We start from the raw sequence: 61,249 nt of genomic DNA on the forward strand, positions 1-61,249 counted from the left end.
CAGGAAAAACAAACAAACAAACAAAAAAAAGATATAGTAATAACTACATAGCTCTATTTGGCATATTTTTTAAAAGCCAATCCATGGTTCTGAAGTAGCTCCCCTAGCAAAACAAAAACCCTACTTCTGCTGGTAAACACCACAGCAGATGAACGCTTTTGGTTCCCCAGCCCTACCATGAGGGCTGTCTCCTGAGGTGCTAACAACCTTCCTCTGCCTTTGTTTTCTACTACACTTTTTATTCTGATTTGACAGGGCTTTTGAGATCCCACTGGGTTTAATGAGGTCTAATTTTAGACTGCAGTCTTTCCCACTCTGGCAATGCTTTATTGAAGAATATTGGTTTTCTAAGATGCTGTCTCTCCATCTTTCCCACATTGTTCTATTTCATCAATATAGCCTTTTTTTTTTTTTTTTTTATAGGTGATTTATTTTGTTCAGGTTTATTCATTAAGCATTGATAAGAATAGGGAGATACATATTTGAAGGTTGCTAACCCTGACCATTTTACTTTAATGCAACAAATATACTTGATTTTTAGCAGAAAACTTGCCAAACAATATCATTGGGATCACAGAGCTGTGATGAGAGAGCTTAGGTGACTGAAGTGCTGCAGATGGACAGAAGCTCTTCAGGAAGGACAGGCTGGAAAGGCAAGCCACTTGCACTGTACACAGGAGCAGCAGAAAGGCATGGAGCTCTCCCTAGGGATGGATGATGAGCTTACAGGTCGGGATTAGTGGTCAGAGAAACAGTGGGTTCACTGACTCCGGTCTTTATAGGGGATCTGAGTCACCCTGGTATTGTCTGGAGGTCCAACGCAGCAGGTCACAAGCAACCCACTACTAGACTCAAAAGTTTGTTATCAGTGGCACAGTGTCACTACTGGTGTACCTCTGGGGCTGAAACTGGGGCAAATATTATTTAACATTTGCTCTGCTGAACCTAGATGATGGGAGAGTGCAGCCTCAAAAGGTTCCCAAGTGATAAAAAAGTGAGAGGAGTGGCAGAAACAGGATGTGTTAAAGGATGTGCTGCCTTTCAAAGGATCATCAACAGAAAGTAACCTCCTGAAAATGAACAAATGGAAATGAAAAGTCCTGCATCTAGGGAGGAACACCAAGAACCTGACCAAATGGAAAGTAGCTTTGCAGAGAAAGACCTGGGGGTCCTCCTGGTGGACACAAAAGCAACAACAAAACTGAAATGTATTGCAGCTAAGAAAACCCAACAGCCTCCTGGGTTACATTAGGCAGAACATTGCCAGCAGGTCGAGGGAGGGGGTCCTTTCCCTCCATTCAGCACTGCTGAGACATCTGCTTGCTGTGTCCAGTGCTGGGGTCCTGTACAAGGGAAACATGGACATACAGGAGAAAATCCAATGAAGTGCCACAAAGATGACGAAAAGACTTGAGCATCTGTCTTATGAGGAGATACTGAGAGAGTTGGCAATGTTTGGCCTGGAGCAGTAAAGGCTCAGGGGCATCTTCTCCATGTGTGTAAATACCTGATGGAGCAAGGAAAGACTCCGATTCCCCTCAGTGGTGCCCAGACAGGACAAAGGCAATAGACACAATGGAAATAATAATAAAAAAAAATTAAAAAGCTTTTGTACTGTGTGGGCACTTGAACATGGAATATGTTTCACAGAGATGCTGTGGAGTCTCCATCCTTGGAGATATTAAAAACCCAGCTGGAGATTGCCTTGGGCAACCTGTGCTAGGTCACCCTTTTTTGAGCAGGGAGTTGGACTTGGTGAGCTGCAGAGGTGCCTCCCAGCCTCATCTACTATGTGATTCTGTGCAATACAGACAGCCCAACCCACCTGGTGACTGGATGCAAGAAGGCATTCACATATTCTTTGGCTGAGTAAATAAATGTATAACTTACATTCTGAAGATACATAAAAGTGTGACAGGAGGGTTTTGTTTGATGCTTCAATAAAATTAATTTAATTAAACAAATTATCTTAAATCAAACTTGAAGATCACTGCCACCAGCCCAGCTAAGATCTGAGGACTTGTACTATGGATCTGACATGCTCAAATCTTTAGCACCCTTAAGAGTGTTACCTAATTCTTTAACACTAAACTTTTAATCTGTTTTACTCAGATAGTGGGCAAGACAAGAGAGACAGTGTGCCAACAGCTGACCTAGAAATTAAAGGCAGCCTTTATGTTCAGAACTCCAGCTATGAGATGGGACCAATGCATCTGACACTGAAATACGTTTGTGCAATTAGTTTATTATCCATCGAACAAAATTAAAACCCCATTGCTCAGAGATCTTCAGGTGCCATTGTTTGGATTTGAGCAAGATTTGTTCTCTTGCAGAACAGTAGTCCCACTGGATGTTCTGAGTTTACAGTTTTAATTAGCCAAGGATAAATTGCTGGTGGAAAGCAGACACTATTCGTTTGCTGTCTCAGTACAGTAACTCTATATATGTCAGCATGGAAGAAACACAGATCAAAATGAAATGGCAAATATACCCTCAGACATTGCCATGCTTCTGTTTCTTTTTCCATCAAATGCTCCTAGGGGAGAATTTCCTCTGGTATCCAGGGCCCTCCTTTTGCATGAATCTCCATATTTTTCTGCATGCTTATGGTACAGTTTAAGGAGAACAGTACCCTCTATAATTTAATTTTATTCTACTTCAGCCTAATGATTTCCTGATCAGCCCCAGCAGGGGGGCTGATCTCCTAAAGGAAAGGGATTAGGAAGCAAGAAGCAAGGTGCTGAGAGCCCTGTGCCTTAGCAAAGGCAAACCTTTTTTCAGTCAGCATGACTAATGGTAAATGAAAATGACTTTGAATATCTCAAAGAAGCTGGAAATGATTTTGTGCATGGCCTTGCCCACGTGAGAACCATAAGTACAGTCTGGGAGATACATGCTGGAGGTTGCCCAGAGTCCCAAGTCATCTTGTTGTAACTTAAACTGGGACAACACCTCTCCTGGCAAGCCATGAAATATGTAGCAGGTCCCTGAAGTCTTGGCAGCATTCTCTGGATATTTGTTGCAATACAAAAAAGATACAGGCCAAATGAGGAGAACAATATACTGTAATTAATTAATGAGGAAGGACACAGAGCTATTGCTGCATTGTGAGATCCAGATACTAATTATGAAGAGGAAGATATAAAAGCATTGCTTTTCTGCCCACTAGTTCAGCCCTATGACTCACTGGGTCAAAACCATCTTTGGTTTAGCACGGTTGATGTCAGCATAGTCAAAAGTAGAGAGAAATTTAGTTTTTCCCATCTCTAGAAACAAGCAGTGATCAGGGAAGCTCATGGAGCAGATTATCTCGAGAGTCATCACGCAGCACTTGCAGGGCAAGCAGGCGATCAGGCCCAGTCAGCATGGGTTTATGAAGGGCAGGTCCTGCTTGACGAACCTGATCTCCTTCTATGACAAAGTGACGCGCTGGGTGGATGAGGGAAAGGCTGTGGATGTGGTCTACCTTGACTTCAGCAAGGCTTTTGACACCGTTTCCCACAGCATTCTCCTCAAGAAACTGTCTGCTCTTGGCTTGGACTGGCGCACGCTTCGTTGGGTTAGAAACTGGCTGGATAGCCGGGCCCAAAGAGTTGTGGTAAATGGAGTCAAATCCAGTTGGAGGCTGGTCACTAGTGGAGTTCCCCAGGGCTTGGTGCTGGGGCCGGTCCTCTTCAATATCTTCATTGATGATCTGGATGAGGGGATCGAGTGCACCCTCAGCAAGTTTGCAGATGACACCAAGTTAGGTGTGTGTGTAGATCTGCTCGAGGGTAGGAAGGCTCTGCAGGAGGATCTGGAGAGGCTGGACCGATGGGCCGAGGCCAACAGGATGAAGTTCAACAAGGCCAAGTGCCGGGTCCTGCATCTGGGGCCCAACAACCCCAAACAGAGCTACAGGCTGGGAGATGTGTGGTTAGAAAGCTGCCTGGCAGAGAAGGACCTGGGAGTAGTGGTTGACAGTCGGCTGAATATGAGCCGCAGTGTGCTCAGGTGGCCAAGAAGGCCAGCAGCATCCTGGCCTGTATAAGAAACAGTGTGGCCAGCAGGGCTAGGAAGGTGATCATCCCCCTGTACTCGGCTCTGGTGAGGCCGCACCTTGAGTACTGTGTTCAGTTTTGGGCCCCTCACTACAAGAAGGACATGGAGGTGCTTGAGCGGGTCCAAAGAAGGGCGATGAAGCTGGTGAGGGGCCTGGAGAACAAGTCTTACGAGGAGCGGCTGAGGGAGCTGGGCTTGTTCAGCCTGGAGAAAAGGAGGCTCAGGGGTGACCTTATCGCTCTCTACAGGTACCTCAAGGGAGGCTGTAGCGAGGTGGGGGTTGGTCTATTCTCCCATGTGCCTGGTGACAGGACGAGGGGGAATGGGCTGAAGTTGCGCCAGGGGAGGTTTAGGTTGGATATTAGGAAGAACTTTTTTACCGAAAGGGTTGTTAGACACTGGAACGGGCTGCCCAGGGAAGTGGTGGAGTCACCATCCCTGGAGGTCTTTAAAAGACGTTTAGATGTAGAGCTTAGGGATATGGTTTAGTGGGGACTGTTAGTGTTAGGTCAGAGGTTGGACTTGATGATCTTGAGGTCTCTTCCAACCTAGAAAATTCTGTGATTCTGTGATTCTGTGATTTCTAGGTTCAAGCAACTACCTTGTATCAGTGAGAAACTGCAGATCACAGAGGCTGACCACTGTGTTATTAAAGCAGGTGAGTTAATTAAAGCTCTCTGGTTTACAACAAGGATTGTGTCTCGTTCCTAACAGTTGCTGTATCTTAGCTCTCCTCAAAGGTCAAACATCCTTTTTCATTTCTGTCATACAAGTACTTTTTCAGCTGGGTTTGTGGAGCAAAGATGACACTCAGTGGCTGGTTAGGTTATCACACATGTGTTTCCAGCAGTTTTCTGAAGGGACTGCTCTTAGATGTTGTTGGCACCTCTGCCAACAACAGACTGCTTTGCCATTTGGGATACAAGATCATCTTTGCATTTCCAGTCACAGTACCACACTCCTGCCCTCCAGTCACATCATACTAAAAACTGTTTAATTTTTCATGCACATTTTTGATGTAGAATTTTTATTCTTTATATTCTTTGTAGAAAACAGGATCGGGTCCTTTTTGAATTCATGACCACAGCTTTCTCTGTGCTGTTAGAAAGAGCCTTTGTGAGCACCCTCCACTGCAGAAACCCAAAGACCTTTGAAGGAACTGTAGACTGGCTTTCCCTGAATGCAGCAGAGATGGAGACTTGTATCAGGAGCACAGTGATGAAGCAAGGCAAAAATAATGTTCATAGGGTAAAAAAGGGATCCAGGTAAGGATTTACCATGCAATGGGGAGAATTGAGATTCAGGGGGGTTAGATTGCTCCCTTATGCCTTCTCACTAGCATGTCTGATGGAACACACTGGTGTGGAATTGGAACCCATCTAACCTGGCCATTTTGTCACTGAAAGACCTGGACAAAAGACCATTAGCTGCATGGTATGCACTACATACTCTGTATATACAGCGGTTACCTCTGCAGTGCATGCTCATCTGTCTCAACACTTTCTGGTTCTGCCTGACCTCCTTCCCAGACATGAAGCTATGCTCAGGCTCCTGCATTCATTACTGTTGTCACAGTTTTCCCCTCCCTCCCAACACATCTCCCAGAGGAAGGCTGCATGCAACCTGGAGGTTTGATCACAAGGGTGATTGTCTTCACTGATGAGTTCCCCAGATGAAAAGAGCGGTGCCAACAGTTCCATTTCTCAGAAAGAGGTGTCTATATCCCAGAAACAATGTGTTCATAAGCCTCTTTCTTTAGCAACGTAAATATAGGGAAGGAATAAATTCAGTTCCTTCTGCTACTTGCATATCCATGGCATTGGGGAATAAGGAATATTACAATTAGAGAAAAAAAAAAAAAAAATCTGCACCACTGATGCCCATGGTCTTTCTGGGTTAAAAGAGAAAAACTGGAGCCTACAAGGCATGTCCGGCAACTTTTGCTATCAGTAAGTGATGTATCAAAAAGGGGGGAAAAGTGGATGGATAAGAGTTCACTTTAAACAGAGTGATGCTGGTTTATGTTAATGACTGATGCTAGGAGGTGATTGGCAAAGTCCTTTTTGCTGATGGTCCTCAAGTTGAAAAAGACAGCAAGGGGTTCCGCTGATGCCAACAAAAGTTTGCATAGAGATTGAGGACAGAATACAACATTCCTGTAGTAAGTAAACTCTGGAAATATCTCTGTGATTTCTAGCATATTCCACTTGCAGCAGAGGAGAACATCTCTTGCAATACATCATCTGAATTTTTCCTCCTTTGTAATCTGACCTGGACTTCCTCGCCTCTGCCCCACTTAACAGGCTGTCCCTGCCTGCTTCACCTGGTAATGCAGCAAATAGCAGAGCATTTATTAATATTATCCTCTAGTTATACAATTAGGTGTTACAATTATTGGTTAGCTTCAGGCCACAAATGGGAATCATTTATGATTACTCATTTGATGCTTTTTAGGGCAGGGATCGCCATTTTTCTGTGTGTGTACAAGGCACAGTGAATGGCAGTAGGTCATATCATAGCGAGTCTAATGGAGAAAAATGCTGCTGCTTCTATCAATAAGGATAATAATGAGTGGCAGGTAGAGTCATCATTCAGAGAGAGTGTTTTGTGGTTCCTGAAGAAGAAATAGACAATGCTGCAATAGTGTTTGGATTTGGGAAGCCACGTTGGCAGACATGTTGGTGTTTTAAAATACATATATGTGCTTAGAGTACATGTATATGCTTATATAAGTATGTACTTGGTTGTTCATACTGTGCAGAATAACTGTCAAACATACAGGTAGCATGAAGATGTCAATTTCGATAAATTCTGATTCCAGACTTAGGTTTTGATTTGTTATATCACTTTATTTTTATTATAATTATTATTCGGTTTTACCACTCAGCCTTGGATCAAAACATTTACTTAAACCCAACTTTCTAAAAACAGTTTAGGTGTCTGATGCTACCAAAATCAACGCAAACTAGGTTTCTAAATGCTTTTAATGTCTGCTGATACAACAGCTGCCTAGGAAATCACTGGAAGTTTTTCTGCCATGCTAAGGACTGACTAGACTCACCTAGCATTTGCCTCACTGTTTCACAGTTTTTGTCTTTAAGTTACCAACTTCAATCTATTCACACTTTGATTTCTTTCTCCTCCAAAACTCACTTCTCTCTGCCAAAATCTTTCTAGCATTATATTATTACTTGTTTCCAACATGCCTAAAAGTTTTTAAGTTTATCTGGATGCACCCTAGTTTGTGAATTAAAGCAATACAAGTGCATAACCAATAAGCCAGACAAAGCAATACTATCCATCACTCTACATATTGCCTGCTGCAGAAGTCTGACTACATAAAGCTCAGTTCACAATTGCAGATATTCCTGCTGGTACACCCATGAGAGCTGCATTAGGGTTAACACCAAAGAAAATCACCTTTCTCAAAATAGTTTGTGAACATGAAAGTCTTTCAGATTTCAGCTGAAGTTTCTAAATATGAACTATATTGATTTCATAAGAATATCATTTGCATGCAGACAAAACATTGAAAAAAGCATTTATACATGAACGATTTGAATAAGAATGCCCAAAGAAACTAGAAACTAAAGTGCAATCAGTGTATCACTAGCTTTAAATGGAAGAGTGCAAACTTAAATTTGATGGTGTAAGTAGGGTCAGGAGCCCAGAAGAGGGTGAACAGCAAGAGGACCACATTACAGACAGCAAATTGTGCAAACACTAAAAGTCAGGAGCTGCTGTTTAGCGACTGCATTCCATGCAGTCTGGAGTGGGACAAACCTGGGTATCCAGTCCAAATTATACTGGCTTCTTTTAAAAAGTGTAGTTTCCCTACAGCTTTGCAAGCTCATATCTAATTCACTGCTTGCAGTTCCCTTATGCCTCCTTCATCATTATTGCTTTCTCAGTGTCTTTCTGCTATTGAGTGTTTCAGCTGATTTCTCTCTCCCCAGATATAGGCACTTACATTATCCCTGAGTCTCATTTTGCTATTTTCTGCTCTTATTTTTAACCTCTAAGAGGGCTTTAACCAGTAAAGGTCTTGCCCTTTTGTATGCCTAACAGCTGTCATTACTGGGATCAACAAGGCCCTAAGTGCCTCCCAGTTCACCAGCTCTCTGTAATCTCATCAGGACTTGCAATTGCCATCAGTGCATTTTCCAAACTGAGTGTAATGAAAGTAGAGCATCCTAATTGAATTTCTCTTTCTTGCATTTATTCTGTGTACTAAAAAAATCCTTTCTGAAGTAGGACAATTCTCTTCAGTCTGGATCTGTATCCTTGGTAAGGTTGACTTTTAAAATATCACTGCCCTATTCACATGCTGCCCTTTTCTCTGTGCTGGCTGTCAAGCAGTTAGGATCTATACAGAGTCCTCCTAAATTCTGTGGTTTTGGAAGTCTCTGTTTCCCACATAATTACTGAATACCAGCAACAATAATAAACCACCCTACTCTTTGGTTTCATCTTCTTCAATAGGACAAACTTATTTACTCATCTTCCTGGCACCATTTCAAGTGAAGGCCTAGTACGAGGCAGGACAGTATCACAGGTGGGTTCACATTCAGCTGCTGAGGTGAGATTACCTTCCACAAACATTTGCATAGGCCTTAGGGAAAATAATATCTCAGATTAAATTCTGATTTAATTCTGATACCAGATTTTGAAAAGAGAGCAGATACATTAAGATGTCCAAAGAAGGAGAGTGTTTTGGAGACAGCATCAGCTGAGAAGCAGTAGGAGAGGGTGGTGCAGCCATTTAGGATTTGTGGAAAACAAGTGAGGTTGCTGTGCAAGGAAAAATCAGTACTCTCAGTTCACTAAGGACAGAATAAATGGTGATGCTTTAACGTACAGTAAAGAAAGCAGACAGCAATATATACCGATTTTAAAGGCAGGTTGGGCAAGGATCTGAGAAATGTTTGGTCTATCTGTTCCAACCTTGAGGAACCAAGATGGTCTCCATGTGCTCTTGGTGCTCTAATTCCCAAGGCCCCGCAACAGCACTGGGAACCAGAAGCTGGGCTGGCTCCATGGTGAGTGAGTGGCCACAGAAAGGACTTGACAGTGGGGCCACACTGAGATGCAGCCTACAAGATACATCAGCAATGAGGGACTAAGAGCTGCCTGAGCAATTATAACCACAGACTCGATGGCTGCTCACCTCTCCTTCTCTAGGGAGTAGAGAAGTGCTCCACAAGAGAAGTGGAAAGGGGGCCTCAGAGCCAGCCGCAGCTTTGCTGAGGTTTATTCTGCTGGCATAGTCTCTCAGAGTCATCAGTGATGCTGGTTTAATTGCATTTACATACTGTGCTATTTCCGAACGCCATGCACAACAACCCTAATTTTGCTCTTGAGGTGAGATGCCTTTGAGCTTCGCTGACACTCTAAGCTTTAACTCGTAAGTGACACAAAGCCCTGGCCTGTGATCATGCCTCTGGGCACTGGTCCTGTTTCTTTTTCACATCAGATCCCCCCACTCTGTCCTGAAATTAAATAATCCAAGAGGGCTTGGGTAGGAAGATTTGCCTCTCAGAGAACCATAACGTGAATGACCTGACCTCCACTCACAGACCCAATTCTCCCTGTTTAAAAACAGAATTGATTTCTTCCCCACCTCTGCCCATGGAAGGGACTTCTGCAGTAGGCAGATAGTGTCATATCATGAGACACAACATGTACCATAACTTACTTAGAGTTGGCGTGTAATTTTTATAATGGAAGGCATTCCACCATGGTTTAAAGGCCTGAAATGATGAAGAATTTATCTGATTCGTCACGAAGATAGATCTCAGTGTAGAGCCCATCATGAAGATGGGTCTCAGCGTATTTTTACTTGCTGGATTAGAGGGCCTGTGGTTATGTGTCAGCTCTACAAGGAGGTGCTCAGAGACTGTTAGCCATGGTCCAGCAATGCCTGTGGGCTCCCCACATGGAGGCTGGAGCTAGGGCTCTTGCTACAGTGTGCAATTTTCAGACCTCAAGCCTCTCTCAGCCTGTGCTGCCAGCTCTCACTGGAGCATCTTTGACGGCCCTTCTCATCCATGAATGGTCATGTGCAGATCTCATTAAAAAACAATTAATTCTCTTATTTGTGGATCTAACTTAACACATTTCATTCTCTGACTTTGATGGGTGCCTTTTTATCTGCTACTTGAAAAAAATAGAGAAAGCACCAGGTATGTATGAAATGTACACAACACTCATCCTTTCCATTCATTTTGTCACTGTAAAACTATTTTTTATTAAGTTTTACCACCTATTCTCCTTTATTACTTCTTAATACTGGAATAAGAAAAATGTTTAACAACACTCAATTGCTTTGTAGATCTACTAACAGACCAAAGTGTTCCTGTTACTGAGGTAGATTAGTATAACCTTGTTTGCTGAATGAAAAGCAAAATTAAAATAAAACATTTGCACAAATGAGACTATTTGTTACAAGTGTCCTTGGTAATGAAATACAAGGTGAAGTTGTAGAAATACTAAGATCTTGATAAAATTCTAGTAAATTTGAATAACCTGTGTGTGTGTTTCTGTGTCTGTGTAGTCAGTTCAAGGGGATAGTTTCTTGCTGTTTTCCCTGGGGCAGTGTTTCTGGACATCATATCATGCTCATTAATGCAGGTATTGTTAAGCTAAATAAGATACATACCTCCTTAATTTTAAGCTTAACAGATATGACTCTATCTCTTCATTTTAGGCTAAATGAATCCAGTACCTTATGCTATAATTCTGTGTAATAGAAAACAGGAACCAGCAAAGGTAGCAAGGATTAACGGAGCCTCATTTAATTTCCAAGAGCATAGTCAATAATAGTTTCTTGAATGTACATTTTGTTTTGCTTCAGAATGAAAGGCAACATACTTGTATTATAAATTTTCATTATATTTCATGAAACTAGTTTAAAGGTGCCAGAATATCTTTCCCAGTTTTCTCCTGGTGAAAACTGACATAGGTAGAAAATCTCAACATGATTAAAGTTCTTACATGGTCCCAGTGATTTAACGTCCTGTTATTTTTAATTTCAGTGACAATGAGTTTACAATTTCTTGGCTGATTCTGAAAATACCTTCCATAAAAATGCTGTTTGGATGGTCAAGATATTCTCCTTATCTTTTATATAGCGCATCTACTCAGATTCTAGAAAAAATCACACTCTTTTAAACTGATCTGGGACTAGAATGACTGAAGCTGACTTTTTTCAATGGCCTTAGGTAAACTAATATATGTCTACTGTACCTCAAAGTGAACTTCACAAACACATGCCTAAAGATTAGCTTTCTTCTATGTGGAATTTGGAAATATATTTAAAATAAAAGGCCCAGAGTGTATGAGATTTGAGAAATGGAATGTGCTGTCACCTCCCCCTCCTCAGAAGAAGAGGGGAGAAGAAAGTATAGTGGAAAGAAATAAAAAAGGCTTGTGGGTTGATATAGGGATAATTTAATTGAAGGGAAAAGGATGAGGGAAAAAAAAAAAAAAAAAGGCTACATGGAAGCACAGAGAGAGAAAAAGAATCTCTACTTTCCTTCAACAAGTGGTGTTCAGCCATGTCCTAAGAAGCAAGGCTTCAATAAGCATAGCGGTTGTTTGAGAGGACAGATATCTTCATAACAAGAGTCCCCCTCTCCTTCCCCTTTCCCACCTTTTATTGCTGAGTGTGACACCACATGGTATGGAATATCCCTTTGGATGGTTTAGGTCAGCTGCCCTGGTGACGTCCCCTCCCCACCTCTTGCCCACCCCCAGCCTGCTGGCTCTGGGGGGTTTGGAAGGCATCCTGATGCTGTGCCAGCACTGCTCAGCAGCAGACACAACACTGCTGTTCTAGCTACATGTGCAGAGCACAGCACTGTGTGGGTTGCCACGGGGAAATTTAACTCCATCCCAGCCAGACCCAGTACACTGGAGCAAGTTTCTTAGGTTATGTCTAGATGCCTTCCATCTGCCACAAAGCAAAACTGCCCATGCCTATATGAACAAATTATTTCCCCCGTGAAATAAAATAGCTTCATCCATACTGCCCATGGGGAATGTCCCAGGGTTGCATTTGGAACTACTTGAGAAAGTTAGTTGGCCCCAGCAAAAAAATGCACCAGAAACAGTTTCCGCAGCCTGACTATGGAAAATCAATACCATTGATGCACAGATGCATCAGATGTAGCCTGAAAATACTCTTTCATTTAGTCTGGAGGATTAGGCACCTTGTCATAAACACTAAAAATAGATAACTCACATCTTCAAAGTGCTTATTTCTCTCCATGACTAAAAAAGTGCGAAAAGTGACTAGGAGAGAAACATCTACATGGTAGACATCTAAGGGTAGATGAGATGAATCTCCCTGAAGTGTCTGACAGTTACATTTGCAATATGATGTCCCAAACTAGAGTCAACAGAACTTAATTAATAGCTTAGTTCTAAGTATATACTTCAAGTGTCCTTCTTATTTATGGATGATTTCTAAACTCTAGGCCAACTCTTTTACTCCTGTTTTCACTGAAGCTGATGGCAAACTCCCACCTCTTTCATTGGAGCTTGGACTCCATTGTTAAGATTCAAATCTCCAAATAAGAGATGCACGTTTTAGTTGGATTACTTGCCGGTGGTTCTGGTGATGGGCAGTGGAGACTGACAAAAACAATTATAATTCTGATATTCTGGACAGCTCTGCTGGTGTAGCTCTCCCCCAGCATCTGAAGACTTGGCAGTTCTTAGAAGAAAGTCTAGACTAAATTAGGAAATATTCCTCACTGCTCTATATTAACAGCTTGCAAGCAGCAGGAGACCAAGGAGATTTGCTCTATGAATTATTATTATTATTTTTAATGGAGAGAATTAGTTCTTTTCTTGTCCTCTATTTTTATTGCAACAGTTTTGCCAGGACTCCATATGCCAAGATGTAATTAGTTTTCAGAGAAGACATTTGGAGCTCTGGCATAGACCATGGATAGTTTTAACAGCTTTTTTTCTTTCTTCTGAATATTAAGGAGGGGTATATAATTCTCTGCTACTTTTTTCAGGCATCTCTGGATTTTAAATAATTTTTCAGAATGAAAAAAAAAAAATCAAAAATAAAAATAAGATTAACACAAGTCTTAGTTCAAAGAAGATATTTTAGGCACATAAAAATCAGGAATTCATATAATAGTGATGGTTCATTTCAGCACAAATTCAGCCCTGCCTTTTAATCATACATATATTCATTCTGTCCCTCTCTTTCTATATAAGAGAAGAGAGAGTGAATAAATATTGCCAGGTGAGTGCACTAGAGGAGAGCTGATTTTCCGAGAAGAACCATTTATTCCGTCATTCTTTGTCTCTGGAGTGCTTGATATTTCAAGCTTAATGTTCCATTCATTTCTGTTTATATTTCATGGCTTTTTATTTGCTCAGCCATTTGGAGCTAACCAGACATCTGGAGGTACCATAATATTTGTAGTGAGTTGGAGTCAATGAAACTGCACTGGAGTTATTGAAAATTTTTACTGATTTCAGTAGCTGAGATGTCAGTTACACTACTCAAACCCTGTGCCTGCTCTACATGGCATCAGCCATAACCACACTGCTCCTAAGCTCCTTCAGGTTTGCCTTTTTTTTTTTTTTCTGCTCTTTTACTTCATGCAGTCCTGTGAGTCTGATCCAAAGGAAGCAAAACCTAGACCTCCCCTTGGCTCTGCACTCAGAGGGAAAAAGAAATTGGGACCTCAGTGTACTCAGCAACTAAATACACAGAGCTATCAAAGGAAAAAGGATGTCACTGTTCACTGAGCTGGCAACAGAGACTAATCCTTCGTAAGGCTGGAAGAGATGTCTCCTGGGTCTTACGTAATCCAGAGAGCTCAGTTTCAAAGGGATGTATTTTCGTACGTCAGAAAGCCAGGCTCTGGCTAATTAGGTGTTTAACATAGATGACACAGTTTTGACAAAGAAAAAATGACAAGTAGAATGTGTTGTTTCCTCTACCCACTGGCTCCCCCTGGATGTATCCTCAAATCCCACGTTAACTAAATGCATGTGCAAGCAGAGATGTGGCATGTGTTTAATAATCACAGGCTTGTTTTCACCAAGAAGTCCTGCAGAACCTCCCTTTTCATCAAAGAGCGAAGGATACCAAGAAGAGCTGCGTACTGCATGCTGTGCATGGCCTGCCTTCAACCTTCCAGTGTCACTCACCAGCTGATTCCTCCTGCCCAAGGAGCTCAAGATGAGCCACCTGCTGGCCAGGACTCCCTCCATTACTACCTGCCAGCAGGCTTCGAACAAGTGCCTGGGATGCTGCAGACTTTCCTCATCTCTCCTGTAGAAAGTCTCATTCCAGACCCAAGCCAGACAGCTGGGTGTCATCATCGGAGTGAGATGCTGTGGACATTGCAGTAGGAGGCTTATGACCTGCCATAAATGTTTGATCAACGCTGCTTATAAACACCAACAAGCACTACGTGAAGAATACTCACACACCCAGCTGCCCACAAGTCCCTTCCACCTCCTTTTCTTCAACCTTCCCGTACATCCTCATCCTCTCCATCTCTAAAAGGATGTCCTTATGGCTGTTCAGTTGTCGTTAAGTCTGCCAAGATCACTGTTAGCAAGATTCTCCATTTTTCCTCAATCATGTGCTCTCCACTGTTGAAGAAGATGCTAATTTTTCCCTTCAGTGATGACCAAATCCAGTCCTTCCACTGAGGTGCACTCTGTTTTTCAAACTCACAAGCTAACATCAAAACAAGGTAATATCAGAACAATGGAGGTCTTTCTTTTTATCTTTTATTTCCATAAACCGCTTTGCCATGTCTCAAACAGCAAAGATTTCATGGTAAAGGATTTGATTTAATGGCTGAAAAATAGCTGAATGAGGAGAAATACCATTGTATTGATTTAAAAACTTTCATTTTCTGGATCAATAAACACAAAATAAATGTTTTCTAGGTCATGTTCCACTATTGCCTCATCTTTTTTCTCCTGGTACAAGATTGTAGGATTGGGGATGGGGAAGAATAACAATCAGCATTTTTCTATATTAGAACTCACCTTGCAAACATGGAAATGTCAAAAGGTGATGCAGAATGCTAAGGAGTTTCAGCTCGTTTTGGAGTTGTAATGTCTTCTTTTTTTTTGTTTTGTTTTATCTTTAATTTTTAATTATTTCATCCTTGGCCACAGGGTGCAGCATGGACATCTCCAGACATTTTCACAGCAAACTTTATATGATGGAAAAAAATGATGTGAAGATATTGGAAAAAAAAAATCATTACACAATATTAGAGTTTGTTGGCATAAGTCTTTAGGCACATAATCACTTGAGAGTGTCTAGGGCAGGAGCATGTTCAGCCCACAGAAAAACTTTCTGGAGGTTGCTTTATTTTTCCATTGATAGAAGGACCCTAGATTTGTCACATAAGTTTAGGTGAGATAAGCCACACTCATTTATTTTCTTAAATAATAAAAAAAAAATAAAACAAAAAGCCATTATTTGTTCCAAAGCCAGACATGGTGTAGAAATTGAAGGTGATCCTCTTTAGAAAGTAACATTCTGACCATATTTTATTTTTTGCATCTACATTTCCTTGCATTGCTTAAAAAAAAAAAAAAAAAAAAAAAAAAACAAAACACCTTTCCTGTAATTTATGCAGCTAGTTCTGTAACTACTCTGTGCTGGTTTTTGTGCAATGCATTTCAGACATAGCCTGAGTTCTACTCCCTAGATGACATTTAGCTTGAGTAACAAGGAAGACATCTACTCTCAGATTATGTGCAGTCATTTTTCCCACCTAACAACCAAGTCTTCAGATTGCAAGATCTCCAGGGAAGGATCCAGAGCTTCCTGGACCGTTGCTTTTATTTCCTTTGGCATGCTACTGGCACATTTGGTGTCAATTTTTTCTCTTATTCTCTTAGCACATAAAACACCCTGCCTTGATCCCAGACTGACCACTATCTATAGAGAACATGAGCTTCATCCCAGAAAGAGAAAAAAAAAAAGAGAGGGAGAGAGAGAGAGAGAAAGAGAAAACAAATGTACAAAACAGGTCCTTCTGCCAATGAAACTTAAAATCCTATGAGTAGGAAAAAGTGGAGCAAGATCATAGTCACAAGAGAGCTGTGTGTATACAAGAAACACAGAATTAGCAAATAAATGAACCACATTTTCAAAAGCAGTCTATGAAACTGTTGAGACAATTTTCATTCCATGCAAACACTTTTGCTTTGTAGTAATTTTGCAAATTCTGTTTCAGGGACTAAATTTCATCTAAAAGCAAACTGGGGAAGCTTTCCAGTGTAAATGGTGAATTTGTCAGACAGTATGAGTACAATAGTGCTCCCTACTATCAACCCTGCGGATGATTTTGCTGCCTTACAACCCACAGGTCACTGTTTTGAAATGGAAATCAGAGAGAGTGAGGACTGTGACCAGGTAACCCCATCGATCCTAGGAGGATTATATAAGTCCTTGAGGAGAAACAGGCAGGTATAAGTGAACTCTGGAAGCTGCAGGGTACATGTCAAGCTAAAAACAAAACAATACAATACAATGCAATACAATACAATGCAATACAATACAATGCAATACAATACAATACAATACAATAAATAAGGAAAAATGAAACAAAATAAAATAAAATAAGGAAAAAATAAAAAATAAAATAAAATAAATAAGGAAAAATGAAAAAAAAATAAAATAAAATAAATAAGGAAAAATGAAACAGTGGCAATGAGGACAACCTTTTCATCAAGACCACATTGTCAGAGTCTGAAACCATGCCAGAAATCAGACTGGAGCAAGGGTAAGGAAGGGGACTGATACCCCATAGTGCAGTCACAGAATCACGGAAGTTGCAAAGCTCATGATGGAGAAGAGAAGGCTCTGACAAAGATTTAAATGTCATGCATTTTCATGTGAAGCTGCTTAAATGCATGGTGACACTTCACATTTTCACCTGTCTAATTCTCCGAAAGAGAAAGCACTTACTGTCTTGCACAGGGAGAGTAGTCAGGGCTGTAAGTCAATTCTGAAATGAATGATGCAGAAAGGTCCAACTTTGGTGCTTTGCACAACAAACCTTTGCCACCTCTTCCATGGCTAAGGCCTGTGAATGGGAGCCAGGCTGCAGGAATTCAGGTTTCCTGGCAGCAGGGTGGTAATTCCTGAGCCACTGTGTTCCTACTACTGCTTTTGGTGCACAGTTCCAAAACATCACCAGCCTTCCAGCAACGCATTTTGGTGATGTTGTACACACCCTCCTCAGTTTTGAAGTGAAATCCATAATTTTCAGCAAGTGAAATCTCCCAAGACCAGAAAAGTTTGAGATAAAAACGTGTAATTAGAGTTCTACTTTGACTCGTGGACAAGGCAAAGGCTATGCTACAGGAACAAAGAGCAGATTGAAGATGTTACAGAATCAGTCAGCTCTTCATGGGTGCCTTCCTCTGCAATGCCTAGCGCTCTGCAAGCAGCACTGTCCTGCACAGACCTGAGGGATGCTGATGAGATTTGAGATGCTGGTGACAGAAACAGGGACTCAAGCAGCTCTACTGGTTGGGTAGGCATGTCAGGAGAAGGGGAGAATGTCCTGTTGGAGAAAGAAAAGTCAGCAGTCCTCTCCTTTCCGGGCCACGTTAAAGGTCAAATTAATCACATGATGGGCAATGTGAGGAGTAAGGCAATAAATCTGAGATAGCAAATAGCAACAGCAATACTTGTTATTAGGATGTTATTTGTCTCAAGCATGATGGAGGAAAAAAAGCATTTGTCACCAAGTCATGGCTAGGAAGGACTACAGCTGCAGACTGGAGGAGGAAGCTAGCTGGCGTTGCCTCTTGGCTTGCTCAACTTTTGTGATATGAGAGCAAAGGCAGGCCAAGATGGCAGGGCCCCATCTATCACAGAAAGATTGAATTCACTTCTGCAGGCTGGATTTTATTTCTTTAATCTGGCACAGGGTAAAGCTGCTGTCCTCAGTTAAACTCTAAATGAATCTATGAGAAGGAATGAAAGTGCTCTTCTTTTCAGATGAGGAAGAATGTTTTGTTTTTCCTCATCTCCTGCTGCTATAGCTTCACCTCCCATTCCATCTGGGCCACTTGTTTTCCTCAGATTAGTTTGAATGTGCGAGCTCTCAGTCAAGATGCCATCAGGAACCCAAGTCTGACTGCAACAGTGTGGATGAGGTGTGCCTTGAAACATAGACAGGAGAACTTCCTACCTTAATGGTCCATAGGCAAGCAGAGGGGACAGAGAGAGATTTTGTTTTCCCAGGGCTACAAGTTCTAGTCTTCTCAATACTTTTTGCAGCATTCAGAACCATCAGCTGAGAAATTCTGCATTATGTCACGGGACAGGATTAAGGTCCAATGTCCTATTTATGATGGGTTAGGCACATGCACACTTAGCACTAGTTCGCCATGCATCAGTAGATTGACATGCATAAGCATTGCAAGAATTTGTATTAGATCTTATTTCCAAGGATGCAAAGCCTATGCGTGGTGATACAGTTGGATTCTTGACTGCACAGCCTTTCTTCATTTGAAGTGACAGAATGGAGGAGACAAATGAAAATTGCCCAAGCTCATAGTGAAAGAAGGGTTAGTAACTCTTTGCAGATCCTGTATTCAGACCACAACTCTTTCTCGTGAGTGATATTCTCATTGATGTATTCTCTACTGCCACTTGAAAGATTATGTTTAGACTCCAGAGACAGACTTCACTCCGAAATTATTTACAATGAAATTCACAGTGAGTTTCTCGACTAACATTTAAAAAACTTTTGCATTTTTATAGTCTACCATATCTGTATATTAAACTATCAGAGTATCCAAGGGTAAATTGTCAAATTCTGCACACCCAACAGAATGCGGCAATAAATTTAGTGGAGCTACTGAAATTGCTTCTCTCTGAAATGGCAATGAATATGATGAATAAAACTCACCGACATCTTATGATTTCCAAGAAAGATATGTCTTATGCAGATATTCATTTGTTAATTGTCGTACAGTCAAATGCATGCAAATGATGTACAAAATGGATCAACTAAAGACTATTGACATGCAAATCATATGTTCTTTCAAGTCAAAAAGGATCAAGAGAACATTCAGTTATTTCCAGCTCCAATGCAGAATAAGAGTTCGTTAAGTTAGGGGAAAAAAGGGTGTGTGTGGGGGGGGGGAGGGGGGGGACAACTTGAAAATGGGTTCCTAAAAGTAAAATTAAAAATTTGCACTACCATCTGTTGGAGAACTTTTTTTCTGGAATTACTTTCCAGTTGAAAATGACATATTTGAAAAACATATTACTGCCAGTTCTTATTGAAAACAAAGATGGCAGTTGTATGGCACCTACTGGCAAAGGTCCCAGGAATTTACTGTCAGGCAATGACATGGACAAAAGTACTAGAAGGTTTTTTGCACTTTGTTGCTTCAGGGTACCTCAGTATGTTCTGCCTCCCCCTCATCTCCACTCTGGAAAAGGAGAGCACCCTAGCTCTTGTACCTGCTTTCTCTGGAATTGGTAGCACCTTTCCACATCCTACCTGCCAGCATGGGGAAGAAAAAAGAAAAAAGAATAATAATAATAATAAAAAAAAACCTCTTGTTCATTTATTTTTTGCTAAACCTATAAAATCAGATGGGAAGAAAGAAGTGTCAATTTTTGGATGACACCTTTTTTTAAAATTCCTTGCTGTTTTGTCTTGTGACCAGCTTCTGTCCTGAGCATAATCCGAAATGCTGCTATATTCTCTTTGTTCATTTATTTCCACATAGCCAAAGATTTTAAGCAGGAACTGATTATCCCATATGTTAAACTCAGTGCTTTTCAAAAAAGAGGAAAATTACAGCCCTCTTATGGCATCTCAGATTAGATATTAAAAAAAGAAAACAACTGAAATCACTAGTAACTTGAAAGCTTTAGTGTCAATATTTCAATTTAAATAGAAATATTTTAGTGGGCACGTGGAAGAGGATGTTCTAGTTGATATAATGCACTCAAATAATGTTTTGTTTTGTTTTTTTCAAAAAGCTTTTGACAAGGTTGAAAGATTATGAAGGGAATTCAGCTGTCATAAGATCATAGGATCACGTCATAGGAAGGAAGGTCACCTCAAGGTTTAAGAATTGCTTAATGACTGGAAATAGAGTGGGATAAATGGTCAGTTTTCACAATGAAAGGGGATTATCTGTAGATTCCCAGAGAGAGCTGTGCTCAAAGTTGAGCTGTTCAACATCTTCCAAAACGGTGAAGAAAAAGAGATGAATAGTGAGATGATAGCATTTGCTGGGATAAATTTTGAGGTGATAAAATGACTTGGAGTAGTCACATCTCAAACTGACTGAGAAGAGTACTAAAATTGTGAAAATCCTAAGTGGACAGGTGATTGAATGAGACCACATTTCGATGTCTCTAAATGCAAAAGGAAAAAATAACTCTACCTAAAACACCTCGATCTATCAGTACATAGTGGCAGGTGCTAGTTTACCTGTTGAAACTCAGGAAACAAAATTTGAGATCCCTGTAGAGAGTTTTATAAATTTGTGGGATCTGTGTTTGACAGTTTTCAAAAGATAAAATACCGTTAAGAATCTATAGAAAAGCAAGACATAACTTATCCCTTTGGAAAACCACAGAGCACTCGTCTCTTGTATATTGCCCTAGTCATTCCTGGATGTAAAGTAGAAAAAGTTTGGAGAAAGACAGCAGGAAAGATCAGAGGAACTAGAAATCCCAAGAGATATGTTGATGGGCTTAAAATAAACAAAGCCCAATATTTACAAAACACATAATTAAAGCACAAAGCTTGTAGCCATGGGATAGAGAATAGAGGGTTACAAGAATAGCTAGTATGAAAAAAATGACTACACAGATGCATGGAGCAGTGCGCCGTCAAAGCTAATTGCCTGTTAGCCCTCAGGTCAGGAGATGCTACAATTGCTGTCTGGGATTTTATCAGGCAAGGATCACTATTCTCAATATTCATTGCTTCCCAGCAGGTTATGTAAAATTGAAATTTGCCTTCTGCAGAATGAGTGAGAAGAGAGTAGGCTGGGCTGGAATGTGCAAGGGAACCACTGCATAAGTCCTGCCTTCCGCAGAGGGCTACGAGGTGTGGAGAGGCATTCACACAGCCCCTCAGAGCTGTGGGTATGGTGACATCCCCATATTCTCAGCTCTGCCATGGCTGAATTGAGTGACTGAGATATGTTACCTTATCCTTTAAGTGTGACCTGTGAGATGAGGATAAAGATCTTTTCCCAGCTTTTACTCTTGGTTCACCATTAATTTCAATGTCAGTGAGGCTCAGCTACCTGTGGGAAGCTTCTAGGACTCCTCAGGAAGCTAGCAAAGGCTAGATAAAACAGTACAGCTCAGCTCTTTCTGGGAATCTCTCAGGTTTGGCATATGAAGTCCTGGAGCAAAAGACCTGTGAATCTGAGTGCTGAGGATTTCATACTGAAAAGGCATTTTACCTTAAGCAAGTCTGACCTTGACTTTATGCCACACTATCTGCAGAATTTTAGAGTTCCTTTACACATCAGGCTGTTTATTCAAATTCATTTTGCAAAAGCAAATGGCAAGTTCCTATGAACATAAAACAAGAACTCCAAAATCAGCATGAAAGATGCAAACGTCATCACATACACAGGCAAAAGAAGACTTAAAATGGACTGGTCAAATCTGCTTAGATCAGAGTTTTAGTCCAGAACTGGGTGGTAATTTTGAAGTGGGTCTCCTGTTACTTGCCATTTGCTGTGCCCTTGCTTGCATTGCCAGCAACCTTGGGGTTTGCAAAGTGACTCTTTTGGGAAGAAAACAAGCTGGTAGATTTGCTGGAGGAGTGTGGAGTGGATCTAATGCCATTTACTGCAAGTGGTGAAACAAGGGTTTGAATCTGTGAACCAGACAATAACATCACCAAATGCTGTGCACAGGATGAGATGGGATGGGGGTCATTAATGGAATCAAATGATGAAGATGAAGCATCTGGGGGTGACCGCAGGTCTAGTTGAGCCCAGCCCAGTGTCAATAAACATGGTGAAAACAGCTACAGGCATCATCTCTAAAAAAGCAACGTAGAGCAGCAGTCTGCTAGCAGTTTTCCTGGGTGATCTAGGTTTGGTGTGTTTTGTGTTTTATTCATATTTTTAATATGCTCAAAGCTTAAGGTGTATTTAGCTCAGCAGGAACCACTTGCTTTGAAGTGAAATTAGAGGCATCATTGGGAATTTTGGTTGCTTTCTCTTTAAAATCAAAATACGGGTGTTTTTTATTTTTATTATTATTATTATTATTATTTAAAAAAAATATATTTGAATGCAACAAATTCCTAGAACCATCTGAACAGGCTAAACAAAGTTTTGGGTCCTCTCTTCCATTCTGACAAAAAATCCAGGTCAAAGAAGTCTACATAAAGTCTTTAGAGCCAAGGAGGTAGAAGTATGTGCTTCTTCCTTGATTCAAGGAACAAGTGACAAATTTAAGGTCTGATAATTCAGGAGTTAACATGTGCTGAAATTAATTCAGTCCCTCATATAAAAGGCAGACTTCTCCGTCTCTAATGGTATGTAGTAATTTGCTTTAATCTTGTGATTCAGATATTATAGCCAGCTTACTCTCAACAGTAATGTCCCTGATTTAAACAATCGTTTCCGCCACCTGACTTTGAATCCTAAACTGGCACAACGGGTAAGAAGAAAGAGTATTTTTATCTATCAAAAGAATGTGAAGTAGATCTAAGATTTCAATGACGAGATAACAGAGTTTAGTTGACCCAGGGAAAATAATTTGACAGAATAAGTACAACTTCCATGCCAAATCTTTCTCTACTACTTGGAAGAAAATATTAGACCAAGTAATCCCTTTGGAACAAGCTTTAAAAAGCTTCCATTAGTCATTAAACCCTTTCACTGCCTCATTAATTCTAACAGTATAATCTGGTTTTGATTAGCCAGGTTGTTAAACGTCCACTGTCAAACACTGATAAGGGAAGAGAATTTGCTTTACGGATCACAGACATATAATTATGTGTCTCATCACAGCTGATAAAGAGTGAAAAATTACCTTCAGCCCCACAGAATCACCCCGACACAGTTAGCACAGAGTAATCTGACTATATATTCATATCTAAAAGAGACACATTAACACATCTCAGGAGCCTTTGACACTTCACTATCACTTTGAGAATGTTCAAACCAAATCTCAAGATTTGTGGGAAGGAAACTGAGGAAGTTTGATTGAACTAAAATAATATAGACCTGTACTGGAGACAGATTTGAAGAAAGTTTTATTAATGCTTGAAAATGACATAGTTTTATACATGAATTGACAGATTGAGCTAAACTGTAAGCATAAATTGAAACAAACATGTATGTTTATTTAGAATAATTTTAGTGGAATAAATTCATCTTTTCCTATAGACATAAGGGAGGGTACTCATACATCTGAAGATGTAACTAGATGCTGAGAGTAAGCACACAGGGAGTTCTGAGAATCATGTAGATTATTAGCATATTTAAGTTTTCAAAAGACTAATAGAAAGTTTCGGGTTTATGGAAATCAAAATAGAATAAGTAAATATATATATATATATATATTTAAAATAAATTTGACAATTTCCACTGCAGAATGAAGTTCTGTGCAGGAGAAATGGTAAGCTTGGATTTCTTTCATAGCTGATGACATGCTTCACTTCAGCTATACTTCACAGGTAACTGAAAAATCTCTGTGGATGTTTTTCCCTTTGAAATTTTTTTACAGTGCTGGTGCACTTTCATTTCAATCTGGAAGCATATTGGAAATTTATTATCAATCTCAGTGAAATCTTTAATTAAAAAGTCAGATGGCTGCCTGCCTGGTTGCAACACCAGAGGAGCCAACACTAATTTATGTACACTGCAAAACAGGCATAATTATGCTGCCAGTAGACTTACAGATGGTTAGCATTGAGAGCACAAAAGCAGGGGTCAAAGCATAGCCACAGCTCACATCTTTCTAACCAAATGTTCACCAGTCTCGTCTTCTTTACATATATTTTCTGTGAGAAAGATGTTTTTTATTTTCTGGGGAGAAAGATGTTTACAGTTTAGAACAATGGAGCTTTTAAGTGTTTCTGCTTTATGATGCTTGCTGTAACTTCAGAGATTTTTTTCCCCAGATGCTAAAGCAGTACAGCACCAAACACTGTTTTCCCAGTAACATTTGTAAAAGTCCAGTGTAACTTGGTTATTACAGTATTCCTGTGCTTCATGCTAGAAAAGCTGTTGTCAAATAGGGGAAAAGTCTCTTACAGGTAGAGATACCTCCATACAGGATCATACATGCAAAAAACTGCTACTATGTGCAGATCTGAGCTCATCCACAGGCAAGTTATTATACTAACATCTAGACTAAGTAGGGCTGGTCCTGTACTATATCCCTTCTTTGAATGAGCTGATTTTTGATTCTCGATCCCTGGCCAATTCCCACCAAGTCAGTACTATTTTTATACAGGATTAGCAGGGGTAAAGTCTTTGTAAATGACTGTCGCGCTCACATTGAAGGCTTCTGCTGAGAGATTCTGCTGTGTGGAGTTACACGATTGCTGCTGTCTACAGAACAAGCCTGTAAGGCAGAAAAGGAGAAGAGAGAATGTCCAATGTGTCTACATGGCTTTATGTTAAAAGAAACAAGGAACAGAAGTAGCACGTCCAATGGTTGCATCAGCAGGTCCATTATTTCCCTTCCTTTCCTGCTTCTTCTAATTTTAATAAATTTTAAAACCAGCTCAGCTAGTTCATGGTGATTCTGAAACCAAGATAGTAAAGATTTTTGAGGCCGTATGTACTTCATGGCTCTAATAATTCTCTGACTGTAAGACGTTTGGTGCAAGAATGGGTTGTACAAAACCTATCCCAGAGTGATCCCGGTTGGATAGTTCCCAATAGTCCTAGCTATTGGATAGTTTCAGCGCATTGCTGTCAATTAATAGCAGCACTACAGCTATTAATAGTAATTTCTGCTTTTTAAAATGCAAAACAAACTGTCACTCTCACAGGCTCTGTTTTCTAAAATGGTATCTTACCTTTCATCCACAAGCATTTTTAAGGTTCTTTCTTGTCTTTTGATTTTCCCAGGCTTTTACTGATATTTTATTGATATTATGAGTGTATCAGACGTGGAAGGAGACAGCTGTATACCAAGTCAGTATAGACTTGGTATAGACTCAGTATAGATCAGATCTGAATGAGAACAATAACCTTCAACTAGCTGCTACTGATTCTATACCAGAAGAAATACACCTGTTACCAAATCACAGAATCACAGAATCACCAAATCATCAAGGTTGGAAGAGACCTCCAAGATCACCGAGTCCAACCTCTGACCTGACACTAACAAGTCCACCAAACCATATCCCTAAGCTCTACATCTAAACGTCTTTTAAAGACCTCCAGGGATAGTGACTGAACCACTTCCCTGGGCAGCCTATTCCAGTGACTAACAACCTAACAACCATCCAACTTAAGCCTCCCCTGGTGCAACTGTAGCCCATTCCCCCTTGTCCTGTCACCAGGCACGTGGGAGAATAGACCAACCCCCACCTCGCTACAGCCTCCTTTCAGGTACCCGTAGAGTGCAATAATGTCGCCCCTGAGCCTCCTTTTCTCCAGGCTAAATAGTCCCAGCTCCCTCAGACAGTCCTCGTAAGACTTGTTCTCCAGACCCTTCACCAGCTTTGTTGCCCTTCTCTGGACTCACTCGAGCACCTCGGTGTCCTTCCTGTAGTGAGGAGCCCAAAACTGAACGCAGTACTCCAGTTGTGGCCTCACCAGAGCCGAGTACAGGGGGACAATCACTTCCCTGGACCTGCTGGCCACACTATTTCTTATAGAAGCCAGGATGCTGCTGGCCTTCTTGGCCACCTGAGCACACTGCTGGCTCATATTCAGCCGACTGTCAACCACTACTCCCAGGTCCTTCTCTGCCAGGCAGCTTTCTAACCACACATCTCCCAGCCTGTAGCGCTGTTTGGGGTTGTTGTGCCCCAGGTGCAGAACCCGGCACTTGGCCTTGTTGAACTTCATACCATTGGCCTCAGCCCATAAGTCCAACATATCCAGATCATCCTGCAGATCATTTAAAGCTAAACAATGACTAACAGGACCTAAGTGCTGTAGGGTAAGGGAAAGGATTGTACCACTCCAGTCATTTACTTCTATCCGTCTACCTTGTTGTTTGGGCTCAGAGATTTGGCATTCTGGCCGTCCTCTCTGTCTAGCCCACTAACACAAGAAGCTTTTGGATATGAGACTCTTCTAAATCCAAGTCAATGGATGGGAGCATGCCTTACAAATGGAGTATGTATAATGTACTCCATGCCTTACAAAGGGAGTACATATAATTAGATTGGTGATTAGATATCAGCTGCTCTGATTAGTTTTCAATCACAAAAGTAGTATTACATCTCTGTGTGAAAAGTTGCTTTTCAACAAGCTCAGTGCAGTACATGGATGTTATGTCTTCATTAGTCCTGTAGGGAAAATACTTCTGATCCTTGTTACACAAGTGTTTTTATTGCCAATTTCTATGTTTTCTTCTAAAGGAAACAGACTCCTGTCTTGTCCATGAGCAAAAAAACCTCTCTGCTAACCAAGAAAATCTGAAACATGGTTTTAGAGCAAAGACATGATCCTTATATCTTCTTTTTCAACATTGCATTACCTTAGTGATCAAGAGCCAATACGTTGTGATGCATATGTCTATGGTCCAGAGGGCCACAGGTCTCACCTTATGCTTGTACGCTTCCTTCCCCTGCTATCATCCTCTGCTTGTATTCTCCACAGCCCATACACAAATGGAGACTTCTACCAAGGCTGATTCTCAGAATCCATCCCATTCTCAGGTTGGATCCCAAGATTATGGCACCACGTTAAATAACTTTTCATAAGTTCCAATTATGTTTTAGCATCTGCTATTAATTTCCCCAAGAGATGTAACTGGAGCTCAATACAACTTTTTTATTTTTATTGATTTTTATTTTTTATTTAGGCTAGAACAAATCAAAAGATAAATTGCCCATCTGACTGCTGAAAACGACATTGTCTGTTGCATGTTTTCTTACCAGGGCTACACATTTACATAAGATAGCATTGACTTTTAGGATGGATATAATCCACATTACTACAAACAAATGAAGAGGAGGAAAAAGAGTAACACACATCTCATGCAACGATTTGCAATAAAAGCTGAGTGGTTTAAAATCAAAAACTTTTACATGTCATCACCATTACCACTCTTGAGAAAAATTCAGCCAATGTCTGAAATTGAAGGAGTGACTTTTCTGACTTACACATTAGCATTTCACAACCGTGTGTTGGGTTAACACACAGCCCTTCTTTAATGCCTGAACTCCCACCTAACTGCTCTCTCCCTCCCTCTCCTCAACAGGATAGGAGGAGAAAATTGGATGAAAAAAAGCCTGTGGGTAAAGATGAAGACAGGGGAATCCTTGCTGCTTGTGGGCCTGGAGCCCCTCCTGCCCTTCTCCTCCTGGGGCCTGGGCCCTCTGCTGCTTCTCCCTCAGCCTGTGCCCGCTCTGCTGTTTCAGAAATCTGTTTTCCCTGAGGCGCCACCAGCTTGGTGCTGGGCTCAGCTGGGCCCTGCCGTGGGGCTGTTGGAGCCACCACAGAGGCCCTGTTGCCCCCTACAAGCACCTGGGCACGGGCACCCTGTACAATCTCAAGTGTAGCTGTCTTTATGTGCAAACCAGAAAGTGATCCATACTCATCTGTATGGACATATCAATTCTGTGACACCAAGAGGTAAACATAATTCTTTTTCATAGTTCAGTCAGTAGGCATGATTAGGAATTCATAGAAAATAAGGATATATTGCAAAACAAGTTGCTGTTTTTATATTCCATCTACCAGGGTAAAGCTGATTAAGTAGATTTCAGGACTGAGAGGCTTGGATCACAGAATAATTTACTCAGGAACTAGAAAAATCAAGTCAGTAAACAAGATGGGAAAAGAACTATCCAAGATGATACTATAATAGATCAAATATGTGTAAATTCAACCTTAGCTAACGCCTTTGTGATTATATACATTTTCTTTTCATCTCTCTGTGTATGTAGCATTAGTATGAAACTCCGTTTTTTATTTTATTTTATACCCATCTCAGATTGTAACTGAAGAAAAAGCATCAATTCAACCCATCAGCCTAAGCTGATGGATTTATTCTGCTTCTCTCCAGAACTCTTTAAAAAAGATTATTTATCTTTATCTTGCATTAAGCATCTGTGGAGAACCATAAAGCATTTTAGAGAGGCTAAAAAAGGGGAATTCAATAGCAATGTCTACTTTCTAATCACTGATTTTTTTGTATTATGTTTTTCACAGTTAGGCATATAGTACTTACAAATAATGTATCAGGAAGTTTACGATGTACTGACCAATATCATAGGCGTTACCTGAACCTAGATCGCTATTTAAACAACATTTTTTAAGTGCAGTTTTAGTGTTTCAGTTATAAGTGCAGCTTATTAATTTTCTATATTAAAAATGAAAATAAGATCTAACCACAAAATACACTCTGATACTTTCAGAGTTGCTTTTGCTACTTATATCCAATTTGGCTAGAAGCAAAAGCTGTTTTGAATCAGAAGCATTTTCTCTTTGCAGGGCCAAATGAAGCCTTCCTTTACAGAGAAAGTTTCAGGTTCATCAGCAAGGTTTTGTAGATCGCTGGATTTTTGTTGTTGTTGTTGTTTTGCGTTGTTTGTTTTTGGCTGTAGTTTCCTCTTTTTGTTGTTTGTTGTTTCTTTGCTTGTTTGTTTGTTTTAACTAAAATGGCCTTAAAATTAGTGTACCAAAAAAAAAAAAAAAAAGAAAAAAAAAGTATTGAATTTTAATATAGAATCAAATGCTAATCCACCAACTAAAAGGTCAACAGAAGCGTTCAGGTATATACATTCTTAAATCAATTGTTTTGTAGACAATGGAGCTAATGATGCTTGGTTTCCTGTGATTTTGTCAAATGTATTCCTCACTTCAATAACCACCCTACCTAGAAATATTTGCTGTGACCCTCCCTCTGCAAAATTTCACTGTCATCTAAGTATCCACTATCTCTTTCCATAGTAACTCAAGGTCTAAGTCTATTTCCTAAATACTTCCCACACTCCCCTTGACTTTCCCTCAGTTTCCAGAGCCCCACTATCATGACTCCTACTTTCTTTAACTACTGCCTAAGCAAGAATGATAACATGCACACAGAGATACTGACAATACTGTCCAAATAGGTAGTGGCAGAGTTCTGTCTTCCCAGTAGCAGAGGTATTAAGATAATCCCTTTTTAGTAATCAGTGGCCGTTTTTACCTATTTTAGAGGATCTGAATATTTAAGGGACCCTTATCTGCTGTCAAATAGGGTAATAATAACTAAAATGACTTTTGAAAGCAGAACTGAGATAAGAATGACATGAGCCTTGTTTTCCCAGGAAACCAGGGGGAGGAAAGCAAATTTTATCTTACCAAATTGCAATAATTTTCAATAATTAAATGGTAACCCAGCATATATTTGTTCTTTGATGCTGCCTGTTTCATTTCTGGGGCATTTCAAAAGCTGAGGGGAAAATAAGATAATAGAGTGTCTGGTTGCTAAAAACGGGCTAAAACATAGGGAAGGAACAGCTCATTCTATTCCTCCTGTCCATCCTTATTTCATCCCAAGGCTAATCACAGCTAAAATTAACCTTGGTATTTGTAAGGGACTCTGAAAAATCTGGAACTGTCTAGAGCATTTACAGGACAAAGAATGGCCTTAGTCATTTCTCTCAGCTGCCCCACAGTGCCACATGTCTGAGATACCTTGTTCGGTGATATCCTCTCCCAACATTTTCAAGGAGTGGCATTGCTATAACAGCTCCAGAATCCTGGAGCTCTGCCTTATGCTGAAAAATTCACTCATTTATGGTAGACTACAGCAATGTCTCTCATCTCTAGAATACATTGCTTTCTTTTACTGTTGTCCTTCATGAAAAAGAAAACACTGGAACACATAGAGATTTCTGTTATCTTTATGTCAGTTAGAATAACCATAAATCTTACCCAAATGTTTTTATTTTTTCTTCCTTCTCTATCTTTTTCAGTAACATGTCATATTTTAAGCTAAACAATAAATTATTTGAAGAAATGACAATATTTCACTTAAATGGCTCCCATTCTGAATTGGGATTTACTAAGTAAACAAACTAGAAAAGTAAAGAATTTATAGAAGCAATATTCTAACAAAAACACAGCAGAAAACAGAGGCACAACAAAGTTTATGACAAGAACTGTAAATAATATTTCCAACCTCAGCTATATTATACTTACTTTACACATAGGATCATGAAATCGACTCAGATATACAAGCTACATATAGAGACACTACTTAAGAACATTTCAAATTAAGGGAGGAACATCTTCATTATTTTCAAAATCAACATAATTCTTCTTAGTCTCTGTAATCTTCTCTCTTTGTAGCCTAATAGGTCCTTGTCCAATTCGTTCTTTTTCTTGGATTATTTTTGTTACATCAGGGAATGAATATTTACTAGGATCCACTTCTAATTTCTCAACTTGTTCACTCCTGAAATAAGAAGAAAGCAAATGGAAAAAAAAATAATTTCAGAGTCAAATAGCACAATTCTGGGGCACTGTTAATAAACTTGTTGACTTCAAAGTGAGACTTGTTACTAAATTTATTTATTTCACTTTTTTAAAATTTACAATTTACTATTAAATGAAGATTAGGAGTTCTTATTATTTGTAATAATATACCTGTTTATATCAGCTAACTCTTGTTTTTTTCAATATGAATCCTAACCAAGTTCGTATTATGAAAAAAAAAAAAGGGTATAAGAAAGGTCTGGGGCATAACAGAATTTCCAGATTCATTCACTATTAAGGTAATTCTTTCAGATCACACTTAGAAATGCGCACAGTCCATGCATTAACGCAACCAAACAATATGACAAGATGATCAAAGATTTGAAATACTCCTATAATTTCTGTCTTGCAGCATTTGAAGGCATCTTGTTGCTTTTTGTTTGTTTATTTTGTTTTCTAATAAAGGAACTAAACAACTGGAAAAAATCTAGCCTCTTTTCAAGTAATTTGTAACAGTTTACAGAAAAAAAAAAAAAAGGGCAAAATGGAAATGTAATTGTTCAATGATGTTCTAATTTTTGCATATTCCAACATGACTTGTACAACTTTGAACAAATTTTCCTTTTATATGGAATGTTACTTTGGGTCTAAGTTCCAAGCTCAGCATTATAGACAACAGTACATCACTCTTCAAAGATGTGATAAAGCTACCTGCTTACCCAGAAGATCAGAAAGACTTATTAGGACTAGAACAAAGGAAAAAGTAATAAAGCCACTGGATGGTAGAATGCATTGCTTTGATGACGATGTAGGTAATGAAAATATGTAAATAAAGTATATAAACGATTTTAAACTGAAAACACACCATTTTTACTTGTTAAAAATACAGAGTTTTGCCAATGAGCTGCCAAAGCCTGCTTCTCCATCAAGGCTCCTGTGGGGCCTGAGCAGACATCCAAGCTCATTTCTCTGTGTAAGATCTCTGTACGTGTAGAGGAGAGATGCAGAGGGATTCATGGCAGGTTTCTTCCTCTCCTCTGCTGAGGAAAGCATAACTAACTGAAGAGGTGTTAATCAGCCTACCCACCTCTTTCAGCCTTATGCCACTAGGTTTTTCTTGGGAGTTTCTTGGGAATTATTTGCTCCTTTTCCTGAGAATCCTGCTGCCTTAAGAATCCAAATAACCTTTCCCTACAAGTTGCACAATCAAAAACTGCTCAGAAGAGAATTTTATGGGTAATGAAGGATGATACGAGAAAACTTTTATTTCTTCACCTGGAATGTTCTTCAATTTATAAGGCTAGATTTTTAACGATATTACACAGTTTATTGAAACAAAAGTGGATGTGTTGTGTGGCAACATTCCAGAAAATGTTCATCCCCAAGAGGTAAGAAACATTTTTATCTCTTTTGTGATTTGTGAAATGTGCTGTGACCTTGAGTGACTCTATTTGTAACCACTGGGGAGATTCCAAAAGGAGCGCCTCTTTTTGAGGCGCTCCAGAATCCTAATCTAATTGCTAATGACTAATCACTGATTCGAAGTACCTCAGAAAAAGCTAAAAATCATAAATATGAAAATTAATTAACCTCAGCATGTGCTTTGTTCACATAGTAGAAAAGATTTTCCTTGATTTGATGTATTTTAATTAGTAGTGGTAATTTACATTTGTTCAACAGCTCTAAAATTGTACAAATTGCTAGTCATAAAAATATAGTAAACTCTACGGAGTTTGAATAATTTATTGCTTAGTACTGGAATAAAACTAATTAACAGTGAGTGTCATAAGTAACAGTCCACATCAGCAAGCTATGAAGGGATTATAAACATCAGTCATTCTCAAAAATTAATCAGCACATGCTATCTACAAGTATCCATTAGCAATGAATAATAGGAAAAGAGAATCAAGTACAGATTATTTTTTTCTTTCCAAAAAGGAAGTAGATTTTTATATACTTAAATATGCATGGTCAAATATTCTACATTTGTTCAGCAAATCTCATGGTACTATCTCAGCTACTACGATACACATATTTGGCCAGTGATAAGGCAGTTGTGATAGTCAGTGTAGCTATCATGCATTAATCTCCTGGGAATATGCTCCTCTGATCATGTAATCTGTGCAAAAAGAGCTGAGTATAGATGATGTCAAGACTACCTACCTAAAATCTTTGGAAGAAAAATTGGAGTTTTAGTTTTTTTCCCTGTAGGTCTACCTAGAGGAATAAAAATAATCTTGTTGCTAATGCGCTTCCATGAGCAATGGTAAAACAATAGTGATGAAGACAGTAATATTTCTTGCAGGACCAACTACAGCACATCTGGAAACCCCAATAGTTGCAAATGATGTTAACTTCAGGTAAAATAAATAAAGAAACAACTATGTTCACTGTTTTTGGCACTGCTACCTGCTGCTGAGCAGTCTCTACTCAGGGGAAAACTATGGCCTAAAGATCAGACGACCATACACAATAAATAATATTGAATTAAATGCTTTCTCTCTCTTTTTTTTTTTTTTTTTCGCCATTCCTTTCCCTTAGAAAGGCTATTTCTATCTCTACATAGTTCAACAATGCTTTAAAAAAAGAAAATAGAGTTCACTATAAAAAAAAATGATAGTTAGTCCTTCAGTTTTGCATAACTATAGCAGCCTGCTGAACAATCTGGTGTGTGACAGAACACATATCTGATAATTTGATATTTTTTTATAATTTACACTTTTGTTCACACAGTTCTTAATCCCCATATTTGATATTTTAATGGTTTGACAGTTACATTTCCTTGTTTCAACTTCTGAATTTCAATAAAAGTTTAGATTGCCAAAGATTTCTCATACTTCTTATCCAGAAAATGCACTCTCTGACATGTGATTGAAAGTTTCCTTTCTGGCATCAGCATGTCCAAAGATATTTACAAGGTATTTACAAAGTATGAGCAACAGCTTTGCAGAGCCACTTTTTCCAGTCTTCTAGCTCCAGGTCTTCATAAGAATGCAATTCAATCTATACTTTAACCTTAACTGGGATAAAAAGCTTTTTTTAAAAAAAATGTTGCTTAGTCATACCTGATCTACATTCTGTTTAAAAAGTCAATTGAACTCCTGTAATTCTTCCTGTTCCAGACAACAAAACTTGCAGTGAGAGCAAGAATTCTCAATATCTACCTAAAAGCTATCAAACTATGTAGCCTGAAAAGATTATTTCTGCAAATCTATTCAACTCTCTAAATTTGTGCATTTGCGGAAAACTCAATTTCTGTACCTCATAGATGAATGAGGTCAGTCACAGTAAAGACTGACATAATCAGCTACTATATTAATAGACATTTTGGATGCATAATAAATAAATATGTCAATTTCCTGCTATGGAAACTTGTCTCTTTGAAGGTTTGAAGTACAGTTTTGTATACAGTCGCAGAAGAAATATCTCCTATGTGGCAGAAGTAATAATAGTATCATCATGCAATCTAGCTAACAAGTTAAGAGATTTAAAGCACTATATTATAGTTTAGCAGATTGTCTGACAGAATTTAGCTAAGACATCTGTAGCTGTCAAGTGTAATCACTGTAATGAATGTTCTGTAATCTAAGAGAACTATTCAGCAATTTTTTTACATCTGGCTAGTCAGCAATTTTTCAACCAAGGAGGTCAAAACTTACTATTTGTAGTAAGAGCTGTAATTCAAAATACTTCTTTCCTACTTCTGTTTTTGTGATACATATTCCAGTAATATATTAACAGTAAAATTTGTATTCTTGCTTCAAAATCGTCAGTAAGCATTTTCATAATTACTTAAAGCTGTCCTGAAATCAAACACAACTTCTTGCACTTTTGCTATGCCATGGGGTACCTTTAGTTCATCAATTGGCAGGGAAGGGGACATGACCCCATTATGGCTATTTAATCACTTACTGTGTAGCCCAAACTAAATACACACAGAGAGTTCTACGGAAATATGTATTCCTAACTACATAGTGGCTAGCTCTTTTGCTGTTTGGCAGAATCTGGAAGAGAGATAACATCAGGTATCTACAGAAGGAAGATCTAGTTTTATCCTGGAGAAAAGTTCAGACATTTCTTTTAACTGATCTCGTTTAACTGATTTCTTTTAATGTTTCTAAGGCTTTAGCTGTGCTTCTTCTGGAAAGAACCATCACTTTTGCACCATTTGGCTTGGACCTTTTAAAGAAAAATTACTGAAATACTCAGTAATTAAGAAGATGTACTGCTGCCTAAGGTAAGGGTGCAGTGGTTGTGGCTCATTAGAAATCTCGACAAATCCTTGCAGTCACCCTATTGTCTTCTCATCAAGCAGGCCACTCAAGAAAAGACACAACTGATCCTTATTAAAATTACAAAATAAAAAGCAGAAATAATGACATCAGTGACTCTTGTAGTGCCATTTGAACAGTGTCCTAAATATTGAGACCAAGAAGAACAGTTGTGATCAATAATGCTAATTTTTACTAACTGCTTAGACTTTCCATCAACATGTTACCACAATGAAAACACACAAGGAAATAAATATAACAATTAAAATACAAACAGGTAAGATGCTTAACAAACTTTGCTATTACCATGCCTCATAATTGTATGAATATTGTTGCCTATAGCAAGAGGAAAAGCAAAATAGTTAAATACATATTGTGGTATCGATACTTGGTAAAAGGCCTAGTGGCTATGAGCCCTAATGTCTGTCTACCCTAATGGCTAGTAACACTTGGTAAGGAAAAACAAAAAATAGTGCAGCCCTGATATTTACTTCCTTCTGCCAGTCACTAACTGAAAGAGTTTAAGAGCTGGAGTTTACATCACATGTAATAGGATGGAGCTGCTATAAAACCTTGAAGAACTGCTTTTTGAAACTACTCATTGGTGCAGTAGCTCAATATGTATACTGTATCACTGTGCAAATACATTCATGAGATGTTCAAAATCATTGCTTTCTAAATGGTTTTGAGACCTAGGCTATGTTGCAAGGAGCTCTGCAAAGGCAATTCTCAGTAGGTGATTTGGTTTTAGTGTATACTAGATCAATACCTGAATGAGCTGATGAAACAGAACCGATCTGCAGAAATAAGTGCTTTTTTGGCTCTGCTATTGGAGCAGATCACTTTATAAACAGCACCAGACAGGCCATTAGTCTTAAGCTTTCATACACAGTTTTACTCTATACAAATCAATATTTTCGTACTTTCCACAATAAGATACTCAATAAAAAACATATATTCTGACAAGTGAATAACTAATGCACCCCCAAAAAATAAATAAATAAACGCTAATGTGAAAGAAAAAGGGAATTACCTTCTTGCATTTTTTTGCATTGTGTCAGAAGGTTTGATTGAAGTTGATAATTTTTGTTTAGACAGGATTATTTCTTTAGCCTAAAATAAAAAAATACAGAAAAATAAATCCCACAAAAGTTATTTATGCTCAAAAGCATTTAAATAATCTATCAAAAAAAATAAGGTGTAAATAAATTTTCTCATGTGACTTTTCTGTTAGGTTTTAACACCCTTCACTCAGCGTGAAGCATGCATAAAGCCATTTTAACCAAATGATCTGAATGGAATTATATTCAATTATATATATAAGTATATATATCTTTAAATATATACATATATATATGCATTTGCTGTCTTGTTTAATACAATGTTAATAACGCACATTACTGATTTTCTCTGTAGCTAATGAACTAGTCCATAATGTGTCTCCTTGTATTTCAGTCTTAGTGTCCATGTGCTAGTTCAGATATTTTTATTAAGGAATCTGCTACTCTCTGGACTTCTCACTCTTTGTAAAAAGGGCAAATGTCCACAAACTCCCTCAGCAACATTGCTGAAAACAGAATCTCAAGATTGAAGACAAAGTGAATTCCCTTTCTCAAAGAAAACACATCCATCACCATTTTTGGAGGACATGTATGTTATTTCTTATGGCAAAAGCCTATCTCTTTCCCTACTTAGTGACATCAAGGGAGAGGGAACCCTTAAGGTTTGAAAGGAAGGAGATAAACGGGAACTATGACAAAGAGTATCTAGTATTTTCTAGTAACATTGGTTTGAAAACATGCTGTTCCAGACCTGCTCTAAAATGTTCAAGAAATAAAACAGATCCCGTGGCTTCTAGCATTCGTTTCTGAAATGCATTGTCAAAGGGCTGACCCTTTCATACTCTGTATATCCCCTGGCAAAGAAAAGTCTTTTTCTTTGAACTTTCCCTCTTCTCAGTAGGCTGGACAGTGTTCTGTTCTTGTAACAGTAATTCAATCTGTTGATCCCTCTGAAGCTAAGGTTCCTTGATTTGCCCTCAGAGCACATCATCAAGGATGGTAAGAAAAATTGCTGATTCTGCAATCAACAGAAATGACTCCTTGACAGGATGGGATCCTTTCAAGGGGCTTTCAAATTAGGGAAGGGTTAGGAATTGTGTAGTGGGGCATCTATTATTGTCAAATATCATTTGACTCAAAAGCTCCTTTGCTCAAAAGATGTCCTCCTACCTCTGTTCAAGAAAAATTGTAAGTGATATTCTCTTTTTTCTTGCTTTTGAAACAATGTGCACCAATGGCACATGAGCTTCATCAGGACAGTGACTGCATATTGATCTTGGAGATATCAATCAAGTCAGGACAAATGATCTGGAAAACAGAACAGCCACTGCTTCAGCTGTGGACAAATGTAAGACTTTGGGCTCAGTAGCAAGTTTAGTGAATTAAATTTAAACTCTGTAATATACAGGAAGAGGGACTAAGTGAATATAATGAAGCTTTCTGGAAGTAATTCTATGAAACTATTGCTAGTATTTAGTGTAATCAGAAATCAGAAAGGAAAGGTCTTTTAAGAACATTAGCAGAGAAGTCTAGAAATTGATGTGTTAAATAGAATCTGGAATATATTTGAGGAAACAGATGGAATTTGTGAAAACAATATTTTTAAGCTGAGTCATCTTTTCAGCCTACAATTTATTCCTACCATGGCTTTCTTCTTCTGCAATGTGAATTCCATTGAGTAACAGAGTTTCCCCAAAACACATTTATTTTGAAGGAAGAAAATATTTCTAGGGTTTCACAGCTGTATGTCTCCATATGCCTTTGACAGTAATGAAATATTACTGCACTTGCCACACCTAGATAAGTGAGAATTTTATAATGAAATTCCATCAAATAACCCTTACACTGACATGCATAATGTATACCCCTCTATTTTAAAATTAATTAAGGAATTTAACTCTCATTGATCTTTAAGTTTCTAAATGCTTTCGAAGGCCCAGGCTATAAAAAGCTGTCAGAATTAATTTTTTACTGCTTATATAATAAAGGATTAATCAAAAAGTCAAAATTTTCTTCTCTGATTCACTAAAATAAGGAAAGTCAAGTTTTAAAACATGACACAATGTCTCAGAACCCTAAATAAAAACTGTTTGGTAATAACACTGGTTTTGATGCTGTTTCTCAGACTAATTAACATGCTACTGGCGTAATCTACTGATGGCATTTTGCAAAATCACTGATTTAATATGCCAATTTTGGTCAAAGCCAATAAAGAGACGTTCAGTTTTTTACTTTCCTGCATCATCTGCAAAGATGACACTGCCAGAGCATAGAGGCTGAAAGGTTGAAAAGCTTCATGTCACAAATACTTTTCCCAGAAAATTAAGCATTACAATGTACTTGCTATCAACCCCTTACTCATACAAAATCTCTGTACAGACGATTAAGGTTATTACAGTATAAGCACCACACTTGAAAAGTGTCACAATTCACTGAATGTTGTGTCCTTCAAATTTGTTTTGATGACCTTCCAAATCTGTTGGTAGACAGTGCCTTAGAAAGACACCCGTTCTACAATGATTTGCTGTGCAATAAACAGTACATTTAAAAAGAAATGTTTTCTGAAAAAATGGTGAAAATTATTTACTTTCTTATCCTTTATGTGGAATTTACTATCTCTAACATCTATGGTATGGCAAGACCATCAGAGAGGCAACTGAAGAGGTTTTACTTTTCATTTTAAAGGCTAGGGAGCTATGAACAGGCTGGAAGATATATGCTGAAAGGTTTAGCAACCTGATCAGAAACTCCCTAAAGCAAATGAAAAATACTGAATTCAGTTCATTTTCTGTTCCCTTCCTGAGAAAAGAGAGGTATTTTCAGGAGAGCATTGCAAGAACCCTACTGCAGAAGTTTACTTTTTGTTAATAGTATTCTTAAAATGTCAGTTACTTAAGGAATGTGCTAAGTCATTTATCTAGTTGCAAATAATTTTATTTTGAGAATAATTATTTATCAGGAACAGAAAGATTAAACAGCACAATACAGTCATTAAGTTTGTCTCATCACTGATATAAACTGAAAAGAAGTTGCATGAACTCTGTTCTTCCTATCATCTTATAAAAAGGAATTTATATTAAGTTGATGATATAAAATTAGTATTCTCAAATATTGTTGATAGCTTCAGCCATAATGTTCTCAGAGAAAAATAACTATTGGCATTCCACTTACTGGTAACCTTTATTCATTATACTTAGCTTCCTAGAATACATCCTGTTAATAACAATACAATATGTATGGATAAAGAATGTCTGCAAAGGATATGTATCCCCCAAAATATAGCTTGTGCACTCCAATTTAGTTCTGAAGGAAGGGAAGAGACTGCATGACTGTAACACAGAACAATTCTTTTGTACCTGCTAAGTGGAATTGCTGCAAAGTAGCACAGGTCCATCTTTGCTCAACAAATCCACAAAGCTCGCCGTATCTCAGAGTCACAAAACAGTTGAGGTTGGAATGGATTTCTGGAGGTCATTTAGTCCAAACCCCTGCTCAGGCACTGCCACCTGGAGCCAGTTGCCCAGGACCACATCCAGGTGGCTTCTGAAGATCTCCAAGGGTGAAGACTCCATGACCTCTTTGAGCAACCTATGCCAGTGTTTGATCACTCTCACCATTAAAATATGTTTCCTTATGTTAGACAGAGCATTCTGGTGTTTCTCTTTGTGCTTATTGCCTCTTGCCCTGTCATTACCCACCACTGGAAAGAGCTTGGCTCCATCTTCTTTACTCCCCCTTCACCACCACCACCCCACCCCAGTCAGTTAAGACCCTTTTGAGCTTTCTCTTCTCTAAGCTGAACAACATGACCTTGGTTATTGTGTAGAGACCTTAGGTCTCACAAGTATCTCTGAACAGTGACATTCTGAGATGAGGCAGGCTCCAGACTGTCAGTCTAGGTAAAATAATATAGGTGTAGGTAAAATATCAAGATAGATGAAACATGGGTAAAGCATAAATTTAATCATGGAATAAAGGCAATTCTTAATCACAATAGAAAGAGGAAATATTCACGTTGCTCATGTAGGTACTGCTTTCTTGGAAGACAGCAGATTTGAAGGTACACAGAGCCTCCTTGAAATACTTATGTTTTCTAGGCCACTGCTCATCCACAAAAACAATATTGAAGTCTAAGTAATAAAAGCAGGTTATGAGATAGAAAACTGATGATACTTAAAATATGTGAAAGACAAGTAAGTAATAAACAAAGCTCTGTTCAAAAGCATTTGAAAATAGCATTATCCAAAACAGCAAATGTCAAGGCCTTAGTTTCAATTAATTGATGTAGGAAAGTGGAAATACAATTTTCAGCATTCCTCAAACTCCTGGTGAAACTGTATGCTTGATGCTAAAACGACAGCTTGTGATTTAATCAGAGATTGTCCATGCAGGGAACTACTGAGTCCCACCACTAAACCACCACATCCCTTAGTGCCACAAGGGACAGCACGACTCCATACAGGCAATCAGAGCACAAGTGAGACAGCAGAACACAGAGTTATGAATATTAGGGGAATACAGCTTCTGCCCAGGCTTCTTAAAGGCCTTCTGTGTAGCTTTTCTCGGTTGAAGCACCATGTTGCCACAACCCTCTTACTCTGTGATTACACATACTTGGTAGAGCTGATCAGTGTATCATTTCCATCTAGGGAAAGCATGAAGGGAAAATGAATTAAGCAACTCGTTCTGATCACCTGAGATGTGAGAGTCGTAGTATATAATGCCTATCCTTGAACCATAATGTAATTTTCATACAGGTGTAGATTTTGAAATTTTGAAAAACTGATTTGTTTTTGTTATCTCAAACAGGTAGAAAAACTGCTTATTTACTGATCTTTTAAAATACATCTTACATGGTTGCACAATATGGCAGGTTTTGCAGAGGATATTTTCATACATAAAAAGCTGTTTCTGTTGAAAATAAAGGAAATAGAAACAGTTCCATTAATATTGTTTTCCATAATGTTCCTTTAAAGGAATCCTAAATCCAATGGTTTGGCTCTATGATTAATTGTCATTCTGTAATATTCCTTATTTCTTTGAGAAATACATCCTGATGGGAAAGGCTAGTCTGAATAACTAGCTAATCAGATGTTACCTATAACTCAGAAATATTCCCAAAGTACTCACAATATTTTAAATACCTTTCTATGATGCCTCCTCCAATTATTTAACATACCTTTGGCATGCTGACAACTAAATGACCAGTTGTTTGTGATCTTTTAGCAGAGCTACTATCCGGCTTCACTTCCTCAGGGAGCACAAGCTGGAATGGCTATGAGAAAATATGGGGCTGAAGTATATCATGATAAAACATCTATTTATTTATATATTTATTTACTTATTTGACCTAGACAGAACACATGCAGAAATATAACTATCACATCCTTTGATCTATAGAACTGTATGTGTCTAAACCCCATCGCTATAAATATAGTATTACTAATCCTAAAAAATGATTAACATGCTAAACAGTTTTTACTTAGAAGTATGGTTATATGTATATTCCTGAATTGCTGTCATTTCTGAAGTGACATTTCTAAAGAAGGTTATAAACTGATGCTTGACTTATATTAGCAATTAAATGAGAAAGATTATCTAGTCTATTTTAAACATAAAGTAATTTTGAAGTTTTATTTATGCAGTTGGTACAGCCATAAATACAGATTTTTGTTTACTATTTAAGTACTAAGAATTTTTCAAAAATTTGATGATAAAATTATAACCATTGAGAAGGAATTAAACTTGAATTTTAAACACCCTTTTCAAAGAGTATATGTTCATTATTTTTTTTTTTTTTGTCTACTATGAATTCCAGATTGTGAAATTATTGAATTGTAGCCAAGGGTAACTAACAAGCTCTTTTCCTCAGTGACTTATTGTACACTGTATTGAGGGAATAAGAAGAAATGAGAGAAACAGAGAATGGAATTTCATTTCAGGCTTTACACCTCTTCTGGTTAGGATTTCAACAGCATATATATGGTTCAGAATAATACGAGTATGTTATAATGTTTTTTTTCTGCATAGGTGCATGGAAGTTCATAATCTGTGAAAGCTCCAGAGTTCACTGAATAACCATCATAAACTTTTAGTCTTTATTTCAAATGAATGCAGTAGGAAAACACTAACCTTTCCCTTCACCAATACTCGTATGTAAGTTGTCTGGACATCAACATCAAGTAGAGAAGTGTCCAGATGTCTTCAAAATGAAATATAAATAAATGAATCAATCTATGATACAGTCTGGTATATAGGCATTTAGGACTACTTAATTATTTTATTACGACTTCACAGTTTGTAAACTACAGCTTCAATTTCAGTTATTAAGTTAAATGAAATATTATTAGCATTTGATATTTTTGGAAGAAAAATATGTTCTTCCTATATGTTTAGGGAACGTGAAATAAAATAATGTCTTAAGTTCTGTCATGTCCACCACATCAGTCCTTCACTACAACTATTGTATAACTCCAATGTTTCAAAATCCCTGTGGAAAGTGAAAAGTTTGTTTGTTTGTTTGTTTTTTCTATTAGTTTAGTGCTTTGCCTTAACATGAAAATTCATCTATTTGCTATTTAAAATTGTAAAATAATTTTGCTACTTTTCTTTCTAAAGGCTTAAATGGTACCTTTGTAATAAAAGTTCCTTTTTTACATAGAATGAAAAAAAATACATTGTATTCCCAGAAAACAGTCTTTTTACACTTCAGTACTGGCAAACTGGTCACTGTTTGTGACCTGTAAAAGCTCCACTCTAACATCTGCTCGTCATCTTGTGATACACACTTGTTCTTGTGACCTGCTAGTGAAAGTGCAAATGCATCTTCCCTATTTCCCTGCCTTTATAACATTACTTCTCAAGTGAATTTTTAAAACTTTCTAGTTTACATTTCTTATAAATGAGCACAGACTACAACACTATATCCAATATTGCACCTGAACAGATTTTCTGAGTTTCCAAAAAAACTAATTCTTATAATTCAGAAACAATGGAGCAGGCTTGTTTTGTGGGAAATTAATAAGTTTGAAGGAAAGAACACCTGCTGTGAGAACTATTTATGTGCTATGAAACTAGTTTCAACTTTAACAAATTCCTATAGGAGGTGAAAAAGCTTGTGGATTTCTAACCCCTTTTTGAACCATGAGCAAGGGCACTGTTGTGCTTAGTAGTTACAAATTAAGTTATAATTTAACTTATAAGAGTTATAATGTCTCCTTGTCATTTTTTGGCATGTTTCATCTACATTCCTTCCAGGTAATGCTCTGTTGTAGTTTAGGAAATAGGACAGACCATGACCATAGTCCACAAGCACTATGGACAAAGCTGCCCTACTCTGTTTCAAGAAGACTTTAATTATACAAGGACATGAATTGTACTGGAGCACTTCTAGGGACAGGGAATGGACATAAAACCCCATTCCCTACAATCCTAACCTGCCAATGAAGAATGGAAAATATTTTATTTAAATATAAGGGGACAGCACTGGAGGAAACCTGCCTGTGGACTATCGAGACACACTGCTCATTTAGGAGTAACAGAACGATCCTAAGGGTCTTTATTTTATACAGTTCCATTTCTTTGGCAGAGGCTTCAAGATTGATTTGATTAAGCCCTATGTTATTTTACTTCCTCTTGAAAATTCCCCATTTATAAGGAGGACTATAATTGAAATTCTGTGAAATAGAACTTGCGAATGGCAAAAATGAAGTGGAAAAATAAATAATATTTCTGACCTGTAAACAGAAAGATCCAAAATGAACTGGTTGTTTTCTTCATCATCTTTCAAGGAGAAATGAAGCCTAACAATAAGGACAAGAAACACCTCCAGGATCAACATAATCGGGGTGAAAAAACAAACATTATGGCATATTTCAAATTAAACTTCTAGCAATTTTAGATTAACACAAATACCCTTTAGACAAAGTCAGATGATCATTTTAGAAACAGTTGCACTTTTCCTCATGAACAGGAAAAATTACTAACATTTGAGCTAGAGTCATTCAACATTTGTTTTCTATTCTCTCCACCCAACACTCAAGAAACAGAAATAAAAATAGTGCTGAAGGTCAGTTAAAATTAAGATTAGTCTGTCAGTGCAGAGAGAGAGACATCTGCTGGCAAAGTGTCTGTTCTGTTGATGTCTTTGATGTCTTTATAGATAAAAAAAAAACAACAACAACACAACAACAACAAAAAAGTACATGAAAAGCACAGACGGCCTGAAAAACAGTGATTCTAACTTCATCATTAAAAAAAAAAAAAAAAAAAAAAAAAGACTTTGCATGCTTGTTCACGGCAATTAAGTTGCCTGTAGCATAATTATCTACATGTGCATTTCCAAAGTAAAAATTGATTTGCTTAATATCCTTGATTCAAGGCTGTAGCAAGGTGGGGGTTGGTCTATTCTCCCACATGCCTGGTGACAGGATGAAGGGGAATGGGAATGACGCTAAAGTTGCATCAGGGGAGGTTTAGGTTGGATATTAGGAAGAACTTCTTTACTGAACGGGTTGTTAGTCACTGGAATAGGCTGCCCAGGGAAGTGGTTGAGTCACCATCCCTGGAGGTCTTTAAAAGATGTTTAGATGTAGAGCTTAGGGATATGGCTTAGTGGAGGACTTGTCAGTGTTAAGTCAGAGGGTGGACTAGGTGATCTTGGAGGTCTCCTCCAACCTAGATGATTCTGTGATTCTGTAATATTTGTTACAAATGAGAGCGTATTAGCTGTGCATTTGTTATCTGCTGGCTGAGTTCTAAAATTTTTGAACAAATCTTGAATAAGGAGATCTATTCTAGACTTAACTAGTTCTACTCACACTCTCAAATATCCCCAAGTGTTAAAGTAGAGAAAAGACAAAATAAAACCCACCTATAAATGAGATGATTTTATAGATTAGGTATAAGTCTAAAATGAGAGGGTTTGGCTTAATTTAATTTATCTGGTATATTTCAGAGACATTAAAATACCTAGATTTTTTGGGTTCAGCTAATAGAAAGAAGCTAAAATGTTAACATTTTGTATACATTCTTTCAGCAAGAAAAAAAATGTGCTAGATATACTTTATAACTCCTTGCTCTCTTGTATTCTGATACAGTCAACTTGGAAGAAAGCTTAGGGAACTTTAGGTTAATGGATATTTTTGAATGGAAAACTGCAAACGATACAAAACAGCTTTCTTTCCTGTGGACACTTCTTTATTTTACTACACCACAAATTTTGAGAATTCACTAAAACATTAACAGTATAAAAGAGAATTGTAAAATTTTCTAGGTTAAAGCTTGAACAGAAACGAGGAAGAGAAATACTCTTCTTTTCTCAGCAGCATGTTGCTATTCCTCTCAGTAACCAATGTTTGAAAAGAACCTTAGATAAACTTGGACATTGCATTGGAAACTAGTCTTTTGCAATAAAACAATAACTTTGGAGAGGACCATCTGTCTACTAGCAACTCTTTCAGGTTGCAGTGAAGAACTGTGATATTCTTGTTGAAGCCATAATGACCAAAACTGCTCAGTGATCTGAATTTACCTGAGCGCATCTACACAGTAAATTCTAATCCAGAAAACTCAGGTGATCTGAACAGGACTGCTATAAACAGTGAACTCTAGGTGACTGTATTTCTTATACAAAGATAGCTACAGCTTTGTTCTAAATGTCTCTGCTTTTTAGAGGCATAATTAAATTCTATTAATGTAAGATTTAAACTATTTAAGGCTTGTCTTCTTTGAACCAAAAAAATCATTCTTTTGCTTTTCTGTCACTTTGTCTGTTCTGCCAGGTTTACATCTGTAATCAGAGGACAGAATGATTTTCACTAGAAATATTACTTGGACATATTTTCCCACATTTAAAGTGGCTACTCGTACACATTTATCTTCAGCAGTCAAGCTTTCATTAATTTTTTTCCACTATCTTACCATAGAAGGTAATAAGAGTAAAGCATCTTATGTCATTTACAGAAAAACAAATTATTCTATCATCAAACACCAAGATATTAAGTTAGACAACCTTCAACACTTAACTTACTGAAAAGTAATTAATTATTTTTCCAGCATCAGAATATAATTTCTGGAGTTAGTTTCACCATCAGGAATATAATACTATACATCAGAACTTGTCAGTTCTCTTATTATCATCCCGTATGTTAAAATAGTGGCCCAAATCAACCATAAAGAAGTTAACCACAGCATTGGTTCCTTACATACTTAGGCACGTTGACATTTAGAACTTTTCCTTCTGCAGTGACCAGTGTTGGAAGAGGCTTCTCTCTCTTTTTTGGCTCCCTTAACAAAACAGAAAGAAAAATGTTTTATAATTTGACATTCTCATATTTTCTGTTGTATAGCTAAAATAAAAAAATAAGGAAGAAGATGGCAAGAAGTTAAGGATACCTTATATTGTCTTTTGCTTTCCGTTTTTCTTCAATATATCTGTGAGTTTCTAATCTAGATTCTGGAGTATAAGGTGTAGGCTCCTCCCAAAACATTCTGTCTTCTTCATCATCTTCAACTGTTCTGCATGTTTGTTGTTCTCCTTCTGACTGATGGTTTTCTTTGTCCTGTAGGGAGCCTGGGCTACACAAGATCACAAGAAATATTATTTTAATGAAATGAATGAAGAGTAACAGTATTGATAATGGATTCTTGCAATAATTTATTTTTTTTACTTCAATACTAATAGTTGCATAATTCCTACAGAGAATAATAGCTTACGGATTTGAATAATTTAGTCTGTTCTGCAACTTTCATCAATCATTAAAACATTTTTCAACAGAATACTTTTCATTGATTTAACTTAGAAGTGATACTACGGTTTTGCTTAGCTATCTGAAAACCCTGACAGATAATTCAACAGATTTAATTTCAGGAGCAGAATTTTCAGATGCCCTTACAACCTTCAGGTGCAAGAAAGCCTTCAGTGCCTGTTAAGTTTAAGTTTTCCCAAAATCAGAGAGCAGCAGGTTAGAAATTTATAAGATAGCAGTTTTTTACTTACACATCTCTTAAAGTGCCATTTTAGAACCCAAATAACTTGTCCCCCTAAACCTAAGCTTCTGTAATGTTCAGAAAGTCTCTATCTATATAGAATTAAAACTAAATTTATGATAGAGCTGTGATCTGTGTGGAAAAAAGTTCCATAATCATGTTCTCCATGCAACTTAGACTCGATTAGTCTAAAAAAATGATGAAGGACACGTACAATGAAAGATGACACAAGGGAAAAATCTACTGTCTACATAATCTTAGTAGTATTAGGTAGAAATGTAGGAGTTAACATTCCTTAGCCATTTACATCTCAAAAGATCTGCAAATACTGTTTCTTTCTTAATATATATTGCATCTGAAGCAAAAGAAATTATATATGAACATCTGCTGTCTCTGAAACCACTGTATTAACTTAAATAACAATTTCCAGCTGTCCTGAAAAAAGCTATCAATCACACCACTTTGGAACCTAGAAAATTTAGCTTGGAGTTATTAGACAGAAATTCTGTTGTACTGTCTACAGGTTAGTAGTTAATTATGTTTATAATTAATTATGTTTTTCATTAGAGACCATAGGAGAAATGCTATAATCCTGCTAGAATCAGCAATAAAGACAAACATAAGAATTTAAGTGGAATTATATTAACAACATTTAACAAGGAAAAACAAAATTCTTAATGAATAAAGAAATGAGTGATGTTTAGTTACAAACTGTTGCTGCTTAACTATTACCTGTCAAATCCATGCTTAGCTTCCACTTGTTTCTCTTTCCTATCCTTTCTTTCATGCATCCTTCTTTGAGCCTCTTCTTTTTCTTTGGCTCTTTTGAGAAGGTAAGATTGTTCCTGTTCTCTGATTTTCTGTTTCACTTCTGAATAGTTTTGAAGTGCTTGAATCCTCTCTGAACGTTCTATTTCTTTACTATCCAAGTACTTCCCAAAGGGAAAAAAAAAAATTAAAAATATATATATATATGAGAAATTTAAAACACATTCAAATCAATACATCCATTAAATTGCAGGTTAATTTAATATTCCTTTCAAACCTCTAAAGCACAATGTAAGTTGTACTGCATTAAAAAGAATTAACAGTAGGTTGTTATTCAGATCTGAAAATGTTTGTGTCTGAGAGCTGCCTTTTGCATTTTCCTGGAATTTTAGTTAGTCTACTACATTACTATGTAGCAGAGAGAGTCCCTTCAGCCATTTCTGATATTTGTCTGCCTTTTATTTTGCTCATGAAACTATTACAGAAATATTTCTTTGGATGTGTTCATTTAACTCGAAAATGAGTTGAACCTACTCTTAAGAAGTTAACCAAGTGTCTGTGATTCTCCAAGGGAAAGTGGAAGAGCATATTTCAGGATTCTGACTGCCTCTTTCAATGACAAAAAATCATTAGATTAGTCACTGTACAAAACCTCCATCTCAGAGTACCTATTTACAATATAGAGCATTTTCGCATCAATTTCTACTGTTCTCCTGCCTTATGTTGTTGGTATGGTATATATTGTTGGCACATTACCAACGACTTGATAACTTCCTAAAATCAGAGCAATAATTTAAAAATATACTGTATGTATACACATACACACATATATATAAAGCTAAAAGCCAGAACTGTACCATGTATTTATCTTTTCAGAATTTTGTTTAAGCATCTCCAATAAAAATGACAGAAAATTTAACAGATGCATGTGGTTTACTATAACTATTTATTATCACGTTACTTAATATAGTCACTTATTCAGAACAGAATTTAATTTCCTGTGGACAGTAAGAAAAGTATTCCTAGTTTTCCTACCACAAGCAGGTATTTTGTTTTGAATTACTATGTTCAATCAACAAAGCTGGTTATTGATTTGGACATAAATTTAACTTTAAAAATCTTACTTTTAATTGATGAAGTGTTGCCACCACAAATTGTCTATAACCTTCAAATTCAGTACATGGGTTACCCACTAGAAACAATTCCTTCAGATGTATATTATATTTTAGTGTTTCAGCACTGGAGAGTTCACCAATGAAATTTGCTGTCAGGTCAAGTTTCTTCAGATCTTCACAGCCTGTTCAGAGAATAATAATCAATTTGTCCATAACATAAATGTACTTGACACATACACACACACAAACACACAGACACATACATGCACTTAGGCACTAAAACTGGTGCCTGCATTTGCTTTCTGTATAATGACTTTATTCTATCAGGATACATCTGTTCCAAGCCACAAGTAGATGAGTGACTCACAGCTAAGCTTTATGAGCCTACAGTATTCATAGAAAGAAAAAATATTGATAACATGGAAAATATCAAAACTTAATATTGGTTTCACTACTATCAAAACTTTGTGGAAAATTAAATGAATGTTTCATTTGCAGGTAAGCTGGACATCAGTATTAAGAGTCTGGTTGCCCTAGTACCCATCTCATCTAAGTCTTCTCCATGTGGCTAAAGAGTGTCTAATTGCTTCAGGAGAGCAGCATCCTGAGGGATTTCATTCCTTTGTAATGTTAATCTTCACTAACATTATTGAAGTGTTGCGATAATATTTTCTAAATATCCACTCCAAGTCAAGAAGAGGTTTTACACTTTATGGACTCAGAAGTTGTGAGGTTTTTATTACTGATTAAATTGCAAATATCATTGATAAAATGGTATGTTAACTAGAAGAATTCATTATAAACAGAAACACTAAATTTGCTAACAAAATGCTCTGGGAAATTTGGATCCACAATTCACCAGCCACTCCTTTTATCATAATATGTCCGTGAGTCATGACCTTGATTCTAAGAGTAAAAAAGTTCAGCTAAAGAGCAAGCTCAGCTTCTGTGCTCATCATTTTAATCACTTCTTTTCCTTTGCAGGTCTATTTGGAAAGTATTTTATGCATAATGGAACTGAAAGAGCATAAACAATGCAAAATGATTTATTAGGGGATTTAAATAACCTCAATTTTTGCATGGATAACTCCCAAAGGTTCTGACTTCTAAGTAAATGACAAATCACGGTAATAAATAATGCAGCCTGATAGACGAACTTAAAATTTACTGGCATGAAAACAGATGTAAGTTTCTCAGCAAATTGCCAAATATGTAATGTACTACATATTTCTTCAACTTTTACAAATTTCTGTTTAGCCTATTTGTTTATTTTTCTGTTTGATTTAAACCATCCTCCTGAAACAGCTTGCACAGTGTTTAAACAAAACAAAACAAATCAGCTTTTTTTATTGTTCTGTTGCCAAGGTGGACATTTTAAATATTCAGCAACTTTCCTAAGCAAGAAAAATAATGAAATGTCAAAAGTCAGAATTTATTTAAATATTATGCGATGTGTTTATGTATGGCTTTAAGTCTTAGGATTTCATCTTTGCACATGCAATTATAGTGTCAAGATAAATGGTTAAACATAGGTAAGATAGACAAGACTTCATGTAATGAAAGAAAAAAAAAATCACCTGAAAAACTCTATAAAAATACTCCAGACTGCCAATGCAGCTGGTGCACAGTGTAGAACCTTCTGTGAGACTTTTGATTGCTGAAGTGAAGATGACTGCTGAACCATTACAAGAGACATTCTTTACATCCTGCATAGCATTAAAAAAAATATCGCATTGCTCTAGCTAACCTACCATCTTAACTTTATTGTGGGAAAATACCAATTCTCTATGGGTTTCCGGAAAATTTTGATCTCCTATTCTGTAAAGTATTAAAGAATAGAGCTGTCATAGCTGACAACAATGGTAAGAGAATATGCAAAAAGCAAGTTAAAATACATTTAAGAAACTGCAATGACAAAACTTCAGCAGTAGGAACCACTTATAACGAAGAAACACTTGTTGAAAAACTGCACAGAAGCTGGCAACAAAATACATTTATTGGTGGGCATAATCAATGACTTCCACCCTTATACTTGATCTAAATTCAGTCACAACTCAAGTGTTTCAATAACAAAAGAGAAAATAAGTTCATTTAAAAATCTTACCTTCCAGATTTTCAATTTTTTCAATGTTGTTCAAAGCTAAATTTAAATATTCCAGCTTCTTTAACTTACCCACATTTTCTGTAACAAAACACAGATCCATCATTTCAGTTTCCCTCACTGGAAGGGCATTATTATTTTATTTGCTCACTTGACTATGAACAAACAATAAAGCAGAAAAATTGGAAGGACAAACCTAAATATGTAATAGACTATCAGTCATTAATATTTTAATACTAATTTTAATACTAATTTTATTACTAATTCTTTGCAAAGCATAAATTGAAATGAAAATAGTATCGTGAAATAGGGAAGGTTATAAACACATTTCATCAAAAATTCTATAACACAAATATATAATGCAAGAGGACTGGCCAAAAAGCATGGTGAAATATTCCTTTCATCATGAAACTCACGAATGCTAAATCTATACTTTGTCAAGCTTTATAGAATTTGAGTTTTACACTCATATAAAAAAGATTGTGTGTTCTGTTTGTTTGTTTGGTTTTGGTTTTGGTTTTTATTATATATTCAATTTTTAAAGATATTTTATCTACACAGTTAATACAAGAAACTTAAATAATCAATAAATCCATGCTATATTATACCTGGCAGAGTTTATGCTATTTTGAAATAAAGCCTACAACTACTCTTTTACATAACAGACTTGCTTAGCTACAATGCATGTCTTGTCTATAAAATGGTATGGGTATATTCTGGCACAAATGTGGTCTAGGAAACTTCCTTTTCTTCTGGAGTTTTTGTGGCAACTCAATTTTCAGAAAACAAAACAAAAAAACTCTTAGGATTTATTTAAGATCCTGACATTAGGAAGTAATGGAGGAATTAAGAAGTTAGGTAAGAAAATGTCATTTTCAACTAGGATTTACAAATATACATGATCAGCTGAGAAAGCAGTAGTAGGATGGCCCACAATTATGGGTTAGTTATTACCTTTTGTGTTTTCATTAGTGTCATAGTGAATATAAGAACACACAATTCTAATAAAAGTAATGCTAAGTGCAATAATAATCAACTTTAAACTAAGATGCTTTTCTGCCATAAACCTGAAAAACAACCATCAGGCATGTACTAGCATTTTGGGATACAAAAATTATCTACCAGTTTCATTCCTCAGAGCTCATGTTCCTGCGCTAGAAAGTTTGCTAGTGCTGCGTTCGTGTCAGTCACACTGTCCTTCACTGCAGCTCTGCCTCCCACAATGTATTTTTAAAGCTTTATGGTGCTATAAGTCCATATACTGTGTAGAAAAGGCATAGTAGGCAACATTAGTTCACATACTACAGAGGCAGAACAGAGGTTAGTGAATAACGAAATGGTCACACAATTGTGTGGATGGCTAGTGGCTTGGGAGCTGGAAGGTAAAGGCGTTTGGAGAGGAATAAAAGACCTGTGACACTGAAGGGTCAAGATCCTAAATGTTTGCCTACTCCTTCAGAGAAGCCTAGCTCCCTCAACTAAATGGCACTGGCAAACCAAGAGGACGCTAGGGTCTTTGAGACGATCACGCTTTGTGTCAAAAGTATTCACAGCACGGTTACTGTTGCTGTATGGGAGAATTTCTTTCCTGGTTTCTGAAATATTAGTTAGGCAAGAATCGATTTACACTAGTTTTAGGCTTTCTTTTATATTACTTTATACTAGTTTTAGGCTTTCGTTACAGGAAAACATTATGTAAAATCTAAATATCACCTGATGTTATCTAATGCACCTTTTTTCAGAGTGGAAATCATGGAAGGAGTGTGATACTGCTTGATGTTTGTTCTAAGAGGAGAACAAAATTAGAAAGTTGCTTTAATCATAGAAAATGTTCTAGAGAGAAGAATGGTTAAAATAGAGTAGCACAGAGGGCACAAGGGGAGGTACTATATTGCTTTGCTTCAAGCCAGGAGCAAATTTAGTAAATAATATTTTCAGGAATGATCCCTGATCAATTAAGACCATTTGACAGAATAAATGAGTGAAGGTTCTCTCTTATTTTTTTTTTTTAAATACAGTGATCCAAATTTATCCTTAATATCACTGTGATGTAACCGGAATACCTAAAATGACTTATTTAAATCTACTAGACTGTTCTAGGCCAAGAACACTACTAGACTGTACAGGCCAAACAAAAGATAGCAGGCAGCTCTCAGACAAGGATAGGAGCATTCTAAAATCTAGGATCTAAAATGTATTATTTTCACCATGAACTATTGAAATTTGCAGGTCCACGGTGACTGGGTTTGTTCTGTCAGAATGCCTAGCATTTCTTCCTTTGAATACACAAGGAAGGTGAAAAGGGAATAGGGCAGTAAATAAACTTTAGCTGTCCCATAAGTGACTGGAAAATGCAAATGTCATTTGAGATGTGACCGAGACACTAATTTAATACAAGAAACATGGTGTAACTCATGATACAGTTCACCAGTTTTTTTCCCCAGTCACCACATTTTTTGAAGATTTGACTGGAAAACCTACCCGATGAAGTCCAAAAGTTTACCTCACAGTCTAATTCACAAGCTGCACTGATTAACTGCTGTACATACTGTCCCTGCAGAGACAAACAGGAAAATTCAAGCAGAGAATTCATCTAACACACACAGATCATGCCGATGGCTGAGCTACTTGTCTAGGCTCCCCTATAATCAATAAAGAGAAATAGGTTCTTCAAGGTGCACTTTGTCTTACTTTAAATTGGCTGTCTAAAACCAGTGAACTAAATCATGCTCAAAAATATGCCTTCTTCATAAGGGAGGCTACAGTAACGGGCTAAGATAGGAATGTCTAAAAGTTAGGTGACATGAATCCTACCACTTAACTTACTAAGACCTTGGATAGAGAGTTTTGTAATTCACAAACAGATGATGAAATGAATTTCTCAGCAAGGACTCATGCAGCTTAGTTTGGCTGTACATTCCTCCTAAGGTATTTCTGTAATGACAGCCATACAAATGATATGAGAGAGGCAGTGTAGAAGCCAATGGTATCTTGTGTTTTTTTCCCATGTATAGGAAAGAACCAGGACTCATCTACAGCCATACCAGTTAGGCAGTTTTACCTTCTGTACATATGGATACCTTGCAACTTGCTATCCAACCGGGAGGATTTAGGGTTGTGTAAAGGTTTGCTTTAAAAGAAGACACAAATCTTGAAAAAAAAGGCAATATAAACCATACACCTTTCATATTCTGATATTTTGAAGTGTGCTTGGAACTGTCATCTCTCTGGTGTGTATTCTGCACAGACACGTTGCCATCCATGTCCCAGTGGATTACTTCCTGAATTCAGTATTTTGTAATTCAACCCTCACCAGCAAACCTTTTGGTCATTATTTACATAGTGTTTCTTTTTTTCTTTCTTTCTTTCTTTTTTTTTAAATTGGTTACTAAGGTGCTATCTTGAAAAACAGTCACATTATACAAGAATATATAAAGTTAGAAGTTGCATAATTTTCCAGCTCCTACTTTTAGATTACGTTAAGAAGAAAACTGAATGTCTTAAAAAAAGAATTGCTAAATAAATCTGGTATCCAAAAGCCAATAATCTGAAAGGTAATGTGATATACCACATAAACCTAAAGGAGATGGATCTGTTAGAGTCGGTCCATGGGAGGGCCATGAAGATGATCAGAGAGCTGGAGGGAGACAGCTGAGGGATTTGGAATTGTTCAGCCTAGAGGAGAGAAGGCTCCAAGGAGACCCTATAGGAAAGCTGTGGAGGGACTCTCAGGGAGTATAGTGATAGGACAAGGGGAAATGGTTTTACACGGAAATAATGTCGATTTAGATTAGACATTAAGAAGAAATTATTCACTATGAGGGTGGTGAACAGGTTGCCCAGAGAAGTTGTGGATGCCCCATCCCTGGAGGTGTTCAAGGCCAGGTTGGATGGACTTTGAGCAACCTGGGCTGGTGGGAGGTGTCCCTGCCCATGGCAGGGGGGTTGGAACTAGGTGATCTTTAAGGTCCCTTCCAACCCAAACCATTCTGTGATTCTATGACTCTATGAGATATGGGTGTTCACAAAAAATGAGATGAAATCTTTTGCCTTAAGGACAAAATAACAGTGAGAAAAACAACTTATTTTAGTACTATTTTGATGGAATAGATCAGCATAAATTAGTTTTTTAAAAAAAACGTATTCTCTCTTAGAGAAGATTTCTCTTCTCTAAGAAATGCATTTTTTATCAATACAGATACTCACTAGAAAATCCCTGACAAGACCCTTCAGGGTAGGACAGAGTTGAAAGGGCTTTTGCCATTGCCTACAGATCCTAAGCACAGTATTTCATATTAAAACTTTAGATATTTTTTTTTTCTACCTCTCAAGGAACTTCAAAGAAATATTCTAATATCATTCCTGAGCATTTCTGATTTTCCAACCTTCATAAAGCCCTTAATAATATGTTTTAACATTTTTGTTGGCTCTGAAGAGGTCAGGCAGTTGGACTAGGTGATCTTTGAAGGTCCCTTCTAACCAAACTATCCTATCTTACCCTATCCTACCCTATCCTACCCTATCCTTCCCTATCCTTCCCTTCCCTTCCCTTCCCTACCCTACCCTACCCTACCCTACCCTACCCTACCCTACCCTACCCTACCCTACCCTACCCTACCCTACCCTATCCTATCCTATCCTACCCTATCCTACCCTACTCTATCATACCCTACCCTACCTTACCCTATCCTATCCTATCCTATCCTATCCTATCCTATCCCATCCTATCCTATCCTATCCTATCCTATCCTATCCTATCCTATCCTATCCTACCTACACAGTATCTGTAGGGTCTAAGATTTTCTAGCCCAAGGCCTGATGTCATGTCTTTCTGTGTACCTAGCAAACTTAAAGCTACACCATAACACCACAAAACATAGACAATATGGAATTATATCGTCTCCTGTGGTACAAGAAGATCATTGAGACTTCTCCGTAAAAACTTGTCTTTATGCACAAAGGCAATAATTGTATATGAATGAAAATTATTTCAATGTTAACAAAAGCTACCGTTAAAAGCTACTGTATAAAAATTGAATTGAAAAGCAAGCATGAGGAGAGCTAGTCTTCTCATGTCACAGTCCATGGTATGCATTAAACTATCTGTTTAAACTATTAAAACTGTCTCATACCACGAAAACGGGATATATGAGTTATATCTTGACATAGGAGATTTAAATCAATAAAAAGGTGTTCCGCACTCATATTCTAGTGAGTGTATCTCACAGCTTGTATCCCAGCACTACCTAATTTTTTCATTTAAAAATTCTCTTACAAATTTCTGAGCTTTTTAGAAATCTACTTCCATGACAAGGAAAGAAAAGCTTGTAGGATCACATTCACAAATAACTGTTCTGTGGTTACTTACTGTACATTCCCAAAAAGTATAACCCAAAAGATTTGTTTGTTTGATTGTTTTGTTGTTGTTTATTTTTGTTTCTGATTATGCATGCAAAGCCATGTAATAAGAAACATACCCAGAAAACACTTACCAATTTTGGGAATTAGATTATTCTGAAGATAGAGAATTTTCAAATCTCGACACCATTTGTCAAGATATTCTAGTTTTTCTATTTCTTGCTGATGTAAAGAGATTTCTTCCAGGGAAAAAATTTCACCGTTATTATGTTCTGCACGTCTTCGAACAAGATCTTCGGTGACTGAAAGAAATATTTGATGTCATTGGAAAATATTTGCACCACCTGACTTATGAGCAACTTACAGAATCATTAAAATCTTTTGTTCCACCATACAAAATAGATATCTGGTATGAACAGCAACAAAAAGAGAATCTGCTACAAAAGACAACAAATGCCAAGTAACTTCAGCTCACTCTGCCACTGTAAACATGATTTGTAAAACATAGTCACATCACCTGTAACATTTAGAAAAATACATACGAAAACTGCTGAGTCTTCCGTAAAAGTATAATGCAAACCTTGTAAAAATTAATCCATCATGCATTGTTTTTGGCATGCCTTAGATTGCAAAGTGATTCATGAAGACAAGCAATGGAGTGTTTTATAGTCTTTTATTTCCTGTGTTCGCATCAGAGGTAGCAGGAAAAAATAAATAAATAAATAAACTAGCTACACTCTCATCTTATTCTTCTGCCAGCACAGTGTGCTGAGAAATATGCAGGATCATTGTTGAAAGTGGGCTGATATTTTCTACTTTTCCATGTTTGTGGCAAAGTCATAACTAATGCATGCTTATAAATGTTTATGGTGAGATGAATTAATCCTGGGTATTTCTTAGGCACTAGCAGTTCATTAGCAGCAAGCAAAAGAGTTTCAGTGGCTGAAACTCACCAGAATCTGGGGTTAAGAATTTTCATGTACTAATATTTAGTGCCAGGCAATCTTTCAAGCAGTGAAAAGGCTCTGTATAATGAAGGTGAAGAAATTCTATGAGAACCAGTACTCACTCTTGAGCTAGATGTTTATACTTTGTTTCCAGCCCACTGCACCAAAAAAGCACCGGCGTTTTCATCTCCTTGATAAGCAGGTGAACTACAGTGAAGCAGTGGATTTTATCAAATAAGCATAGGTATTTTCATGACTGCAAAAGCCTAAAGAAGCAAGCCTTTCAAAAGCCTATCAAAAAATTTCTGAAGCCTTTCTGAAGCAAGCCTTTCAAAAAAGCAAGCCTTTCAAAAAATTTCTGAAGAAAAATAATTTTAAAATATATATATATATATATATATAAATACAGAGATCTATGAAAACATCCCTGAAGGTGTTCAAGACCAGGTTGGCTGTGGCCCTGGGCAACCTGATCTACTGGGGTGTCCCTGCCCATGGCACGGGGGTTGGAAATGGGTGATCTTTAAGGTTCCTTCCAACCCAAGTCGTTCTATGATTCTATGAAAACAAGTTGGTCCTGACATGCATTAATGAATTATTTCATTGCTTCTTTATCTCAGGGAAGCTTTGTCAAATAACCTGTTTTTATTACCGGTCCTGGAATTACTGCACACATTCATGTGGGCTGGACTGGTACAAGGTGGGTAATCTCCACACCAATACAGTCCATACATGTGCATGTCGGTGTAGTTTGTCAATCCACAGCCTTTGGGAAAGGTGTGAAATGGGCTTTATATGTATGCTATACTATTTACAGATGAGAAGGGATAAATTTCCCATCTGTTCACCCAAGTTTTGTCTGATTGACAGTATTATGTAATAGTGGTTCTGATACTGATGGAAGTGGAGGTCCAGCCTGCATACAAAGCATATTGGGAAAGGTGTCCTTTTCTTTTTCAATCTTTGTGGGTTGGTTTCCTGCATCTAAACAACCATCTTCTCTTCAACGGGCTGTTGATTAAACCTGGTTAAACTATTAGAGAAAATAGAAATATGGCAATAATCACGAGTAAATAATTTACTCTTCACAGAAAATATGAAAAAAAAAATCACTATTTCTAATAAAGTACTTTGCAAACATGGTGGTATTACAAAAAGAATAGCTTACTAATGTGTTTAGTAAGTATTCTTAAGTACGAAGCATTCTTAAGTAAGAATACTTACTAATGTGTTTAGTGACAGATCTTTTAGTGACCGTATTTCCAGTGCAAACTGATTATTTCTGAGCAAGAGAACAATATTCCACAATCTGCAGACTTACACTTTGGAGACAGCATTATGCTCTAACCCTTTCTTTATACAAAAGGAATTCATATGAACTATTTTTGACAGTTTTATTACAGTCAGATTTCCATTTGCTGATGAAAAGAAACTTGAACTGATTGTTGCAATGATTATGCAAAAATGCAAATTTTCATTACCAGATGGTTCGCAAGGCAGAGACGATAATTCTCAATAGAAGCTACAGTGGGGCTTTATTGACCTGTTCTGGGGACTTGCTGTAGGGAAATGAGTGAATGTTTGACATTTTGTATGCTACCTACTGCGTTTAAGAGGAATGAGGGAAACAAACTTGCAAGAGAAAACAATCTGATTTTTTTTTTTTTTCCAGGCACTGAAAAATCTCATTGCAACAAGAGTTTTTGATAAAAAGTATATTAACCAGATTATCTGATGTTGTTGTGTGCTGTAACAAAAGAGTGGACCAGAGACCTGAGACATCACAGCTACTCTCACATTCCCATGAACGCAGGAGGAATCAAGGGGAGGGCATCAATAGACAGGAGATAAAACAGATCTGGAAGATCTTGCAGCTGGGCTTCTGGAAATTCTTTGTTTTATTCAAGATTTAGCAGATAAAAAGGAAAGCTTTAAATAAATTGATAGAATAAGCAGTTATGTTGAGAAATAATGTGGGAAAACAGCATTTCAGAGAAGTGAAGTATCCAACCATTATTTTAAGGCTCATTTCATACCATGCTGCTCAGGAGATGAAGCCATTCTCCTTCAGGCAGTGCCTGCTGAAAGCAGTCATCTGCCAGCTTCATGCAGAGATAAGGATTTGCTTTCCAAAGCATTATTTTAGCCCAGCAAGGGACTGGTGGTCCTGTGATGGTATACAATCAAAACAGATCACAGGGAAAATCACAGAGGAATGGAATTCCTCAGTAGCTTTCTTCCTGAGCGATATGTACGAACACATGGTCTTATAGGTCACACTGCCTCACCTCTAAAAGATTACAGATTCATAAGTAATGGTATGGTAGATATTAACCTTATTCAACGCTTCTGTTTTGTTTTGTTTTACAACTCTGATAAAGTACTTGCTTTGGCTACTTCTACCTAAAAAATAATTTAAAAAATACAATGCAGAATGGAAGATTTGTAATTACAGGGTAAGAAAACAGGGCTTACAGCTCCAGCCCCTAACACAAACTGTCCCATCAAGCATCATCCTTTGCAGCAGGACATCCCTAACATGCAGGAGTCCCTGCCTCAGCAAAATAATATGGGCTGTTACCCCCAGGGAGCTTATTAATGCAGCTGGGTACATAAGGGGGAGGGAAGAGGGGAGAGAGGCCGGCTGCCAGGGCATGGAGGAGGTGGTGGGGAAGGGGTGGCAAGCATGGGGAGGGTAAATATGGGAGCTGGGGAGCGGGTCAGGTCGTGGAGAGGAGGGACAGGGCCCTGGAGAGGGAAGGAAAGCGGCTCTCGGTGACACTCACTCCGCACCATGGCTGCCCTCAGCTTCACGCCGCCGCCATCACAGGACGCCGCCGCACTGCCATGGCAACGGGGCCTGCCGGGACGTGGCGGCCGGGGTGCCCCCAGGCCCAGCTCCGGGCTGAGGGGCTCCGGGTCCGCGAGGGGTGGTCCCCGCTCCCCGGGGTGCTGCCAGGTCCCTGCCCTGCTCCCCGCAGCACGGCCAGGGGCTGCCACCACGCAGGGCTGGGGACTGCCCCATTCACCAAACACACCACCCTGTGCCACTGGGAAGCGTGCCATGAAGGGTTTGGGGAGCTTGTTTGTGTGTGTCAAGGCTCGATCAAACCTAAAGGTCATCTACTATCAGAAAATTCACACATATTTTTAGAAGAATAAAATAGAAGGTGGGAATCTATTGGGAATGTTAATTTACTAAGTTATTTACCTAGGATGTAATTCATGAAAATATAGAACACTGTGTAGCTTTCTAATTTTATTGCTGTTTAGGGGATAGGAGAAAGGAGGTGTCATTGAGTTAAAACTACTAAGTTTTATGCAGATAACGAGACACAAAGTAGTTTATGCACTTTATAACCCCCCTGTATTTGTCCTATCCGGCTGTGGCAGTCACCAACCCCCGCTGAGCACAAAGAGCTGACAGAGCTGGTTGCACGGCACCACCTCGTGGCCCAGGTCTGCACTACAAAGCCACAGAGATGAGGCTGGGGGCGAGGCCTTCTGCTACCTACTCATTTATTTTGTATTAAATTGATAGGCCCCTTCAGATAATGACTTTTATAGCTGCTCCTTTTACTAGGACTATTAATTTCTGACTTGAGAGTACAACTCACAATCAAGGTGATCAATGTCAAGAAGAAGAGATAGCTCATTCTTGCTATGTTCAATAATTTAAGGTCCTGTGTCTTCATTGCATTGCACAGAAATACCCATTATTTTGTTACGCTGAAATCCTGTTCTTTCATCCTTTGCAGAGAGTCTATCTGATAGTTCTGAAGAAATGAAATTAAAACGTGCAATGGATTCAATTGCAATATACTGAGGGGAAACATTTATTTCATGATCTCTGTGCAGAAAATTAAGACGGTTTGATAAATGCCAGGTCAAGTTTTACCCTAAAAGAGAAACAGGAGAGAAATTTCAATCCTGTTTTTATATGGAAACAAGTTTTTTTTTTTTTTTTTTTTTTTTT

General features: G+C 37.8%; 1 protein-coding gene and 1 long non-coding RNA gene across 2 annotated transcripts; one reads left to right on the forward strand and one right to left on the reverse strand.

Annotated features, from left to right (window-relative positions):
- Nucleotides 1–28,625: 28,625 nt before the first annotated feature.
- Nucleotides 28,626–53,441, forward strand: LOC118162906. The gene is made up of 4 exons (XR_004748710.1): nucleotides 28,626–28,768; nucleotides 37,466–37,471; nucleotides 42,503–42,513; nucleotides 53,431–53,441. It is a non-coding gene; the product is annotated as an uncharacterized LOC118162906 (long non-coding RNA).
- On the reverse strand, nucleotides 30,006–60,411 carry LRRC6 (leucine rich repeat containing 6). Its single transcript, XM_035319344.1, has 12 exons — nucleotides 60,060–60,411; nucleotides 56,461–56,628; nucleotides 50,972–51,049; nucleotides 48,877–49,049; nucleotides 47,717–47,916; nucleotides 46,391–46,573; nucleotides 46,205–46,282; nucleotides 43,732–43,797; nucleotides 42,128–42,197; nucleotides 41,175–41,270; nucleotides 35,968–36,047; nucleotides 30,006–30,643 (listed from the first exon to the last, which is right to left on the reverse strand). The coding sequence occupies exons 1-12, from the start codon at nucleotides 60,394–60,396 to the stop codon at nucleotides 30,457–30,459; spliced, it is 1,716 nt and encodes a 571-aa protein (XP_035175235.1). The 5' UTR covers nucleotides 60,397–60,411; the 3' UTR covers nucleotides 30,006–30,456.
- Nucleotides 60,412–61,249: the final 838 nt, after the last annotated feature.

Source organism: Oxyura jamaicensis, chromosome 2 (genome assembly GCF_011077185.1).
Source record: "Oxyura jamaicensis isolate SHBP4307 breed ruddy duck chromosome 2, BPBGC_Ojam_1.0, whole genome shotgun sequence".
Classification (NCBI taxonomy): Eukaryota; Metazoa; Chordata; class Aves; order Anseriformes; family Anatidae; genus Oxyura; species Oxyura jamaicensis.

Bases quoted from the DNA above. Each gene is read 5' to 3' on its own strand.
- LRRC6 (XM_035319344.1), bottom strand. From the start codon at position 60,396: ATGACCTTTAGGTTTGATCGAGCCTTGACACACACAAACAAGCTCCCC. The intron at 49,050-50,971 runs GTAAGATTTTTA...TTCTCTGAACAG, and splicing joins AAAAATTGAAAATCTGGAAG to GCTGTGAAGATCTGAAGAAA. The intron at 47,917-48,876 runs GTAAGATTTTTA...CCCTTTGGGAAG, and splicing joins CAACACTTCATCAATTAAAA to TACTTGGATAGTAAAGAAAT.